Source organism: Aplidium turbinatum, chromosome 9 (genome assembly GCF_918807975.1).
Source record: "Aplidium turbinatum chromosome 9, kaAplTurb1.1, whole genome shotgun sequence".
In the NCBI taxonomy this organism is placed as follows: Eukaryota; Metazoa; Chordata; class Ascidiacea; order Aplousobranchia; family Polyclinidae; genus Aplidium; species Aplidium turbinatum.
This window is the reverse complement of record NC_137480.1, coordinates 2,320,435-2,392,523: the sequence shown is the minus strand read 5'-3', so window position 1 is coordinate 2,392,523 and position 72,089 is coordinate 2,320,435. Positions and strand designations below refer to the sequence as shown.

At 39.0% G+C, this 72,089-nt stretch overlaps 1 protein-coding gene and 1 pseudogene across 3 annotated transcripts; one reads left to right on the top strand and one right to left on the bottom strand.

The window, feature by feature from the left end:
- Window positions 1–19,095: 19,095 nt before the first annotated feature.
- Window positions 19,096–54,219, bottom strand: LOC145777243 (long-chain-fatty-acid--CoA ligase 1-like). Of its 3 annotated transcripts, XM_082588571.1 has the most exons (15): window positions 54,083–54,219; window positions 52,712–52,849; window positions 35,959–36,070; window positions 35,235–35,302; window positions 34,666–34,867; window positions 33,302–33,510; window positions 32,572–32,700; window positions 26,576–26,679; window positions 26,190–26,298; window positions 24,368–24,495; window positions 23,620–23,735; window positions 23,029–23,297; window positions 22,666–22,782; window positions 21,628–21,828; window positions 19,096–21,078 (listed from the first exon to the last, which is right to left on the bottom strand). In XM_082588571.1, the coding sequence occupies exons 1-15, from the start codon at window positions 54,113–54,115 to the stop codon at window positions 20,941–20,943; spliced, it is 2,073 nt and encodes a 690-aa protein (XP_082444697.1). In that variant the 5' UTR covers window positions 54,116–54,219; the 3' UTR covers window positions 19,096–20,940. The 3 variants fall into 3 exon arrangements, with proteins under 3 accessions (XP_082444697.1, XP_082444699.1, XP_082444698.1); XM_082588573.1 differs by lacking the exons at window positions 52,712–52,849; window positions 54,083–54,219 and adding an exon at window positions 47,108–47,190; XM_082588572.1 differs by lacking the exons at window positions 52,712–52,849; window positions 54,083–54,219 and adding an exon at window positions 41,094–41,382.
- Window positions 38,981–39,869, top strand: LOC145777026 (uncharacterized; annotated as a pseudogene).
- Window positions 54,220–72,089: the final 17,870 nt, after the last annotated feature.

Below are 72,089 nucleotides of genomic sequence, written 5' to 3'. Positions count from 1 at the left end.
AGCATGATCAAACCGTACATTCCAAATTCGTATATGCTTAACTCCACAAATCATTTTTTAGAAAAACTAAAAGATTATTCTCCGTCTTCTGGACAGATGATGGTCAGTTTTGATGTTAAATCTCTGTTTACAAACGTACCTTTGAAAGAGACTGTTAACATCATTGCTGACTACATTTATTCGGAAACAAAACCAACTCAATTACCTTTCAAGCGTGACGTATTTGTCAAGTTGATGAATTTCGCTACCAAAGGCATATTTATGTATAAAAACCAATTGTTTAAACAAATTGACGGTGTGGCCATAGGATCTCCATTGGGCCCTACTATTGCTAATCTTTTTCTGGCACATTTGGAAACAAAATTATTTGAAAAGCATCTAGCATTTCACCCAAAGTTGTTCTTACGTTACATTGATGACATTTTTGCTGTATTTAATAAAGAGACCTCATGTGAAACCTTTTTAGATATGCTGAACTCTCAACATAAAAACATTAAATTTACAATCGAAAAAGCACGTGAAAACCTTCCTTTTTTGGACGTAGAAATTAAAATTAATGCCACTGGATTTGATACTTGGGTTTGGCGCAAACCAACTCATACTGGTTTGTTTTTGAATTTTGATGCATTATGCCCATTGAAATGGAAATCTGGTTTGATCATGTGCCTATTAGCTCGGGCTAAAATGATTTGCTGCAATGATGCTCTTTTTAATATTGAAACAGAGAAATTAAAACAAATGTTCTATAATAATGGTTATCCAAAATTGTACTTTGAGAAAATATTGAATCGCTTTATCTCTGAGAATGCCAACCAAAAAGAAAAGGCTGAAAATGAGTTAAACGTGAAGCATTGCTTGTCCATTCCGTTTGTGGGAAAAGAATCCAAAACGTTTGCTCGTAAAATCGGACAGTTTATGAAAAATAAATTTGATGTGGACGTTTTTCCTATTTATAAAACATTTAAAATTAGTTCGTATTTTCAACTAAAGTCCCAGACGCCTTCGTCTCTCTGCTCAAATGTCGTATACAGTTTTACATGTCCGTGTGATTCGGCATTGGCGTACATTGGTATGTCCACCAGACATTTGACCACGAGAGTACGGAAGCATCTGAAATTTGCAGACTTAAAGAAAAGTGCCATCAAAGACCATATCATGGATTGTTCTTTTTGCACAGATCAAAAATTCTCTACTGACTCATTTAAAATTTTACGCAAAGGCAAATCCCAATTTGACACAAAAATTCAGGAAGCACTTTTAATCAAACGCTACAACCCAAACTTAAACAAACAATTATTTGCGGGTGGCGCCTCTATTCTCCTCAACATTTATTAGTTGTATCACGTACCCCGTGGTGCAAATTCCTTTGTAACTTAGTCATGCAGTTGCCTTTTCTTAATGTAATTTTTTCGTCTGTCTGTATGTTTCCACTCTATTGCTTTTAATCGTTGCGTGTTTCTGGATGCTTTTAGTTAGTTGTTTAGTTAGTTAGTTAAAGTAGTCACTGTCAAGAAGTGAAATTTATTGTAGTTTATAAATATTTACAGATTCCTGATGAGGACTTAAGTTAAGTCGAAAACGTTTGAATGTTGAACTATTGTAAATATGTAATATACTGTTGTAATGCTCAACCCTGTGCTATTGTTGTGTCTTGCCTGCCTTTGGTATAAAAAAGCAAACTCTCTCCCGAAACTATAAAATTATAATCGTACAACACAACGTGGCAATACAATGTCAATGTCATGTCACAACAAGGCTGTTTTTACAAACTCTCGCTACTATGCCACTCTGGCTACTATGCCACTTTCTCTCGGTCCCAAAGGGTGGCATAATATCGAAGTTTGACTGTAACAGATAACTTGATAGCATCAAGGCAATATCTTCAACAACTTTGCTTGAGATATTTATGACTGAGCATCAAATTTCCAGAAATGTCATACTTTTAAAACCAAACTCATGGATGTCATTATCTGGTGATGCCACAAAGCATGCACTTCAAAAACACAAACAGAGGTAGCTTTTAGTTTAACACAGTGGTTCTTAACCTATGGGTAATTACCCACATGTGGGTAATTTCAGGATAGCAGGTGGGTAATCAGCTGAACCAGAATATTTAGAATTATAGATGTAACAAACAATGTCACAGAGCTCTGTAAGTGGTAAAGTTGCTTTATTACTTATGCTTTTTTTATGTTTTGAGTCCGTTCAAAACAACCAAACAAGCACAGTGATATTTTATCATTTTTAGAATTCTTTCGTCATAGTGATTTATTTTTCGCATCATTTTTGTTGCCGGTTTTATGTATTTCATTTTTGTGACATATTAGTAAGATTTTTCTTGTATAATCAGTTCAGTTACAGTTGTTTTATGAGCAAGCTTGATGGCTGCGTTGCTGTTAGCAGTTGTTTGAAGTAGTTTATATAGCTAAGTGTACATTTAGAGTTAGTGTTGAGACGAGCGAGCTATATTCTTTTGAAGATGAAAGCTTGAGAAAATTCTGGGGAATGATGGGGAAAGCAATAAGCATATCCAAAAGTTGTGCAAAACCACTAACATTGTTGACTATGTTCCATTCCACTTATCTCTGTGAATCAGCATTTTCAAGTGTTGTTGCTTTGAAGTCAAAACTTCGAAACAAGCTGTTAGATCTGAAGTCAGATTTGCTTTGTGCAGTATCCAAAATCGCACCCAATATTGCATCGATTGTACACAAAAACAGCGCAAATGTCTCACTGAAACTATTGATGCCGTTCTTTACGTTAAATGTTGTTTTTGCTGAATAACGCTGTTTTATATTTTTAATATGGTAAAATAGATAAAATTAGATTTTGGGTAATGGGACTTTGATCTGGACAGAAATGGGTAATAAGGGAAAAAAGGTTAAGAACCCCTGGTTTAACATAAACCAAAGAAGCGAAAAATTCATTATTATTTTGTTTCAAATAGTAGACTGAAGCATTTGGAACAAGCTAAGATGAAAACTGTAGATTTATGCCTTGAATCGATTCATCTATATAGAGGTAACAAACTGATGTACTCACAAACAAATGTGTTAAAGGTTAAGGAAGAAAGAAGTAATGGAGCCGGAAGTGAGTACAGTAATGACAAAACAGAAAAACCAGTAAAACAAAAAGTACCGTATATAACATCTGTAGTTTGTACCCACATTGTCTTAGTGAACCGAGGAGAAAACTGTCAAGTTGGTTGCAAATAAAATTGTGGACGCGCCGGGGTTTAGACTTGAGCCCCTACTCTTGCAATCGGCTGTGTTTATCCAAACCCAGCCTCTAAGCTCCAAGCGGCCATGGCCCCCAAGCATAGGCGCCGACTCCAGGGGGGCGGCGCCCCCCTGTGAATTTAGCTCGGGGTGGCTGCCCCCCCGCAAATTATTTAAAAAAAATCCTAAATCAAATGTTTCTAAGTTCAGATTTGCGTTAGTTTGACCTTCATTGCAGATCGATCTCAATTAAAAGATCTACTTGTTGCAACAAGAGCGCTGCTCCTTAAATAACAAAAGAAACAGAAGTACGGTAGCTGATAAACGCCAGCATGGTGCCGTTGAAGCATAGTAACAATGATTGAAAAACATTTTTCTTGATTTCTTCTCCTTTGTTTTTTCTTGGGAGTGTCAATAACGAGGTGCGGTTTGCTGTTTGCTCAGTTTAGTATCTACGCGTATTAAGAGCTAAAGTTCAAAGTGACCAGCATATAATTCGAAGTAGCCTACATGCCTCGAAATTCATTTCTGTTGACGGCGGACAAACGTGTCCGGTCTGAGCAGCTATCTCGGCGGACAAATTAAGTCTCACGGCTGACACACCAGTTTTAGCCGTCGATCGTCATGCTTAATCACTTTATCTTGATAATAATTCTTCGCCATTTCAGAACTATAACTACGGTTTTAGAAGGCTTTTTAAAAATTCTGTAAAGTCACTCTGAAAGGCTTTCATCAGACCAATGACTTGCGCTTGAAGAGTCAAAGCGCCGTGTAGCTGGTCAATACGTCACATAACAGATTAACTTCCACCGAACGAGGTCGTGTGGCTTATTGCGTCACAATGCTCTAGGCAGGAGTCGGAAAATTTCTACACTAACGCTACTATTTTCTGCTGTGCAAAGTTTCATAGGCTTTTTTCTTTAAGTTTATTTTTGCGTGTCATGTGAGCGAAAGTGGATTTTCCTTGGGTCTTTCCTTTCTTACTGTAGTACCAAAACTTAACAAATTTTGTTGCATCTTGCTGTAATAGCCTACTCGTATAATCTAATTTAGTAACCAACCTTGCCTTATCATTATTACTCGGAGATCAAAGCCAGACATTGTGACGTAAAACTTGAACTAAATTGCACGTGATTAGTGTACTGTAGAAGTACCTGTACTCCTATCGATTCTTAGCGAAGAATTCATATTTGTTACGCTGATTCAATGTCATGAATCGTTGAAGCAATGTAAAAATCGAAAGTTTTACTCCTTGAATGGAAGCTAAGGGATACAGTAATCACATTTTCTAGATGCGCGCTAGAATGCCCGCGAAATTATATTCTCGCAACAATTGTTCGTGCTATGCAATGACGATTTGTATCGCTATTTCTTGTGTTATTTCTCGTCGGACAAATATGACCGATCTAGATGGTACTTCCCGCGGACATCACATGCTGTGACGGCGGACATGTCCGATGTCCGCCGTGAATTTTGAGGCCTGAGCCTACATTATAAAGCTTGGCGATATACAATGGCATATCGACGCAAACAAACATCAATGCTGACAAACAAACATCAGCATTTTGAATGTAAGCAATCAGTTAGCTAGAAAGTTTGCCCCTCCGGCGATTTTCAAAACCCGGCGCCTATGCCCCCAAGAAATCGTTAAATGGCCTCTAAAACTATCACGTTGGTAGGCCAAGCTTGGCCGCCGGCATTAGTTTTCTTATTTGAATTGGCAATTGCCAGAGTAATCAAAGTGTGAATTAAACAAAATTTTGAACACTTGTGAATTACAGACACCCAATCAGCAAATCAGTCTAAAGACGTTGAATCATTATAAAAAAACGATTGATTACACCATGTAACAAAAAATTAGCTGTGTCAAGTTTTTAGTATTTTTTGAAAGATATTGCTGATTAAAACATGCTTCTAGCAATTTTTTTCCACAACTGTCGTTTAAAAAATATCTATTTAAGGTTTTTGAACTTTTAGTATATACCCTGTTTCTCAAGCTCTTATTCCAAATTCTTTATAAGGTCAGTAAAGTGTGACGTCATAGTGGCTATCATTTTAGCACATGTTTCGCGTAGCAGTCAGCAGCTGAGTTGCCGATTCTCAAACCCTTGAGCAAAAAGCTGCATAAGACACGGTAGTGTCTCAAGATATAGAAAAAGTCTCTCATGACGAATTCAACATACCTAATAGAGACATAAATTCAGAATTTTGGTAATAGACTCAACGAAGCAATAATTATCAACTTTAGGAAACAATGTGATGAAAGAATATGAAAAATGGTGTGTTTCATGTTTATAAAAATGCAATTTCCTGCACTCCCATCTTGATTGTGTTGATCCTTGTATGGGTGATTGGTGGAAACGGAAAATATGGTGAAAGGTTTCATCTTATATGGAAAGAAAATATCTAGGGCGGTGGATTAGCAACATGAAAAAGGGGGTGTATGCTTGTATGGTCCGTAATGCTAGAAGATTTCTCAGTGTATAGACGCAAGTCACACAAATGGGATCAGTTTTGAAGTGTTTTTATCTTTGCATGATGCATATAATGGCTTATATTTGCATATTATTTCTTTGTGTTTGCATGCTTACACGTTTAATAGAAAACTATTCTGGTTGATACAGAAAATCTTTGAGTAAAACTAACAATCAGAAAAAGTGACATTTTATCGAAAGTAAGGACACTTCAGATTTTTTGTTGCTATTTTGGTGATTAGTTTAAAGTAACAGAACACAACACATAAAAAATTTTCTGCAACTAAAAATTTTGCGAAATTTTGTTACATGGTGTTAGCTGTCTGGGTCTCCACTCCAGTATTTGAAACTTTTTTTCTCCACTCGCTTTCGTTCATCCACCACCTCAGTGCATTTAAATAAGGGGAAGAAGTCTTTTAGGCGCAGACAGTTAGGCGCCGGTCAAATAGGCACGCTCACTGTGGCATCAGGATATTTCGATGCGAGCACTGTGGCGCCCGTTCATTTAGGTGCTATTCCTAGTAAAGTCTGCAGATTGTATCAGCTTGGCAGGTAGGACAATGCTTTTCATACAATGTATTGTATATTGAACAGAAAAATATGTTGTTTTGTTAATGCACATGCATTTATTTGTTGTTAGTCATGGCTTCAGTGAGTGAAGCCGCTTTATCCATCCGGCAATGCTTTTTACACAAAATTTTGTATTGAACAGAAAAATAACCGTATGTCATGGCTTCCATGAGTGAAGCTGCTTAAACCGGCAATGCTTTTCACACAAAATGTTGTATATATTGAATTTGAATAGAAAAATATGTCATGGCTTCCATGAGTGAAGCTGCTTAAACCGGCAATGCTTTTCACACAAAATGTTTATATTGAACAGAAAAATATATTGTTTTTTAAATGCCCGTATTCGGCATTTCTTTGTTGTTAGTCCAGGTTTGCTTCGGCGAAAGCTTTATCAATAAATTATGCAAGTTTCCAAACATGACTGAGTTCATTTTTAGTTAAATCAAATAATAACTACACTGAACATCAGTCAAAAATATACTGTAGCCTATATTCAAGCGAGTGGCTTGAGTGAAGAGTAACTTAGTTTTCCGTCAAAACTCGACTAGATTTTGCCACAGCTGAGGCGCTGAGCTGATACAATCTGCAGACTTTACTAGGAATAGCACCTAAATGAACGACGCCACAGTGCCCCACACCTAAATGTCTTGACGCCACAGTGTGCACGCCTATTTGACCAGCGCCTAACTGTCTGCGCCTAAAAGACGCGGACCCTAAATAAGGCAGTGGGTATTTCACCGCACCGGTCATTTAATCTAAAACACAATTTGACCGGTCATGATGCGTTTTTTTCTTTCACCTTCTCTTTCAAAGCAAAACGAGAGGAAACAAATGAAAAAAATTGCATACATATCCTTCATGGCCATTCCAGTGTAAACACTGCACTGACGAGACTGGAAGGTCGAAACGGTGTACGCTGTCTGCAGTTATTGACGCTCTTGGTTTACGCCGATTGAGCACTTTACTGGGGGCACCTTGCTATGCATTGCGCAAAGCTCACTGCTTGCAGTTTGAGCACTTTGGCAAGGTTGGCAGTAGTACTATTTTTGGTGCTTATGTAGGCCTACCACAAATAGGAAAATGTCACATGGAGGTATATACACCTTCAAGGCCATTCCAGTGTAAACACTGCACTGACGAGACCGGAAGGTCGAAACGGTGTACGCTGTCTGCAGTTATATATATATATATATATTAGGGTGGCTCTTAAAATTGAGTTTTTGAATTTTGCTTGGGACACCCTTTCAAATGGTGAGGTTGTCAGAAAAAATAACTCTTGCAAATTTTTTTTTAATTTGAAGTTGATTTAGAGGTGGCCCTCCCCCCCTAAAGTTCTGTGCCCTCCCTCGAAATACCAAATCTGCATAACTCGAAAACCACTTGAGCTAGAGATACAGTTATTGTGTTAAAAGATGCAGAAAACATGGTTTTCTATCTGCTTTCTGAACATTGAATGCATCTATCTTGAGTAGAAAAGCAGTTATTTAGAAAAAACGCATTTGACCAAATCTTGATTTTACAACCTTTTTTGTGACCACGCAACCGTCTACAAAATTTCTTTTTTTTTGTCTTAATTTTTGCACCTTAGAGGGAACACTGGTAACGATATTCATTTCAAAATGTAATTCTGGTCAGTATCATACTGGAAGAAGCGATATTATTGACAATATTTTACATATTGCCTTGCGTATCGTGACAGGATGTCTGCGACCTACACCATCGGACAATTTCCCTGTCCTTGCAGGCAACCAACCAGCTGAGTTTCGTCGCGAAGAAGCCATCCTGTCTCTTTCTCGCCGCACTACGAACCCCAACCACTTGCTCCACTCAAATCTCTACGAATCTGTGAGCGAGCAATCGAGCATCCTCGGCAACTGAAATCGAGACACCCATTTGTATGTGACGCACAACTCCTGATGAAAACCGCTGAAGACCAATCCATCAGCGCGGCTACCTGGGAGGACAGCAAATGGAGCTCAGAGTGAAAGAAGAACTCCTCAAGACTCTAAAGTTGTATCTCCGACACCAGCCCCCATCCAACCGGAATGGATAATTTGCCAAGGAAGGCCTGGGTGCGGCTCAACCGCCTGCGTACTGGGCTAGCCTACTGGAGTCAGACTATTCCGCTTCAACATGCACAAATGGGGGATGGCTCCATCCGCAATCTGTGAGTGTGGCAAAGAGGAACAAACCACAGACCACACCATCTGTAACTGCACCAAATGGTGTGCGTGGTCTGCTTGAACTGGATGACGAATCAATGGACGAATCAAAGGATTGCTGCTCAACACCTGCTCAAGCATCTAAACAGCATCGCCACTGCCCAAGAGTGGTAAAAGACAGAGCCCTTGACCCCTGGAGTAACAAAGAAGGTTTAAAGTTTAAACGAAGAAGAATAGACAATATTGTTCTTGTTGGAATTTGGAAACAGTTTCCTGTGTTCAGTAACAACTTGCAAAAGAAACTGAAGTTGGTACTCATCTTCAGTTAAGATTTTGTTAAAATCCTGGATTAGACTTTGAGCAACTCCTCTCTCTGCTCTGTCATTGACTACTGAAAGTCCCTTCGCCATGTGTAAAGCTTGAATAAATGCACCATCTTCAGTCCAATGAGCAGGATCCTTTGAAAGTATAATTATTGCTTCATTTTCACCCAACACCAACAGCTGAAGAAGCCATTTTGAATTAGAGGTGCAATACTGATCTAGACCCTTATTGCTAAGAAACGCATCTACTTTGATGCTTGGTCTCCTTGGTGGACGTTCTCCTGTTTCATCTAACATGGTTGCCACCATTAGCTTTTTACTTTCCACAGACAATCGAGAGTCAAACAAGGCTAGACCAACCATTTCTTCGGACAGATACCATAAATGCAGACCAAGCTTTTTGCATAAATCGCCTTCGCCATCCAACAAGTGCGATGCATAGCACCTGAAGCTTGAAAGCGGATTCCACGCTCAGGAATTTCTCCAAGGAATATGATACAAAACGGGCATTTTAGCTATGCATGAATGCATAAAAGTTTAGGAATACTTATTTCGTTTATTGCTTTACCAGTTTTACAGGTTAGTTTATGAACTTTGTTTATTGAATAGCTTGGGCCACAATACTTGTTTAGCACTGTTTTGTGCTAGAATACCGAAAACAGGTTTTTTCTAAATAACTGCTTTTCTACTCAAGATAGACGCAATCACTGTTCAGAAAGCAGATAGGAAATCATGCTTTCTGCATCTTTTGACACAAAAACCGTATCTCTAGCTCAAGCAGTTTTTGAGATATGCAGATTTGGTATTTTGGAGGAGGGCGCAAAACTTTAGGGGGGGAGGGCCACCTCTAAATCAATTTCAAATTCAAAAATTTTTTGCAGGAGTTATTTTTTCTGACAACCTCACCTTTTAAAAGGGTGTCCCACACAAAATTCATATTTTTTTCATTTTTTGCCAAATAAGAGCCACCCTAATATATATATATAGTTATATATATATATATATATAACTTCTAGAGATGTACCGATACCAATATTTTGGCCGATGCCGATATCACGTTTTTAGGCCGATACCGATACTGATACCGATATTTTGGCCGATACTTTGCTGTTACAAAAAGAAGCAATTTTGGTATTTGCAAGGAATTATATCAAATGCTAAGATTTACCTTACTTGCATAAAACTATTAAAACAAGCTTTCAATTGGCATAATTTATTAAAGATTCAAGAATCCAATCTCAACCGCATTGTTGTGTCAAAATAGTAGGTTTTAGTAATGAAAGGCCACCATTGAGGATTGGGGTATAAGGGAAGAAACATTACATCATATTTGGGGTTTCTGAAAAAAAAGTGTTTGCGCAAACTCTCCAAATAGGCTATCATAATTGATAATAAGATGTAAAATGTAAGCCAAGTGATTTGTGTAGTCGTACAAAAACTATTCGACAAGTAATGTGCAACCTAATGGCGCTTGTTGTTTGGTTGAAAAGCTTTTGCCAGGCCAAGACTACCCAGGTAGCAAAAACGCACAATTCTGCATCGCTCCCACCCCGCCAAACGCTCAAAAAACTAATGCAACTCAGCTGCCCCCAGCAAGCCGGCTCCACCAGTCGGCGATTCAACTTCCACCCTTAGAAATCCACAGAAATTTGAGGGCAGGGAGGCATCCGCTCCCCCTGCCCCCCCCGCTTCCGGCGCCCCTGCGCATATTGTCCTTTCCAAGTGAAAACATGCGTTCCACAGCAGCGCTGGTTGGTATTGGTGTGTTGTATTTCAAAAACAAGTTGAAAACGTTTAGTCGGAAATGTATTACTGTTCCAAGCGTGCTGTGATAGTTTAGCATGTATAAATCTTTTAACGAGGTCCACTGCACCAACATCGCTCTTTTTAGGGGTATAGAGCTCTTGAAATAAAGTATATTCAACGTCCGCGATGCCATTCATGGATTTTTCGCTTTCTGTCCCTGATCCCTCGTTCTCAATACATGGGTGATCACCATTTGGCAAACTTCTTCCGCATGTATTCCAGGGAGCCATTCCAACCAACGCAAAAGCCGGTAATTCGGATGAGTCGCGCTGGCCAGAATACATTGTGAAACTCTTATTGTGAAACGAGATTTTCCATGAAAACAAAAAAATGACGCTTAGCGCTTGACGCTTAAAATCGGCAAAATAGTTGACGGCGCTATCACTTCCGTCAACTGAAAAATAAATTGACGGTGCTAGCCTCAGCGTCAACAAAAAGTTGACGCTGTCAAATGACGCCGTCAAATTGACAGCGTCAACGTACAACACTGGTTGATCGGATGGTCTAAATGTCTAGCGTGGAAGCTACACCGTTATGACCAGCGAATCGCAACAGCCCGCCGCACCAGTGAGCGCCCAGCCCCGTGCCGACAGCAGGGAAGGACACTGAAACAAAACGTTTTGTTTGAGTAAAAGAATCACTGTAAGCAAACAATGCCTGAAGTCATGGGAGTGTGAGGTATCAAAAATTTGAACCTCAGGTTGTTATTTTTCTACTTTAATGTGACGTTAGTTACTACTTTAAAAATCTATATCTTTGCTTCTGCAGAAAATCCGCAGCAAACACCTTTTTTATACATGTTTAGTATCGGCCACAGTATCGGCCAAATTTTGCCGATACCGATACTAAAAAATGGCCAATATCACCGATACCGATATATCGGTACATCTCTAATAACTTCTAAATTCAACAGTTTTTTGCAACTGAATCAGTGGTGCCTACATTGCCTACGATATTTGTCAGGTTGGTATTTCCAAGGATAAGAGTTCAAAACTACCAGGAAGGGCTTTTTTAAACTGAATTCTAACACGAAGTGACTCAATCGTTAGGCTAACTGCACTTTTGTGGTGAATTTTTAGTTTGAGTAGCCTACAGCCCAATGTTTCGTGTCTTTTCAAATATGAGTAATAAACTTTGAGTTTTTTTTACTTTATTGGGAATTGAGAATTTCTCTGGGTAAGTTTCCGTTCGTCAGAAGAGAATGTGACGTGTTTGCTGAACGACGCATTACATTTGTGCTCTCAACAAGTTAGTTTGGTGCTGGGTTTTTTTTTTCGGTCATCAATCGGTCATTGACCGATTTTTTAGCAAAATGTCCAAACAAATATAGTCAATTCGGTCAAAATGTCCGAAAAAATATATATAAGTCAATTCGGTCAAAATGTCTGAAAAGCTAGTCAGAAAGTGCAAATTTTGATTTGTAGCAGCTACTTGAAAGGAAATATTTTCATCAGAAAAAATGACTGAAATAAATAAAAAAATGACTGAATTTTTTCAAGTCATTTCGGACAAATGACCGAAAAGTCTCAGCAAAAAAAATACACACTACACAGGTTTGGTGGCTGTAAAAAGTTACAATACTTCTTTAAAAAAATGGCTTTATCAATGTCCAGTTTACAAAATGCAGTGTTTTTAGCAGGCAATTTAGTTTAAAATGAAACACTTCCGAGTTGTGTAGAACTCATCATATCCTTGGGAATACCAACCTGACAAATATCGTATGCACCGCTGATTCAGTTGAAAAAAACTGTTGAATTTAGAAGTTATCTAGGCACTTTTTTCATTTGTTCTCCTCTCATCTTTTGCTTTGAAAGAAAAACATGTCATGATCGTTCAAATAGTGTTTTAGATTAAACGACCAGTGCAGGTCAAATGGCCACTGCCTTTAAATAAACTGCAATTTTATTTCAGGGACTTGTTTGCATTGTTCTTATCTGAGTAATGCAAAAACACAATATCAATTAGCAGATTTTTAAAATCAACTTTTTAACAGAATTATTATTTTGGCTGCCAGGCAAGAGAGTTTGGCTGCCGAAACAAGCTCTGGTCTTCCTGTTATCTTTTCCATTACACCTGTAGGCCTAAGCGTAGTGTATTGTAGCCAATGTTATTGCAATGGCACAAAAAAAACTATGATTACTATAAATGTACTAGGCTATACTCAAACGCGCAACCACTAACCTTTTATTGAGTGCAGTATGATCTGATTTTAGTTCAGTTGTTTTTATTTCTGACCATTACAGCAAAAACAATACACGTCAACAAAGGTCGAGAAAAAGGTAGAAGCGACAAAACGCAAGTTTACGTTAAAACATGCTTGTAATCGAAGTATTAAGTTATTAAGTTGAAAGAAATCTGGCACGGTTGCAACACCTTCACAAAATTTTAAGATAGAAAGGGAACGTCCGCGTTTTGCCGCTTCTACTCTATTTCCAGACCTCTGCTATGTTTGCCATATATTGTTTTTTTATTGTGATGGTCAGAAATAAGAACAAACTGAACTGAACAGCGTTCGCTCCCATATAGCTTTAGCTGATATTTTCAAGATTTCTCTTGAAATCAAACAAACGCAAAGTCTACTATAACCAAAGACAAGAACAAAACAGCATAAAAAAGACATCATAAAGAATACAATCTTCAGCCTCATTGTACGTACATTCAACAATTTTTATTTCAATCATTCATTCATCACAAGTAGACACTGGAACTGGACAACTGAACTGAAAACAGGGCAGTGCTGCCAGACACTTCAATGAATTTTCCATCAATTTCACTTCTACTGTAGGCTATCCTTTTATTGCTATATTGAGATGTGATCTTAAGAAATAAAAACAACTGAACTGGTTTATTTCTCTCCAATAAGCAACTCATTATGAATTCAAGACTAATGCTTTTTGGTGTAAATTGAGGTCAAGGAAGTATTTGAAGTGTTGTGAACTAAATTCTAGAAGATAACAAGCAGTAGGCTAATAACCAAGAATATATCGTTAACGGAATAAAAAAAGAAAAAAATAGAGCAGTCCTGGCTGATATCCACATTTTTGATTTTTTTTTCTCTGCTTTAATACTATGGTTGTGTTGTTCAAAAGCCTTGCGGAGCTGTCAAAAGTTAATATTGTCTAGTTGTCTACCCAGGTAAACCACTCGCTTGTTCGCCCCGATAACTCAGTTGGTTTCAGTATCTGACTTTACGAACGAAGAAAGGTCAAGCGGTACTGGTTCGACTCTCGGCTTGAAACAACGTAGGCCTACAGTATATCAGAAACAACTTTCCGTACAGAGGAACTGAGTGGATGGAAAGCCTCTACAAGTATGCGACACTGCCAGGATTAAGCTCTCTTAAAGATTCCCTCGATCAATCAATTGGCTAACATTGGTTTTTCACTGGTGGCAGTTATTCTAAAATTTAGCAATTAGCAGGCTAGCCTACAGCTTCCGCCATTTCTCGAAAAGCTTGTTTTAATTTAAAATGAACAAATTTAGTTTTTGTGTCACAAAGTTTTTACTTCCCAAATGAACAAGCTACTTTTTAGATACCGTATAGCCTTCGGATCCCCGTGCTTTTTTTTAATTCGGTAACTGGCAAAAAACAGACGACAGCTGAGGAAACTCAAAAATGAAACAAAAAGACCTTTTCTTGACAAGACAAACTACTTTAAAGCATCAAGATTCAATATCCACATGATTTATTGAAACTCTCAGTGAATCAACCTCACTCACACTCGACTCCCGTGCACCATCATGTGTTGGCCCACCGAAGCTGTTCCGTTGGGGCGACGTTGACAAATATGATATTTGGCCAGTGGGCTGGAGCCGCTGAACGTCCGGCAAAAAAGGTCGTGTCAACAACCAATATTTGCACAACATAAACCTACCTAGAAATAGAAAGTTCGTCATTTTTACATTAATTTAACGTTTGCAAACGTTAAATCTTCTTCTTCTTCTCTCGTATTGTCGCTATATGTCAGGGCATCCGTTGGTTAGCCACTGCCTGGTGTCGTCATCGATGGAAATTAGGCCTTCCATACCATGGGGTGATCTATATAGCCGGCAATCCTTGATAATGTGGGCTGCCGTCTGCATTTCGCCACACTCACAAGCAGCACTCTCTGCCAAGCCCCAACGCAACATGTCTGCACCATAGCGTCCAACACCAGTGAGCAAACGGTTACGCCTTAATGAGGCAAGTCTAGAGAGGCCATGTCCCAGCTGGTTGTCGGACGGGGATCTGAATACTTGGCGAAGTGGGGACGTGCTGCTTGACCATTGTTCACACCACGCCGCGTGGCACCACTGTTTGCTAGGGCTTCCACCAGAGGCTGCCAGAAGGTGCCAGAAGCAGCGCGTACAAATGGCTTTCTTGATTTTAGCCGCTGCTTTGGTGGATATCTCAGCGTGGTTGAAAAAAAAAAAAACGTTGAATCAATGCAAAATGACGGATTTTTCTATATGTGTAACATTTGGTAAAAAGAATGTATTTTATGTCACTAAATTATCACATGTTTTAGCCTACCGGTACTTTATTACGTTATAGCCTATAGACTAATTAGTTCAGCCAACAAAATTATGTTTTTTTTTCAACGAAAAACCAATGGCGACGTGCTCAACTGTATTTTTTGCTCTGAGGGCTCCTTCTGGTCTGATAAAAATCAAGTTCTATTTGACTCTTTTTTGTAGCCTATTTCATTCTGTATCGATTTCGCCGAAGCTTTGTTTACAGACATTTGATCGATCCAAGAGGTGTCTAGGCTATTTAACCGAGAAAGATCTCACCGGAGCTGGGTATCCGCTACTTTAAAAGTAGCGCGCTCCCGCTACTCGGGCTATAGTAGGCTAGCGCGCGGTAACTGCTACTTCTCCCACTACTTTTGTCTTAGGCTATACAGAAAGCAATTTGTAATTTTGAAATGACCTTGATAACGAATGATAGCTAGTTTATAATAGCAATATTAATGTGGAAAAGCTCGGTACACAATGAGTCGATGACACTTTAAATCAGGGATGTCCAACCTGCTGCCCGCGCGCCACAGTGCGGCCGCCTGAGATTTTTGTGCCGCCCCCTAGTCATTTTTACTCGAAGCAGTATTTTGAACTTTCAACCTTAGCCTAATTAAAATGTACCAGTCAGCTTTTAGGGGCGTAGTAATAGTAGCATATAGTATGGGAGCAACATGATTATAATAAATATAACTAAAAGACTCGAAGAATTAAAGCACAACTGACAGCTGGCGAAATTGTACATTTTCGTAGTCTATCTGAAAGCGCTCAAGACTGTTCTGTAAACTATGAAAAGTGTGCTAAGTTATGTGAAGATTTGCTTGAAGAATTTACAGTCAGATTTTCTGACTTCGAAAAGATTGAAATTGAATTAAAAGTATTTAGTGACCCATTTTCATTTCAATGGGATAAGCGCCATCCGAATTCCAACTTGAAGTGATAGAACTGCAAAGTCGAGAAAGCTTGAAAACTTTCCACAGAGAACATACTCTTCCTTTATTTTATAAACCATTGCATTCAGGTTATGAATTAAATAAATTAGTTAATTTGTCCAAAAAATTATTGTGCATGTGGGGCAGCACATATTGTTGCGAGCTGTTATTTTCATCCATGAAAAACATCAAAACTGCCGAAAGAAACAGATTGACCGACAAACACTTAGCAAAGATCCTAAGAATCAAGACAACGTCCTTTAATGCAAATGTTGATAACATGTTAGCTGAAAAACAATGTCAAAAATCTCATTGACTTTGCATTGTAGAAATAAATTTTTGTTTCTTTCTATGTGTGCGTTATTTGTTCCTTTTTTCAAAGATGAAATTAATAGTTTTTAATTGTTTCTTTATGTAAGCTACCCATTTTTCTTGAAATTCAATAGGTTCTGCGGCCCATTGAATTATTTCAAGTGACAATGTGGCCCTCTATAATAAAAAGTTGGACATCCCTGCTTTAAATGGTATTCAAAGTCACCCCGACATTTCAAAAGACCTCCTCATCAGCTTTTAAAAACATTGAATTAGCCTACAAAAAAATCTACTCAACATAACTAAAAAATTTATGCAATTACCGCGTTTCGTCACTTTTTGAGTAACTGTAACGGTAACTTCGTTACTATTTTCCAAAAGTAACGAAACGCGGTAACTAGTTCCTATTTTAGCACTTTTTCAACAGTTACAGTTACAAGTTACTTTTGCATTTAAATTTGTGTTTCTAATTGCCGTCCATTTCTCTGCACATGTTTGTGTCATGCTTTATGCGTGTTAGCTGCGCGTTGCGCAATAATGCATTCTTCTCGCAGCTGTATCGGAGCAGCACTGCCCATGTGCGGCGCTTTTGTTTTGTGATCTTATGGAGCAGGATTGCCATATTGGCGAATTCATCGCCAAAATCCAGAAATCTGGCGATTTTTTAAGACGTTTGGCTTCATATTTATGGTTTGGTGATTTGGCTCTTTTTCAGAACTGATTTGGCTAAATTAGTTGCTTTTGGTGATTGATCAATATGTGACTTTCTAGCCTATGCAATGTTTAGCAAAAGTGTTTGGCAACACTTGATAGCTCAGTTCAGACTTGTCGTATAGGTAGGCACTTTAACGTAGGACAGTTTTCCATGCGAATCAGCTGTTTGCAGTCATGTGACTCACGCCATTATGATTGTAACCTTATAAACTCAATTGATTACAGTCAATAAGATCCTTCTTGCACTCAGTTCAGGTGCAGAAGAAAAAAGAACATTAGTATAGGGTGGGAATTGAACCCACGCAATCGAAATGACTATTCCCTTGCCCTAACCTTAACCCATTAGGCCACACTGCTTGTGGCGATACATTCACTTAATTTTCTTTGTACTGTATTAAAAATCTTTGGGGAAGATCGGTCGAGAAGATCGGAAAAGATAGGAGAAGATCGGAATATCACGTACTGAGTCACATGACTGAAATCAGCTGATTCGTATGGAAAACTGTCCTACGTTAAAGTGCCTACCTGTCGGGTATGGTAGCCACTTTAACAAGTCGACATTCTGCCACTAAACTTGACTAGAATGAAACCGCCAACCAATCATACGCTACGGTTTAAGTGACGCAAAAAATGGCGAAAAGAAGATGATAGAAAGCAAATTAAGTGATGGATTTTTTGTCAGCTGGTTGGCTCAGGGGTTAGGGCTAGACAGTAGTCATTTCATTGACGCGGGTTCGATTTCCACTACTGTTATTGCTCTTTTTCTTCTGTAATTACCAAATAAAGTTCAAAACAAGCAATAACTCTCTGGCTGAGTGCTAGAAGGGTCACGATTGGACGGTAGCCTCTTATAACATGTTCTGATTGGTTGACGGTTGCATTGTAGCCATTCGCAGTGGCAGAATTTCGACTTGTTAAAGTGGCTACCGTCGTATATAGCTGCCAGAGGTGTACAGGAGCCGTAGTTTTGGAGTATTCAGGACCCGGAGTCTCGGTGTTACGTTCACTGTTCGCAACCTTATTACATCATTGTTTTCTCGATTCAAAATCGGAAGTCGATGTTGAGGAGAATGGATGGGCCTCCCGCAAACAATTGTTTGTTTAAATTTGGATTACAGCGTTTATGTTGAGATTTATGAGTAACTGAAAGTACAGTAACTAGTAACTAGTTACATTTTTGAAATCGGTAACTGTAACGGTACGGTAACTCAGTTACTATTTTGGCCAAGTAACTGTTACTCAGTTACTTTTGAAAGTAACTTTGCCCACCTCTGACTACCAGGAACAACTTATTAAGGCTTGGTCAGTCCGAAAATAAAGATTCCAATTTCAAAACCAACCAACCGATTTCAGTGAAAAAATAACCTGATAGTTCCTTGTAATGCATGGGCAGCCGTGACGTACGATGACCATTGTTTTGGGTGTTCACTTTTTTCAGCATGCTGTAAAGTGTAAGCACACACTAGGTTTGTAGTTTGCTCAATAGCTGTTCAGATCATATCAAAATCAACTGAAGTGATATAAAGAGTCACTGTGAAAATTAAGTAGGTTATGTTGTATAGAACTTAAAAAAAAAAAGTTGATACCCAAAACATGGTCACCGTACGCTACCAAACAAAAGCATTTTCTATCCGATTCATGTTCTTGCAATTACTGGGGTTTCCGGAGCTTTTGAACGATCTTGAAGATTGTGTTATGGAACTCATTTAGTTTGTAGAAGCGAAAATATTGCCCGATTAAACCATCGCTCATCATGTCGGTTGTGGAGTCAAAAGTGGGGTGCAGCTGAAATGTTCAGAGCCTCAAAACCAAAACTGGTGTGTGGTGGGGCCGTAAGTTTAATGACAAAGCGAATAAATAAGTACCGGTAAGTCATTTAATATTTATCAATCACTGCCCTAACGTCAATGAGTAATGCGGCAACAGACGAGCGCCTCGGATGAAAGCAGTGACCGCAATATCATGCTATATGCCGAGTTCGATGAATCGCAAACTGAAGATAAAAACACATTCGGTTGCTGATCCGAGTTGTTGAATAGGATGGCCAGCTTGTATGATGGAAACGACCTGGTTCGAAATGGTTTAAATGAATTGTTGCAATCAATCAATGTTTTATTTGTCAGTAACAGGAACATAGGTACATGTTTGAAATATGCAATTAATATACACAATGCAAAAGTTACACAAGTTCCCATACCGACAAGGAGACGGCCATACGGTCTACTAGTCAATTGCCACCCTATTGCAAATGATTTTACCTCGGAAACGAATCTTTTATTTTAAACCTGGAAGATCGCAATAGCATCATGCCCCCTCCATGGTTGGCATGTCGTTGCCAGGATTTGTACCAGTTCAGGTCACATTGAGGTTACAGGTAAAATCAAGGTTTGAGGGACGAAGGGGAATCACGTATCGGCTGGGTCACAGAAAGACTAGGTCAGTGATCCATTTCGTGGAATGCGGTGTCAACCGGATGTAACCAGAGAGCAATGACCGAATCAGCTAGACTGCCCAAACAGCAGGAACAAACTTAATTAGACATGGTTGCTACAAGCCTCCTTGAGTAGCCGGCAAAGTAAATAATTTAGAAAACGTTGTCCTCAGCCCATCAGTGGTCGTCATTGGAATCTTTCAATGAAATTTTGCCTGAAGAAACCGAGCCAAGACAACCGATGGAACGAAATCGTTAGGTTGTTACGGATTAGCGAGTAACGTGAAGCGTCGGAGATAATCTAGCCAACCGATCTAACATTAGGTGACAAAAATATTACAATCAATACAAAAGAACGAAACCTATAGATCAATGAATCAGGTGACCTACTCGTCAGTCATGCGGAACGAGGTTAATGGTGAAGAATTCAAAGAAAAAAACATTTCCAACGAACAAATTCAACCAAAACCAAACAAAATAAATCAATATGAAGAGTGAAAAGTACCTAGTGGAACTTATTTGACATGTCGCAAGAATATCTTCAGTTTAAGGTAAAAAACTCGAGCATGAATAAAATAAATATTAAGAAATACAAAATTTTAATAGGAATGCTTTTTGTAAAAATATGATTATCTCGGAGTTTTCTTGCTGAGCAGGGTAAATATTTTAGTGTTTCCCTCACGTAGTCCGTCGTAGAAGTGTTGGAAGAACTTATGAAATCATGTGAGTGTGTAGCAAGTTTTTGAAAGCCTTCTCAGATATTTCACTGACTGCTTCAGTGGCCGGACCGTGGTGTGCAAGATGGCAATTACAATCGTGTTTCGGCACAGAACAACTAAAGGCTTCACCATAGTGGCCTAGCTGCACAATTTCGCTCACGACTGCAAGACGAGAGTAGCGTTATAAAGTATTGACAATCGCCGAATTATAGAAAAACGTGGAATTGTCCAGTTTCATCTCAACTCCATGAGCCAAATTCGAGCACGTTCGTTTCGTATTCATCATTTGACGCTAGTTGAAAATTTGAGCTGATTTGTAAATCCTGCAAAGTTTTTTTAAAACAAGTTCGAAAGCTTCTCACTGAAAGTTTGTTTTGCGAGTAATGCCGCATGCATACCACAATCTTGCAAAATTAAACGGCAAAGGACGTTTAATTTAATATTTACACTTCATTGTAAACAATGTGAAAAAGGAAGAAGCTTTTTTAGTTACCAGCCAAAATTCGAAATATCAAATTGCTGCCACACGGTCAATACCAAAGCGTAGGTGCCCACATTTGGTTTGTAAATTTTGTAGATGAAAAAGGAGCAGATCCATCCTTAAATTCGAAAAAGGGAGTGATGCTCAGCTAGAACTTCCTGGGCGACATGAAAGCATTTGCGACATCGCGTCATCGTAACCTAAGAGCTGAAGGTTAGACAAGTTAGAATATTTTAGTCAAAAATGTTTTGTTTTCATGACAATTGAACTTTGCATAACGTAATCAAGTCTTAACCGCCGCTCAGTCGAGGCCAGCATACATGTGCTCTATTTCTTCGAGGTATCGCTTGAGGATTTGAGGTCGTCGTGACTTGAAGGTGGGAGTCAACATGTCGTTCTCGATGGAAAAGAGCTCGCCAGTCAGGAATATCTTCTTCGGCTAAGAACACATTGCTTTGGTTAGTTGGGCTCATGCCGAGGTCAAGAAGACACCTTCAATGTTGCTCTTTAAACGAGAACGGAACAAAAACTCAGCGCTCACTTTGTGAACAAAGAAACGGTAACATCAATACATCATAGTTCAGCACTCGGAATGTGCACTTGAGCAACGTACTTCAAGGATACTCCTCATCCACCAAATGGATGAAATACGTCACAGACAATAACACTTCAACAATCAGGAACTTCACTCTGTCAATCTCGGTGACCGAACCTGCGTCAGTGGTCCAACGCTTCTACGCCTTAGTATGAGAAACTGCCAGAAATAAGCTGCCAAACTATCAGAAGCTTCCCCAATCCGAGGTGAAGATTTCCACAGTCAATCAAGCTGGCAAGCACATAAAGTCAAGTAGTGACGTCATTTGCTGCTGGTATATGAGTCCGACCATGACCTGAAAGAGTGGATCAGTGATTGTGAAGTCACAAATCATCATTAGAACTTAAAAGCGTTAAAACGAACAAGGCGTAACCTATAACACTGATGACTTACCAATTCAAAGCTCTTGAGACCTCTCTTCCTTCCGATGGCGCACATGTCCTCCAGCACTAAACCATTGACCGCATCGTTCTCACACAACCTCACGAAGTCCCCATGTACCCCTTTGTGGCTGCACCAATCGACGAAACTTTCAGCGTCCGGTACGACAACGGCCACCAGAGAAGCCTTCAAGCTGTCCCCGTGGAGGAAAACCTGCGCAAGGAAGGCGATGAGTCGAACAACTCTCTCAATCAACTCTGCTAGAGAAATTACTTTGCTGAACGGTAAACAAACGTTGCTAAGCAACCACCCGGCGTTCTTTACATTACAACAGGAAAAAAATGCTGCAAACGTTTTCGGCTGCACATATCTCTAGCCCGCTCGAAGAATTGAAACTCTTCATTGGCATTAAGTACACACAAAACTGTACAACACAACACGATAACAATATAATAACAAAACAAACCAAACAATTTGTAGATTTGCGGCTTTCATACATTTTTAAAAGTTTCAATCTATTTCTTTGTACTTTCGTTTTATATCTGCACAAACCTTTGAGACATTAAGTGGCTTATTATGTTTGCTGTTTAACAAAAACAACTTTCTAAGATCTATATTTAAAGCGAACAGCTCCAAAATGTGTAGCACATCAATTACATCACCGACTTCAATCTGGGCCCCTGTCCACCGCCACTGCTTCAAGTGGCCGAATACAAAACATCCCCCTTTGTATGTAGACTTGCAGGGCGAGAATTGTCAGTTGGTGTATTCGATTACGCTTTGTTACAACAAACGAGGCTTAGGTTCTTCGTAAGGGGCTGTCCATAAAAGACGTCCGCTGTCAGGCGGGGGGTTGCAAATTGCGGATTTTACATTAACGCAGTGTGGACATTTTGCGGACATGGGGGGTGGTCATTTTTTTGCAATTTTATGAGGGCGTCTTTTACGGAAAACCTCTTGGATGTTTGCATGTCGCCACGTGTCAGCTGTCATAGTTGATGATAAATGTCACATCAAGCCTGACAGGTTGAAAAGCGAACTAAAATTTACTTGCGCCACGGCAGGGGATTGAACCAGTACACCTTCGATCTTCTCCGGTGCAATGTACTCGCCTTGCGCCAGCTTGAAAATGTGTTTCTTTCGGTCAATTATCTTCAGAGCGCCGTTCTAAAATGCAAGAAATACCCAATAGGCTGGATCAATACTTACGGTACCAAACAAGTTGTACAGTTTCTTACCATACCAGAAAAACTGGGGTGAATCGAAAGTTTTCAGTGGATTTAGTGCAACCTCTTTCGAGGGTCATATTTAGTTTCAACAGTCACCCTTATCGGGATTACAACCTCACAAAACAGATTTTAACGACTCAGTGTAAAGTAGACTGGCACATTTTCATTCCCGGACCGCACTCACCGGGAGCCAGGTCCCAACATCTCCCGTATGGAGCCAGCCGTCTTCATCCAAAGCTTCTTTTGTCTTTTCCTTATCTTTGTAGTATCCCTGGAAGATGTTGGTGCCTTTCGCGCACACTTCTCCTTTCCCGTCTTTGGCGAAGTAGTTCTTCTCCGGGACGTCCACCAGTTTGACAACGTTGGATGCAACCGGTGTACCGACGCTTCCAGAGGTGAAGTCACCAGGCAGAGAGAAGGATATTGCCGCAGTGGCCTCAGTTTGTCCGTACCCTTCGATGTGCAATTTTTTTAAGTGCCTTAAAAGTTCCGAAAGCGATGCTTTCATGTTATGTCGGGAACTACTGTATACGTAAATAAAAACCGCATTTTACTCGGAGTTTACAAAGCATCTTTCCGTGGTAATATAGTTTGAACGAAACGTCTGCGAGACAAGTTGTGCGACAGAATCGATGATAAGGAATGGCAACCACCACTGCGATGTGGTGTTCATACTCTTGTTATCACAGTACAACTTCGTCGGATTCTTGTGATTGGTCTGTTGCATCAAGTAATAAACCAATCACAAAGCAGGGTAGAGACCAATTGTCCTCACCTTCTGAGAAGTAGACTCCAAGAGCGACCCTCATAAAGTTGAGAACATCCGTGGAGATAGGAGCGGCTCCGGTGATGCAGATTCTCACCCTACCTCCCATCATGTTTTGAACTTTCCTGGAAGATAACAGGAATCTGTTTTATGATGTCCAGGCTTCTGTCTACCGGAGCAGATTTTAGATTGAGTGTTCGATGCTTATCTTCGTACCCTTCTAAATATGTCATCTTGCCTTATGCTGAGACTTGGTGGGCATCAAACCTACAAGCCCAACAACACCTAGCGCAGTATGCCGCAGTTTGAAGCAGACTCGTGTTATAACTTCCCCATCATCCACCATGGCGGTGGGTTCTACAAAAAGATCAGATAATTTCATGGTCATTGGAATGCCAGTATTGGGATAGCATGCAGTTTCATGGATTGTAAATCTTGTAGAAAACTCACTTACTTACTTTCCAACCTAGTTGCAAAATTCTAAACAGTACCACTGGAGTGAATCTCCAGGCTCACATATAATTGGATGTTAGGCTGCATTGCCGCCTGGTGAGAGACCTGGTCCGGCATTCGATAGGCCGCCGAACGGTTCGGCACGGCTTAAGAACATGTCGCTGTGCCACGACACTTAAAGGTATGCCGTCGATTGCAGATTGAACTCCCTTCGACTATAGCCCATGATTTCTCTCATAGTACAGCCCTAAGTGCTAAGGCCTGCTGAACTGAACAGCTGCCATTGAGTCACCGAATCACATACTTAAAGACCAGCTTATCCCAGAAAGTGTCTCTGGTCACAATTGATCGGTTGAGCAACTTCATCTTTGCGCTGGTGGCTCGGATTAAGAGAAACTTTTTCACCATGGATTGAGATGCACCGGACCAGATCTGGAGATTCAAAATGGTTTGTTTACTAGGTGGTACAACAAGTGGTGAGTGGCAAAGAGAAATGCAAAGTCATAGTCAAGGGTGAGATCCCCTTCCACCACAAACCAGCCAGTGAAACATCGGACATTCACAAGTAAGGTACCTGTAGCTAATAAGCCCAGCTAATTTTCAAACCTAAATATTTTTCTAAATACTGCATAGTTTTGAACGAAACTTGGAATACGGATACTTTAGATCTATCTAAACAACATATCTGTGAAACAAGTTTCTAAGTAAAAGGTGTTGTGAAATATAAAAAAAATAAAAAAAATCTCAAGCGGGCCTTATTAGATGCATGTGTTGCGAATAAGGCCCGATTTGAATTTGCACCAAAAGTGATAGAAAAGGTGTGATTTTCAAAAGTGATTTTCACAATAACAACACCACAAAACAACTTCTAATCGGCAACACAGGCACAGAACTAATAAGTAAATACACAGAGACTACTATTCCCTCCTACCCCATGCTCTATTTTTTTTTCAAAGCGACATGGTGTTTTTAGATGTGGTAGGGATACTAAAGTATTTTGATACTGAAATTATGATATTTCCATTGCAATAACAAATTGGATTAATGGTGTAACAAGAATTTTTTGGGTCACTCAAGTCTATAATCCTCACTTTCTTAACCAGGGGTGCACAACGGTACAATTTTCCTACCCCATGTGCCCATGAGCCTTATTACCAACATTAGCCTAGTCGTGATCATCAGTATCAGTCTTGCTTTAATTAGAAAAAAAGTTTAAATTTATTGGTTTTACTGCATCAGCATGCACATATCTTTCATATAAAGTGCAAAAAAACGGAAGTCAAAGCGGTTTGTTAACTGTAGAACAGTCTAAAATATGTGAAAATTAATAAAACCACTCAATTTCAGTCCCCCCAAACTTCAAATTTCCATAACTCAAAAAGTTGTAAACTTTAGGCTGTGAAGCTGTGAAACTTTACCAGTCAGTCTCAATTCACCATAGCAGCAACCAGAGATTTCACTTTTGTTTAAAAGATTTGTAACAACGGAGATCCCGGAGGTGGGCCTTATTACCGGCCGGGACGCGAAATTTTTTTTCCCACGAGATTTTTGTATCATTGATTCTAGTCACTCTAAAAGTAAGATTTTCCGAAAGTGTTAAGAGATTGGTTGATTCAGATTGCGAAATAACTATTTACCAATCAAATTCTGCAATGATAATAAAATATAAGCTTTCCCTAACCCTACTTTTTTTGAAAAGCTCTTGTGCACCGCAAAAATTAATTTAAAGTAAAAAAAAAATTTGACTTTGTCGGGCGTCGAACCCTCGTTCTCACGAACACTAGGCAGAGGATGAAACCACTGAACCAACCGTGCCAACGAGAAAATGTTGCATTCATACGGTTTTAATACAAACTTTTACCAACATATGTAAATGAGACAGAAATCTCGTGGGAAAAAAATTTTCGCGGCCGGGCCTTATTAGCTGCATATGCCTTAGAAAACAATTTGCAGCAAACTATATAACAATGTCGTTCGTTAACGGTGAACGCTTCAAAGTTAAAATCGAGGTTTCGCTCGCTTTGATGGTATGACATGACGTCAAACGCGATTAGTTTTCTGATTGCAAGAAGCACATAGTTATTATTGAGCCAAATACAATTATCGGCCATGTTGGTGGCTCCTACCTTATCATACATTCTGTTGATGAGCCTCGGCACCATGGCGAACACCGTTGGCTTCAGGGCGGCCACGTCATCCAAGAGCAGTTTGACGTCACCTTGGAAGTAACCAACTCTAGAAAAGTAATGCAGTGTTTCCAATCAGGTGTAGCAAAATGTGCACTGTGCGGTCAGTTGTGAAACCGAAGCCTAGGGCTTGGATATTTTCATGTCAAGCAGCGGTGAAGTCGAATGGGATATAAGACAAAGCACTTCATGTCAGACTAGTACAACAACTCCAGCTTACTGACGCATAAAGATTGAAGCTAATATACGTCATATCTTTCAATTCAGTGCGGGAAATCTTCTCATGTCATGCTTCGAAAGAAAATAATCGACTCCATAATACTCACTTTGCCCCGGCGTAAAATACTTGCGCCTGAAGAACTCTTTCGAACACATGGGCCAGAGGTAGGTAGGAGAGGTGCACATCTTCCGGATTCATTTTCAGAAAGGTCTGGAATCATAAGGTATTGTGAATTAATACGCTTCAAAGGGAGTGGACATTGAACGGACGGACCCATCAGTTTTTATACGTGATAAGTCGACTGGATAAGTTCCTTTATCATACAAAGCTGTTCGGTCAATCCTTCAATGTTTAAACTATGTGACGACGACTTGCAAGTCATACACCAACTTGCAACGTCACCAACTTGCAAGTCATACACCAACCAAAAATAAGTTGCAAAATAGGTTTTCATTCAAAAATAGTTGAAGGGTTTCAACAACAGGTAAGCTGAGGAAGTCAGCAGCCGTGAACCAAAGAGTCTAAAGATTCAGTTCAGTCTTCGTTGCCAATACACATCATGGGGGGGGGGGCATTATATTTTAGTTTGATTGATAGATTTGAGCGTACGCATTCAGAGCACTGCGTAATTTCTTGTTAGTCTTTTGTGTTATTGAATGTAGTGAAACGGTTAGGGTGGTCTACTTTAATCCAAGTGTTGGGGATAAGAAGATACGGTCCTCGTTGTACTAAGCCGTCGGCGCTAAGGAAAGTAGGATGGCCAGTTATTTTCTCTCGGCCGCCTGTCCTTCTGTAATCATACCCACCCAATTCATTACGCCCTGAGCAGAGATGGGCAGTGTTCCAAACAAGCAGTTTAAGCCGAGTGTCCAACCAGGTTAGCATAGTTGAAAGCAAACACCATATCCGCTGCGCCATCCCATCGCGAATGTAGTGTATCAATAGCAATTTTCATGATTCATCATTGATATATTTCAATATCATATCAATGATGAAAGGAGGAAATCTCACATTTCCAATGACAGTGCGCTTGCACCTCAAAGATTAGAATCAGAGGTCAAGCTCTTTGGACCAACCCATTGCCCAGGGTGGTGTGATGTACCATTGCAGTTGCAGCACATTTAACCATCGTGCTCACAAAAAGGTCAAGTGTACTGTCCCAGCAAGTGTAGTCAGGAATACCAATTTATTTAACACCTACATGATCAGTATTAATACCATGCACGCACGGAACTTCAATAAACAAGTTTTTGCATTCCTCTAAAATCTAAATCATTTATATTGCACGGTTGTGTTTTGATAAGAATTGTCAGACATGACCAATGACCATGAAATCGCCTGTCAAGAGGCACAGGTAGACCTCATTGTGTCGGCATGCGGATGAGTTGGTGCAAGTTGCACACCTTAGTCTTTCTTCGTATGTGACGATATGTTTCGTCCAATGATCCCACATCATGCATTCCATGTGAAGCTTTGCAGATGGCAACACTTGAAAATGGGCTGCATTTTGTTTCTCCGCGCCGCATTTGCAGGTCGCAGAGGAAGCAAAACCTCACTTGTGCAATTGTGTATGTTGGAATTGAAACGGCCAACTCCTGTTTGTATTCGATAGACTTTAAACTACGTGGGCCGATTTAAGTCCAGTCCTGGGTGGGGTATAATAATAATAATCGTGTTTTTATTTGCGCCCATTGCGATAACATATAACAGTACACTACGATCACAGATGCGATACAACAGACGACAGCAAGCAGCGAAGTGACATATAGTTTTCGAGTCAGCGCTGCTCCCTATTTTGGTTTATTATAAAACCATGGAGTTAGGTTTCGGTGGCACATCAAGCTTTGTTCCAAGTGTCTTCCACACAATATGCTACGCTGGTGTTCTGTCCGCTAAATGATTCTATCAGTTTAAGTGCAGCTGGCACAAGGGGATGCTTTAACTTTAGCATGTCTCATTGATTTGTCACATTTTTCTTTGAAACATTAACAGTCTGAGTTGCTGGCAAAATGTGGCAGGATATTCGAAAAGATAGCGATTGCTAAAGAAAAGTTAAAAGCAGTTGATTGATAAAAAGTTCATGTGTTATTGTTATTTTAACTAGAGTTAACTAAACATGATTTATTTGCCACTCCCACATACTCAACTGGCTATTTGGTGAGACTTTTGATCAATGCAGCCCAGCCAAGTCCAGCAGTTCAAACCACTGGTGATGGGTCTGTTTTCTTTTTGAAGCTGCTTAGTTGATACTTAAAACTGAAAAGTACCTGGGCAGTTCAACAGGCATAGGTATACCAGAATAGGTTAGGCATTCACCAATTTAATCTTTGGGTATGTTTAACAGATACCGTAATACCTTGCAGCTGTTAGAGTGCCTTGTCTAGTGTCACTGCTTTAGCTAACATAGCCCAATGATGTGTCAAACAAGTATGAATGTTTTATTTTGATTATGCAAAAACTATACCTTTTAAGTTTTTCCAAGCTTTAAAGTATGCCTAATTGCCTAACTGACAGGTGCTGATTTCATCATGAAAAAACTCATCATTCATCATTGCAGTCATTTTTGTGGTTGCTATTATGGCATGGTTTATTCAAAATGACAGTGTCTCAGTAGGTTTTATTAGCCATGCTTTTGTGAAAGTGATCAGAATTGAAAGAATTAAATCAAGCCCCCAGATCTTTTTATGCCCACATTTTTTAAGTGGCTGCATGACAAGTGTTTAACACTGCACTGTAATAATAAAAAATCAAGACTTTAGTTTTGCTCCAAGTACGGTATATTTAGACACTGGATCTTTTCAAGTTATCGCAAGTCAAATACTTTGTAATATGCATGAAAAATTGTAGTAACTTGACTGTATTTTGATTAAGTTTTTGCAGTGTGCTACACTTTATAAAAAAAAATGGAGTGGGCAATTTAACGTAGGCTACAGTATTTTCTCAAAATTGGGCAGAATTCCATGTCTGGCAACCCTTGTATGGGAATGATAGCCACAGTCATTTTTATTTAGCCTTTTTGTAAACTGAATTGCTGTAAATTTTAATGTGCTGGTTATGGAGTTGTATTGAAAGTGGTTCAATACCCGAAATCGCGATATACCGGTGCAACATGGTAATTTAGACTTGGACTATGGTAATTTAGACTTAGACTAGATCTACTGGAAATAAATAGGATTGAAGGAGTTAGAAATGCTTTTAAATCTACAATGGGTCAAAGACTGCTCAATCAAGTTAATCTTAACATAATGTTAACATTGAAACAAATCTAACAAAATCATTAATGTTTTTACAAGCTAAAACACTTTTGCGGCAACAATAGCCCACAAAGTACCACTGTGTTATATTTACCATAAACAGCTTTTTGACATTTAGGAGCTGTGTTTTTAAAAACAAAATTACATGATGGATATGTTAAAAAGTGAGTCTACTAGAAAAAACTTTTTTAAATGTCATCGCTTTTTCAATTAAACTCGTTTGTGAACATCCTGAAGCAACAAGTTTATTTTTTGCTGGTAAGTGTTAGGCTGAAACATCGTCTCAAAAGTGGGGTACTTTTAAAAATCCTCCTTATAACAAGGTGCTTAGCGAAGACTTTTATCTAGTTTTATTCGTAGTTCATAGCAATCACCATTTAGATGCAGAATTTTTGCTGTTACAGTTAATCAGGGCCATTACAAACATTTTTGAAAGTTATAATTTTGTATTTAAATGATTGTGTCCTTTCGCGGAAAGTTCATTCATCAAAAAAAGAACAGGAAAATAGAAAGGAAAGTTCAGTTGTGTGATGTTGAACAAAGGAACGAAGTTGCTTTTAAGCATATTCATGGTGATGGACCACTTTCTGGTGGTAGAAAGGCATTCCAATTTCTTAATAAAATATCAGTGGTTTGAAAATGACTCAGCATTTGACCAGGTTTTACTTCATTAATAAAGAAGCTTTGCCACATATAAAAACAAGCAGCAAAAACACAAGGAGTTCAAGAACAACTTCAAAACAAGACAAAGTTGAAAGAATTAATACTTACTACAAAAGTATTTAAGTGACAAGTATGAACATAAAAGTAATTAGAAAGTTTTTGTCTACCACCTGTTCACCTCTCTCGTTATCCGTTGATGGAGTTAGAGTGACTGGTGGAGCTGGTATTGTTGGCATGTACAGATTTCAGTAGACCTTGGTGTTAAACCTCAGTGCCATGGTGAGTATGTAGCTTACTGCATTAGGAGTGTTCTACTTTTGTTATAAAAATGCTGTAAGACTAAGAAGTGCTCATCGTGATGAACAATGATGCATTGTATCCAAACCCTCCTACAAGATAGGAACGTGATGATTATATACCTTTGTTGGTTTTCGTACCTTTGCGTTGTAGATATGTTCAAAACAAAGTGTTAAAAAATTGGTATCAATTAATCAGCTGGGTACCACAACTAAGAGTATTAATCCGTCTTATGATTTTTGTATGTTACCTTTTTCTAGTCATTTCTTCAATGTATCTTGGACATGCACCTAATTATTGCATGTATTTTGAAATTGTACGTGCTGTGAAAAGCAACAAAGACAACAGTAGTTATTGTGATAGCCCAAACACATTTGCCAACATGACATTCAACAATTTTTAAGGATTTTGTTTTTCATAAATAGAGTCTTTGTAGGCTATGTATGACTGACAATCAGTTTGGCTTCAACTTCTGTAAGTGTATTTTTTTAAATCAATAGGTTAACTATCTTGCATTTTGCTAAACCCATTGCCTACACTTATTTACTGTACTACAGTACCGTATATGTTTAGACTGTTCAAATGAATTTGACCAAGTAAAGTTTTCAAAGCTTGTTCAATGATCCGATGATATTTGTACAATTCTTGTATTTTTATGCAAAACAATGTATGATTGTAAAGTAGGGATACCATAATTCTCATCCCTTTGGTGTATGTGATGGTGTGAGGCAAGATCGAGTATTAATCTTGAAATTTTACGTAGGCTATGAAATATAATATCAGGGGTGCAGCCAGCACAAAATTTCAGGGGTGGCAAATAAGTATTTTTTCATATGTGAGTGAGCCTGGAGTGGCAACGAGTTTCATCGAAGGTGGAGCACTCACTGGGGTCCTCCCCCAGAAAATTTTTTAAAACATATCTTAAAATTGCCATTCTTTCAGCCAAAATTGATAGTAAAACTTTGTCAAATGATCCTGTAATAGAGTGTGAAATGTTACTTTAAAATATTTCGAGGGGAGGCAATTGCTCCCTTTGCTTGCCCCCCTGACTACACCCCTGATAAACATTTATCATTACAATTTCATGGTCTTTCTTTTGGCTGCTGCATTGGCAATTATTTTTGTAGTCGTGTTGTGTGTATGCTAAAGAAAGACGTATGTTATTTTGCACCAAGTATTCAGGATCTTTTCTAAAGTTTGTCATTTCTGCAGGAAAACGTATTTAAAACGGTTATTATTTTATGTATGTTATGTTATTTTTTCCACACACCGTACTTGTTGTGAAGACCTATGTGATAAATAATAGTTTGCACTAATTATGCAGAAAAAGTAAACTTGTGAAAGAGAAACTCAGGTCGTACATATATTTATTTGTGCATTGCCAATTCAAACTTTGAGGGGACCCGGAGTTTGGCTTGGTACCGGGCCCAATTATGCACTCAATGGCCCTGCCAAGACGTATTTTTTTATAATGTGCATTGAGTAAAGATCAGAAACAATTTACTGAATTGTAGAAAATGTTTATTTTCTCCGTTTACGTTAATGTTGATGGTTTGGAGAAAACTACTTCTGATAGAGGTTTCATTTCGTATTACAATTGGCATTTATAAAGATTAATAACTATCAATCAACTCAAAGAAAGTTCACGATATCGTACAAAGCTTTAAATACTTATTACTAATAAAGGAAATGTTTGTTACCCTCTTACAATATTTTCTGAAAGAACTTCAGTTATAGAAACTGCAATGTTTAAGACAATTTGAGTCAGCCTGTTGATAAAATCCTTCAAAATGTGACAAATCTGGCCTTATCTGCAGTGGGCCATGCATGTCTCATGATAAAAACTAATGCAAGAGTTACCAATTTGGTGAATGAGATTGCAACTTACGTCATGTCCTAGACAAAATACGCCAGCTGCGTTAGCAATGTAGTTTTTGTGAGTGAGCATCGCCCCTTTAGGTAATCCAGTGGTCCCACTTGTGTAGCAAATCGTGTGTAGGTCATCGGGTTTAGGGGGCTGCCAAGTAGAAAATAAAGAGTAATTTAAAGACAGAAAAAGAGCATATATACTTTTATTTGTTCTGGTAGATGCGCATTGAATGCAGTCAGTGACGAACTATCAAAACAGTTGGTTACTTTCTGTCGCTTTCGTCTTTTTAAGAGAACTACTTTTATAACACGATATACTGCGTAACTGGATTCATATAATGCAACTGAAATATAATCATTGAACTCTTGCGGCCAACAAAAAATCTTTAAAAACAACTATGATGGAAAGTCTTGCCGAGTGTTCACGCCTCTTTTGTCAACAAGACTAAAAAAGGTTTGCGCTTGAATGCACGCCCCGAGCAAAAACTTTTATATCCTACCCAAAGGCAAAGTTTATAAACATTTTTGTTTGACTATTTGGAAGAAAACAATCTAAAGCGAGCAAAAACGGATCAGCTTTTATAAAGATAGGTTGAAACCAAATTACGAGATCCTCACAATTGTTTGGTCCCAGGTTCAGACGGGACTGTCAACTATAGAGAATAAATTTTTTATCTGATGATTCTAATCCTTGCGCGACGTGAAATAGGAACAAAGTGGCCTATTATAGAAAGTCAATTTTATCTTACAACAAATTCCTTCAGGTTAGCATCGCCGTTGCTTTCTACATCAGCAAATGTCATCAGTTTCACTCCAGCAGTGGTGGCCAATTCAACAATTTCCTGACCAGGCTCTTCCATTATTATGATAAGATCCAAGGCAAAACTCTTATTCGCTATACCGTTCAATAATCCTTTCGCCTTCACTTTCTTATCGACGACGACGATCTTCAGTTCACCTGCATAAGAGTGACATCAAACATCGTCATTGGTCACTACGTCGTTTAAAGACGTTACATTGTCGTAAATGATCCAATGGCAGCCAACCTGGGCTCCGCAGAAAGTTTCGAGAAAGTCCGTGAATGGATTGATGGCTTAGTGATTAGTGCGTCCGCCTCTGAATCGGTAGACATGGGTTCGATACCTTGTCGGGTCATACCAAAGACTTTTTAAAAGTGCTACTGAATCTTGTTTCTTCTTGGCACTCAGCAAAGGAATAATTTCAGAATAATAATGCACTCGGCTGCCCCTCTATACGGCTGCACTGATATTGTCTGCTTTGTAGAGAGCTGAGGAGCGACGCATATTTGCGATGGATACAGCGCTATGTAAAAACACACATTAGAAACAGTAGTAAAACTTTCGCACTAAACTTCATACTCTTAAAATTAATTCTACAAAACTTGTGCCCAGGACCACTCTTAGAGTCCCGAGAGCTACATGCTTGATGGTTCTTTGAAAGGTGGTTATACAAAAGTTGAAAACCATTAAATTAACCGGTTACTTAGCAGGCTGATGTGAATGCAAGAAGGCAAGTTTTGAAGCGGTGTTGACCGATTACAAATACTAAGCTTCTGAAAGTGCACAGACAACCATGATAACACCAGCTGCTTAGATTGGTAGTGGGCTGCTGTCAGTGCTGCAGTCTTGAAATTACGTGTCTCGGAAGTACGTCATTGTTTTGTCTCTCGGAAAATAGTTAACTGGGAACAAACAACAATGTGCCTTGGAGTGGCTGTAGGCACATATTAGAATTAGATGATGTGCTTGAAGCTTGTGAAGTCAAAAATTGGAATAAGTTGACAAACAAAATAATACGAACGAGTTACTTCGATGGATAATGATGAAAATAAACAGCAGTTGATTTTTTTGCATATTGTTTCCTTACAATTTGTTTGGACGAACAACATAAACTGAATTTCTTAACGTGCCTCCATGTTAAAATAGTAACAAAGCTTGGCTTAACGAGGCATTTCGGTAAGAAATGGCTGCTTCAAAGCAGTACCAAAACATCTTACAACTATCGAATAAAGCGTACATCAAATAACACAATAAAGAAAGGAAGAACAGAAGTTACGAATATAATCAAAATTTGAAACAAATAACCGACTTACATTGATTAACTATGTGTTGTATAGACTGTGGCCCAAGTGTGTCATACAGGGGAACCACCACCATCGAAAATGAATTGCAGGCTTGTTCAACGACTTTCCATTCGACGCAGTTTTGTGAAAATATCCCAATAAATTGCTGCGGGTTAGGGTTGGCCCCTTCCATTATCAAACCCGAACCAAATTTTTGAGCTCTGTCCAAGACCTGAAAAATAAAAGTGGGATTCAACCATGCACAGATGCAGGTGACTCGTGGTTCACCGTGCCGCAATGAAAACTGAGTAGTTCTGTTTAACTTCTCATTTTTGTTTTTTATGAATCATCATTCTATTGTTGGCAAAACAGCACACATGGACTTTATACATAGCTAGAAGTAACAAGGACTTCTAACAGCTCACCATGGCTCAAAACGAATCGAACAAGATTCTGTAATATCATCAGTGACACCAATAACTATAACGATTTACAAATGTCAAATCGCATCAGAAAAAAAAACAAACGTTTTTTACGAACAGAGATGAAACTATCCTACAATTGATTTTGGGCCAAACTAAGCCTCATTCCGAACTCACTTGCTGGTAGGTTATCCACTCATAAGGTTTCCCTGGACCTGGCCTCCATCCAAGACACGGCCCATTACCTGCATTAAACATAAAACCATTGTCAACGAGTCATCTCATGCATCATGTTCTAGAATCTAGAGAAACACCAAGTACATCACTTAGCAATGATAACCGGCAGAGCTGCAGGACTAACCATTTATGACAGTGATTGAGCTTAAGAAGGCAAACCTTGCACAACTTGTGGGGTAGCCTAGTTTCTAAAATCATCAATTCTGGCAGCAGAATGATCAGTTCCCAGACAGCAAAATCCGTCATTTTACATTGATTCAACGTCTGCAGATGTTGAATCAATGTAAAAATAACGGATTTTGCTTTCTGGGTTATTAAGCCAACCAATTTTCGACTAATTCGTTCCAACAATTCTCAAACTTTGCAACTCCATTTTTTCTGTTTTAAATTGTCAGAGCTTCCATGAAAATGTGCACCGAGATCTACATGAAAAAGTTTCAATTATGGATGTGAACGTAGACTGTCAAATTGTTACAAAATTTGAAAAAATTGTTCCTCACACGGAAATACATCGCACTACCAGAATGCTCTGGTTTGAAATGCCCAAGACAAAATTTAACCTTCATTTTATCGTAAAAAACGCCAAATAATTGCACTACTCTTGCTACGGTTAACCAATTAACCATCCCAAAAAAAAATTCATCTCAGCCATCAACACAATTACTTGATGCTTTCAGTCCTCTTAAAAAATTTTCGTGAAGAGTCTGAGCCGTCTCATCCATATAGTTGATTGGTTCCTTAAGCATAAGCGGGCACGCCCGCACAGTTGGATCATCCTGTAAATACATCAGCAAGGTTTATGTAGTTATATAGACATTTAAACAAGAATACTAACAAAAGTGAAATAGGTACCGTAAAACAGCACAACTTTGTCCAATATTTGTGAGTTAAAGTCTGATCACAATACGGTCTTCATGTTTTAGTGGATTTGCTGAATGGATAACAATTAACAATATCATCCATTACATAAAGCCAATAAAACATGAAGACCACAAAATTGGACAAAGTTGTCCGTCCGATTAAAGTTGTCTTGTTTTACGGTGTTTACGTCGGTCACAGTAGGTGTGGGAATTCGTAGACGTCATTAAGGTCACGGTCTATCGATACCCACAATTAACATCCAGTTGATAGTTCGATTCCCGCTCAAGACAACATGGACGACATGCACCATTGATGATCCCAAACAAGGGTGATACTAGAGTATGGTGTCTGTCTTCCATTTTCATCCGAACGTGGCCTTAATGAATAAAGTATTCCTATATATTCTATGTTCATCAAAATCCTCGTCTAAAAACGTTCAATGCGAAAACGCTGTAAGGCAGTGTTTGCCTACGAATGCTACTAACTTCCTTAGCTTTTGGAAAGAGCATAGAGAAAAAGATGATACATATACTCCCGGAACAACATCGCAACTTCGCCAGTTAGTGAGATAAGATGATATACACGCAAATGTTCGATTTCAATATATTTTACGAATGAAGTTCTGTTCGTCAGTGATGAAATAGATCAGATTAGTCCAATAAGAAACAGTAACAATGTATTGTTTCGGCATCTTGAGCTCACGCGTACTCAGCACATCATGCACGACCAAGTGACCACGTCATGGACGATTCAGGCCCAGCAGCCAGTGAGATGCTGGGCCTGTTGCTGTTGCTGTTGCTGAATCTATTGAAAATTTCCACAACAATTGCAGATAAAGAGAAAGCAATGCTTGCCAAAATTTAATTGTGACATGACAATGCAAGTGGGGTTTTGCAACAGTCGATTATTATTTACTGTACTTTGAGTTTAGCTTCATTGCAGTGCAATTGGTTTGAGCGGAGGTTAGAAGATAGAGGTGTGCCTTTTAATTGCTTGCCGTTGTAGGTTAGCCTAGCCGTCGATCACGCTGCTGGGAAATTTCAAGTAGCCCAGTTGCAAATATTGAGATCTTGTGAATGTAGTCTAGTAGTGGATAGGAGTTGTAATGTTTATGGATGTCGTGGTAATGACAAGGGTGAGCCTTATAGCCTACCAAAGTTGTAAAGTTTCAAACTGAAGAAGCAGAACGAAACCGATGGATTGATGCTATGCCAAATGAACGTTCCAGTTTGCTAAAGCTGAAGCAGATCTATGCTTGTACTAATCATTTTGATTGTAATTGGATAAAAGCAAAAGGGGGAAAAAGACCGAATGGACCACCTTTGATCTTTCCTGGAGTGGTTCAATCATGCTTGAAGCAGGTCTCCTCAGTGCCGAGAAGTAGGCTACACAAGTTTCGGCTAAGGCTCGAGCAACAAAGGAACGATTTCGAGCAGAAACACTGGATAAAATAGCGAGCTTTTCATCATTTTGTAATGTCATCATGAAGCGATTCTCAAAAGATCATCGTGTTATTCGCAATGATGATGATATTTACATACCCAAAACTGATGCTAAAGGACGCTCTGTCATCCGGTTCTTTCATTTCCAACAAGTGAATTCAGCATTTGGATTTTTACATCTCAAAAGTGTGGAGAAAAATGGCATAGAAATACCTAAAATTTACTTTTCGAAAACCGATTGTCTGCAAACGAACAGCCTGGTTAGTAAATGGTCACAACTTGACAAAATCCTTTCATACGTATCAGAGTACGAGTTAAGAGATATTGATTATCTGAACTCCTCTTTAGAGATGCTAAATAACATGAGATGTTCCGATTCCCCTCATTATCAGTTTCTTTACTTCCAGTTACAATTATTACTTTGTTCTCCGAAAGGACGTCGTTTTGATAGAAATATGTAGGCTACGTTTTTGCCGCAGAACTTCATAATATTTCACCGGCTGCATACGGTATATATAGAATGCTACGGAATTCTGGCTCAATTGTTTTGCCCAGAGTAGAACTGATTAAAAAACTACTCTCTGGTAGTCTTCAAGATGAAAATTTGAAGCAACTCTTCCAACAACTTCAACCACAACAGCGTCTTGTCAACGTATGGGAACATGTGTAACTTTTGCATTGTGTATATTAATTGCATATTTCACACATGTACCTATGTTCCTGTTACTGACAAATAAAGCATTGATTGATTGATTGACTCAGGTGGCCGCGTAGTTGGTTGTGCTCGAAACGTGTCTGGTGAAGAAGAAGTTCTTGCTACTCATGCACTGGTGATTGAAGTTGTATGCCATTTCGGAGGCCCTAAATATATTCTGCGTATTCATCCTGTCGCAAAACTGAATTCTGATAAACTTAAGGAAATGATCCTGGAAGCTTTGGTGGCAGTTGGTAACGCTTGAGGTACTACAATATCCTGTGTATGTGACAACTGTAAAACAAATGTTTCTGTTTAAACAAAATTAGGTGGACCTGGCAAAAGTTTTATCAAAGCAACCAACTCTGATGTTTTTGACTATGTCCATTTATTTAAAAACAACTGGATAACAGAGCACAATAAAGAACTCTCATGAAAGAGGAAAAAACGTATGTTGCACGCTGGCCTGATATTGAAGCACTCTACAATGAAGATCGTAAAAACAGCATCCGTTTAACAAAGGTCACATACACAGCTGTGTACCCCAAGCTTTGCAGAGACAAAGTGTTCCTTTTGTTTGCCAGATTTTTCACGAAAAGACTGTGGCTGCTCTTTCCACGTTGAAGAATAGACTCGATATTAGTGATGACACTATCATTTTCGTGGAGCTCATCACTGACTGGTTCCACATGATGAATGTTAAGGATCGCTATTCAGCTGTTAACATGCGGGATGATTGTCGTCAGCCGTGGACAAAGGACTGCACTAGTTTCAAGAAGCTTTGCGAAATTTGTGACGTGGTGTCCTCTTGCGCCTGGACAAGTGGTCATGGTCGAATAAAAAAAACTCACAAAAACAACTGCAGATGCATTTGTTGTGTCAACAAGAACCAACATTCAGGCTGCACAGCTATTGCTGACGGAGTATAATTTCAGTTATGTTCTACCTGGTGTGTTTGCTGATGAAGTCCTAGAAAACTTCTTTGGACAAGCCAGACAACGTAGTGGCGGTAATTTCTACATTGATACTGTAGACATCAAGGCAGCTGCTGAAACCAAGAACCTTCATGCTCTTTTGAAATATGATTGTACCCCACAAGAGTCTGGTGATGTTGCATGTGATGCTAACATTCATCTTGATGGTGATTTTCTGGATATTGCTGACACTCAAGAACTCATTGCTTCCAATAGCTCTATCAAACACAAGATTGTTTTTCTGGCTGGATATTTAGAACACAAATTTCGATCTTATTTGTCTGGAGTGGAAAATGAAAATGTCAACGATGATGCAATTGATTCAGCATTCCTCCAGAATTTAAATCGGGGTGGACTGACGATACCCAAACTTTCAACAGTTCATTTTGTTTATTCAGCACATCACATGTTTGAGAAGTGGAACTTTCACTGCTGTCGAACACACGCAAGCCAAATTTTAGCACATACCAATAGCCCAATGGCTAGAATTAAAGCAGCTTGCATGACGATGTCCAATATTCTTTTGAAAAAATTTGTTCTGGACAAAAGCGACAAAGAAAAGCGACTTGGTTGTTTGAGAAGAAGAGAAAAACTTACTACTTAAGTAGGCCAATAATATGCTGCCATACTGTTTTTTTAAAGAAAATATGGCATTAAATTTCTAACAGAGTCTGACGAATAACTTTATCGAGTAGCCTATAGGCTAATCATCTGCTTTGATATAGCCTAGGCTGTCATTGATATACCACGCACCAATTTGCTGTTTTAAATCTTGCTGTTTAATAATTTTTGCCGTTTTAACTAATCACTTTTACTGAATGTTGATTTAAATTCTTGTTCCATTGACTTAAGTAAAAAAAACACCTATTTTTGCCAAAATTGTAATATTTTTGCAACAAATAAGCTTCAGAAGACCTTTCATTAACATTTTAGAGAAAAACAAGTGTGAAAAATGGAATCCTTGCCCCTCAAAACCCTATAACAGACATCGAAAACAAAGTTTTATGAATGATTTATACCACATTTTGGATACACCCACCCAAGTTTGGATTTAACACCCAAGTTCCAAATACCGAGCATAGCAGATACTAGTCCTTCTATTTAAGGTGTCTATGAACACAACTATGCTGTGGACTGGTCAGAATATTCGACAAATCACACCATGACAATTGACAAATAATCCACGTCACGTAATTGCTATTTACGAACCAGCTTTTTGCTTAGCTTCGTCATAAATGCCAGGCTTAGCACAAAACCAACTAAAACGCGAATGTAACTGAGATAATTATTTCTAAGAAACAGCATTTTGCTTCCTCCACAAAGTGTAAGGGAATGCAATGCAAGACATTGCAGTCTTTGCAGTAAAGTGACATTTGAAAGTAATAATGTCTAATAGCAACGAGTATTGTCAGTTAAAAACGTTTGTTAAATAATTTTTAAAATAATCGTTCTTGGCTAAATATAGAACGGCATTAAATTCTTGGCGAACGCTTCAATTGAGCTGTATTTTGTAAGCTGTCGAGAGCCGACTTGTTGTTCAATTTTCCCAAGCATTAAAAAAAAAATCAAATCTATTGCAGGAATAGATTGAGCTGCTGAGTGTCATGAAACCAGGCACACAGACTTCATGATATCACTTCAAGTCATCACATGTGGAATTGCAGCAGCTTAGTGCTACAATAAAACCGTGACTGCATTCACCAAGACCAAACACAGATGATGTTGAGTGAGGCCATACTACAAAAACCTTCTCTGCTAGGGATTCAGTAGTAATTAACGTTGAAACAGTTCATGTTACAGCCTCGTCACGCTGACTACACCGACTTACTTTATCCGTGGTGGATTGATTGTTCAGAAAGTCGTGTGTCTTCAAGGCCTGGTTGAAATGTGGATTCGATGGTTCAGCCATGATGAAGGTCACAAAAAAGCTTAATGCAACATTTCCTTAGCAATTAGCCCAAAAAAGTGGTAACTACAGAATCAAAGACATGTTAAGGACAAGAATCCCACTGAGGTCAATCTTAATTTCTCTTGCAAATATTTTCCAATCTAACAAGGACAGTTCAACTATGACTCGAAGATCTGTGCCAAGTACCATTTATCGACACAAAATTCTCTAATGCTTTGTGCAATCAACTTCATTACTAGTACATTCGACTAACATTGAGATTTAAATAGTGGCTAAGGACTGCAAATCTCAAAGTCTAGCTTCAGAATTTAACAAACTCATAAGCGGAGGGACCTAGTTCTAGTCCATAAAACTAAATTTGTCATTTTACAAATGTCGCGTTCTGTTAGTAGAAAAACATATCGGTTAGTAGGACTGGTGGGGCTACAAGCCCACCAGAAAACTAAACCAATCAATAGTCTCTTCCTAAAATTAAGAAAGTTGTAATTTCGAAATATCATCGGCCGTTATCACAGCACGTGAGCACGGTTTCGCAGCCTGGTTCTGTTGCGTTACAATAAACCCAACACATGCAATGTGATCAATGCAAATCATGCGGAGGTGGGGAAAAATTATCAATTTGTTCGTGACATCACGAGCATTTAGACCTTTTTAGAGGCTGTGGAACATTTCACAATTCAGAAAAGAAAAAGGCGTACTCTCAGAGAAAAGCAAGTCTTCATCTCTATAATCAAACTACTTTACTAATGCGGAATGGCCCGTTTCGGTGAGTCCGATTCCCTATTCGGTGATTTTTTGAATTTTTTTTTAAATTATCCGGTACCGTAGCCTGATTATCATTGCCGTTTCAGGGTTAGGGGTTAGGAGTTAGGAACTCACCGAATAGTAGCAGACCCTTACTAATGCAACCGAGGTGAGATTTACAAAAGGAAACAGTATTAAAACTAAAATAAACAGGCTAGCTACCCACGATATGTTAGAAGTTGTTGCTAAGAGCAGTAGGTTACATGCAGCGTAGGATCACAAAATTTTAAAGATCGAAAAGAAAAGTAGGATTGTAGGCTATAGCAAAGGTAGATTGAAAGACACATCACTTGATCTATGAAACAGATTCAAAACAGACTTATGTTTGTTAAATTCTTATCATGTACGTCTGCGCATGCAATTGCCGTGCAGCATGTGATTGTTTTTAAAGAAGCCTTCAATGGGCTAATTGCTTCCTAATAAGGTAAAACTAATGGCGTTCGGTTAATTCCAAGTCACCACAAGCACTGAAGCCATAGGCGCCAACTTTTCAAAAAACCTTGGGGGGGCGAGAAAGGTGATGACGCCATCACCATAACGCTATTTTACTCAATTAAAATTGTCTTTGATTAAACTTACTTAGTTGTCTTGAGATCGATCTATACTTGAGCAGGCCTCGAAATTCCGGCGGTCATGGCGGACATGACCTCCGGAATGACCTCGAATGTCTGCCGAAGCCGACTCATTGGTCGGTCATAAATGACCGCCGCAAAATTCTTGACAAAAATAGAGCTAATGCAGCTAAAAGATATTTCAAATTTGAATTGCTACGATTGTTTGTTTAACGTGAACAAATACGGAGCTGAAACAATAATAGTACAGGCAATTGCTTTAAATATCACATTAGGGTGGCGTGGTTAACGAGCTGATGGCAAAAGTAGCCATTTTTACATCATTTCAACACCTTGCAATGTGGCCTTGAAATAAAGTTGTCTGAACTTTTCGGTAGGATATCATGTATTCTAATTTTAACAATGAGGATTATTGCGTTACATTGATCGTTTGTTAAAAAGAAACGTCACAGAGAAGCAAGTCTCAGCTGGGTTCCGCACGTGCTTAGGCGAATGTGGCGACCTTATTCACGCTGATACTGATAGAAAAAGAATTTCTGCACGGAAGGGAGCGTGTTAGACTAACACTATTGTGTTAGTTAGTTAACACTAACACTATTGAGGGCTAACACTATTGATATTGAGTCACTGATGCGCATTTGTCTGGACGGTCCTGAGCTAGAGATTTGCGACCCGCGCCGGCAGTAGCCTAATCGCTTGGCACAACGATTACGCGAAAACCACGGAATAAGTGATTGTAGTTGTTTTTGTAATAAAGAAATTTGGATTGTTGTTTTCGATTGTGTTTATTGCGTCGTTACACGACTGTCATTAACGCACTGATTTATTTGCAAGCAATCTGCTCCAGTATACTTCAGGGTCGGTTAATTAAGCCATCAACCATTGTTTGTTTGTTTGTCATATCTTTATCCTGCATTGCGGGAAATCGGACTTGAGCGCTATGCATCGGTGTACGCCTTCCGACGTACACCTGACCCACGCTGCAGCCGACGGCAATGTCTGTTTCCGGTTGTCTACTCTACTTATGACTTAAATTTGGTACTACCCATTACTCGAAATCGATCACTGGGTAGAGGCAATTATCGTAAAGTTTCTTGCCCAGAGAAACAACAGCAAGTGCGGGTGGCAGGAGTCGAACATGCAGGCTCTCGACTGCGAGCCCAACGCGCTAACCACTCGGCCACTGCTGCGGACATTGCAGAGTTATTCTGTTGTAGAAAATCTTCTTCTACAAACACGACTACACTATACTGTATTGTGATTTTGCGCAAAATCTACATGCAAAAAATATGTCCGGTTGAGATATTAAATGTCCGCTGAAAGGGCCAGTCTGGTAGGACATGCTTGACCGCCGGAAAAAAGTACAAATTTCGAGGCCTGCTTGAGTATACACGGTAGCCATTTTTTGCCCCTCGACCATAAATTTACGGGGACGCCGCCCCCCGGAAGTCGGCGCGTATGAATGAAGCCGACTGAAGACTTTCCTGCACCTTAATACAAACATCCTCTAACTAAATCAACCTTCCCAGCCAGGCTACTAGGCTATGTAGGCTATAAGTGAAAGCGATGCTTCGATTCCCAATCTGAAAGTTTTTAAAACCTTTTGGTTGTTGCTCTGCAACGCAAAAACTCAAGTCGAAAATCAAACCTGAGAGCACAAAAATTAAATCACTAAGAAATTTAGCAAAAAATTGACAATGATGGAAGCGCTTTACCAATCGAAAAACAAGAGCAAATGTTTCCTCAACGCAAGCATACCACGAAATCATGCATACAACTATTTTACTGCATGGTGGCTGCTATGTTTGAACATTCCTTTCCGGTTCACGCTTTTTGAAGGCTGCCCTGTTATGGACGCTAACCTTATTAACTAACTATTGCATAGTATGTAAATAAAAAAACATTTGTAGAGTTCAAAAATTAACAACTTGTTTTGTCAGTAACAAGCACTGCGAAAGAAACTAATGTATATCACATCTGCATTGGAAGGCTGACACGCTTACAATTTACTTCTTCCAGCTTCAACGCTATGTTTACACTGGCATTACATCGCACAAAAACGTCATCTTTAAATCTATTGTGACATCGACGACAGCAGTTGAAGCGTGATGACACAATTGTGAGAGTTCTAAAAGTGAAGAATACGTCACTTTAAATAAATAGGTAAACACGAAGTTTTTTTAACAGGAAATGATCTAGCCATCATGCAATGCTGGAGTAGCCTAACAGCTTGCTATTCCGCCAATCATTGGCACTTAAAACATTATTCACTAACTTAAAAATTTACATAGCTTTGAAACAATAGCGCTAAATAGTATCCACGTCATAAGGCCAACATTGATTTGCGTACATCCGTTCTATAACAGCAGCAGATGAAAAGTAGCTTTTATTTTAAGGTGGTAGTATAATTGTAAGTCTATAAAGTTCTGGAGGGTTCTACAGCATAACGTGACACGTAACTGGCATCTAATCGATGAAGTAACCATCTAATTGATTATATTGCAAAATCAAATTCTACCAAATACCAACACTTGAGCCCGCCTTCTTTCTCAGAAGCCAAGGTACTTCCGCGTGCTGTCTTGCAGCAGACTGCCACTTCTACCAAACCTTCTGCACAGGTTCAACTCGTCTAGTGTGGACAACTTCATGCTCCATTTTGTCGAGCTAAGCGAAGTTGCGAGCAGCCGCAAACTATTCTATCTGCTTCAGTTCGCTTTTAGCGTGTGGCGTCGACTTCGTAATATTTTCGAGAGTACAACTTCAAACTGGGAACTTAGCGCCAATTTCTGTTGATGATTCTTGAGTTGTTTACGAGCGCCGTTTAGCGGACGGACGTTTTAAAATGCGCGTTATAAATCAATCTGCTTGGTTTCCATTTGGACGTCTTAATTGAGGCTTTTGTGGTTTTAAAGTGTTAATTTAAAGTGTTAATATAAAGTGTTATTTTAAAGTGTTTTGGTGCAAAAACTTGCGACACATAAGCGATGGTCATATAACAATAAAGTTGCGTTAAAAGCTAAGGTTTTCTTTCAAGTGGTTGTAATAAAAGAGTATGATGCAGATAGGCCCGCTGGGAGGCTGATTTGGGCCAGGTAGCCTACCTGTTCCTGAGGCTCATTCGCCTTACGCGCTGAGTCAAACTTGTTGCGCTCACGTCTAGGCATAACTTGTTGTGTGCACGCGCCTCGCTTAATTTTTGTTGGTGTCTTCACCTGCGGAAAGGCGCCTTCCCAAAGGAACGGCAACACACTTTCGTTTCTTCAGTTCAGTGTTACGTTAAATCCCATCCGGATGGCTGTAACTTAAATTCTGCATTCTACTTTGGTGTTCTATGTAAAAATCTAATTTTAATTTTAGTCTGCTAGAAAAAAAAAACAGGAATAAAAACTAAACAATTTAGTGATGGTTTGAAGTCTGTCAGACAGGATAGGAACAAGACTGGACATTGTGGACAAGCTCCCTGAACACAGCAAGTGTCTTTTGACATCTTGAGGGACGCTCCATTACCAATGATATTCCCAGGCCCTAAAAGCAAGACACCACTTCAAATACACTGTGACAATAGTTGATATAACGTTTTCTTTAATATTCTTGGCCTTCTGGAAAGGTTTGGGCCCCTAAAATTCAAAAGTACTCCCTGTCAACGCAACTGCATGGTACCATGAAAGCAACTAAAGAAAAGCGAACATGTAAAATTTCAATTCATCCGTACAAGACTGGGTGATCACCATAGCAACGAACACCGCCACGCCGGTGCAGCATTACGGCCGTAACGATCGTATCAAAATATAAACGCATACTGGTAGTCAACTCCGATAAGACTGGCCGGCGGCCGCAGCTATTCAACTGAGTGGTTGACAGCTGTAGGAACAAGGTCAAAAATAGTCACTGCTGACAGGCCAATATACCAAGAATGACTGAATTCACTGGCTAAAACTTCACTGCAGACGATACTGTAAAGTTTTAATAGCCTTTTTTTAAATCAACCGTAAATTTAAATAATCGCCCTTCGAATAAAAAGTTCTTTTTGCGCTTGGTAGTTCAACAGTGCGGTAGCTGCGCTAGCAACCCATTGACTTGGTTTTGTAGTACGTAGCCTATAGATGCCAAATGTTCATGCCTCAGGCTGAATCTCAACAATTGTGGATTAGTAAAATATTGTCATCTAACTTTCAAGGTGCCGTAGGCCGTAGCATTTATCAGAAGTCAACAAATTCAGTTTACTTGGACAACATCTATCGCGTTTTCAGAATATTTGCAAGGCAACAGATCAATAAGTGACAAAAATTGACCAGTGAGACCACATGACACTAAATTTAGAAAGCACTTGAAAGTCTCGATAATACTTTGTACGGTAACGATAAATTTCTTGGACTCAGTAATCTAAAAAACGAATTGCACTATTAGGCTAAAAACATACGCCCTCACATATCCGCATTTAACATGGTAGCTGCTTTTTATCTAAAATACTGTATCTTCTTCGAAATGCAGCTTACTTGAACGAAATTATTTATAAGGTAGGTACAAAAGTAAGCTGAAATAAGGTCAATATTTTACCACTACAGTGGACAACTTTAAATCCTCATCAGCTAAACTCAGGTCCACAACCTCAGCATAACTATGTCCCTTGTCCAGTCGCTGTGAACTCTCAGTTTCCAGATTTGAAAAAAATTTCCTGATAAAAAACTACAACTATGACATCACAAAATAACCATGCTTCTAATCAGAAATCTTTAAATAACCCTCTCAACGCAATAAACAGTTTAGCAAAAGGAACAACCATCGCTCCATCTGGAATTCAGGTAACTGTGGCAACTTCTCAGACAAAAACGGCACTACTACAAAAATATCAAAAAAAGCATACTCATACTTCAACAAAGAATGTTCATTTACCGGACTGTTTTGAAGTCACGTTGTGGAGGTACCCAGTGGCGTACGCAGGATTTTCTCAAGAGGGGGGGGGGGGCATTGAGAGTAGCGTAGCCAGGAATTTTGAAAGGGGTTTTTTGACGATCGGCTGGCGAAGCCCGACGGCGTTTTCGGTTAAGACGACAGCCAGCGGTGGGGGGCCTCCCCCAGAAAATTTTAAAAAATTACTTTGAATTTGGTGCATTCTGAGAGCATTTTCAACAAAAATGTGGGTATAAATATTCCTGTAAAATGGTGCTGTCAGGTGGCATAGCAAAAGAATAAGATCATGTTTTCTTCGGCATTTTTCGGAAATAAAGCTAAGTCTCTATGTTTTCTTGTTGTTAATTCCTGGCTGAGATGTTTGAATGTTTGGTATTGGCAAAACTCGTTCTTTTAATGCAGTTTTGTTTAAAATTAGGCTAGTTTTTTTAGACTGAAAGCATCATTCCCAAGCATAAAGAGACTGAAAGCATCATTCTCAATATCGTGACGTCACACGCGTGCCAAGTGGGGTTGTAACCACCCCCCTTGGCTACGCCACTAGCCATTGATATCCCAGATGTCTTCATGATATCCCAGTATGGTTTTAGTTTAGACTATATCCATTTCTCTCTCACTAATCACTGTAATAGGCTTACAGAACACTATGCTACATTGGCATACCTGGGGTGGGGTATGTGGATTGGGCCATGCATTTCGTATTGGCTTAGTCTATAAAACAACATTGTTACAGTAATTGCTTTGACAGAGCAATGCAAAACAAATTGAATGCCTTAATCTACGTCGTTAACTACTAAAACATTTTTAGGGGGGGGCATGGCCCAATGGCCCCCCCTGCGTACGCCACTGGAGGTACCAGATCCAACCAAACTTGACCACAGAGAGGAATTTTGGTATCAACATAGATGCCAAAATAAACATTCAAAAAATGACATTTGTTTGCTGTATACTTCACAAAATTGCTCTTGTAATTGTTTTAAAATATAAAGCATCCATTAATTTTGTCATTGCAAACCGTACTCAATTTCTTTAGTGACGATTCTACAGTTGAGGAACTCATTACTGTTTCATTACTGTAGGGCCCGCAAAAGTCAATAAAGTTAAAAATTTTTAAGGACCTCGTGTTGGTTTTATGCGGCAGGTGAACAATTTTTGTATGTATGTCCAAGCTCCAAGCAAAATCAGCAATCATTTAAATCGAGGCTGGGCAACCTACTGCCCGCGACCCGGATCCAGCCCGCGTGTAGCTTTTGTGCGGCCCGCGACAACATTCAAAATTGGTGTATGCAACTATGCATCCGGCCGGCGACCGCATTAAAAATTGGTGATTTATTCTGGTCGGCTGGATGATGCAATTTACGCTGCAATAGCCTAGTATTTACAATTTTCTGCACTTTTGTGCTAATTTATGTTTTGGCTGTGCCGCTAGATTACTTAGCCCTAGTTCGTTTAGCAAATTCAAGTTGGTTGTCCTTAGATTAAAGACGACAGAAACGTACCTGTGCATTCTTTGACAATGACTATGGTTAAATACGCGCATACGTGTGACATGAGAATATGCTTCATATAAAACAGATACGCGTTCAAATACTTAAAGTTAAGTTCGTTTACGGTAGCCTACTCTTATGTTGCTGCTTACTAATACTGCAGTACTTTTTAACCTTTAAAACAACGGTACGCAGTACGCACCTTTTTCATTTCGCAAAATTTTCATCCGCACAAACTAAAAATAATTATTCAAAGAAAATGAAGGGGTGTACCAGCAAACATCTATAGGATTGGCCCATGATACTAGAGAAGGATCCACAGAGGATACAAACTGATATGAATGAATCAACAAGTGAATAAAAAAATAACAGTTAACCTCTCAAGCGTTGGTTGAGATGATGATTTGAAACTTGAGTGATTGTTGTGAGACAATGTGACTCACAACACACAACACAACAACAACACAACAATGTGACTCACAACAATCACTCAAGTTTCAAATCATCATCTCAACCAACGCTTCAAGACAACTTTCCACTTTCACTTTTACTACGCTGAAGAGATCGGAAGATCGAAACACTGGCCTTTGTCCGTAGTTACTTTTCATAATGTCTTTTTAGACATTCTTTTTCGGTCAATAATGTCTTTTTAGACATTACTTTTAAAGAAATAAAAAAGAGTCAAAAGGCATGTAAATTTCACTCTGTGTGGTGCTACATGTAGGCTACTTGAGAGGTTAACTGTTATTTTTTTATTCACTTTTTAAAAATAATTAGTTTGCAACTATTTATTTTTCCTATTTGTGAAATACCGTAACAATGGATGACGTTTCATCCAATAAAAATTTTAATTAATTGCTTAATCGATAGTTTTGTTGCAATGGATTGATCTGAATTCAAGTTTTTTGTGCAAGCATTCCTTTGGCTAGGACAGTGGTTCCCAACCGGGGGGAATTCCCTACTGGGGGAGGATTTTGCAATTTTTATAAGAGAATTTGGTTTTAGGGTTGTAAAGCTGTTTAAGTCTAGTAAGTTGGCCTAGACCAGAGCTTTAGAGCGTTAACCGGGAGCCCTTAACTCCTGAACTATTTAAGTAACTGTGCACTGACATGGATGCAATTGCAAACCATTACGTACGCTTACTTCTTTTTTATTTAAATACTCGATGGCTTTCAAGAGGAAACGTAACCAAGCAAGTGTTTGAGCTCAGAGGCGAGCTTAAATTAATTTTTGACCTTTAAATAAAATTGGAATTTGTTTCATTGCTGAATGATGACAGATGGATTAGATTCCTTGCTTATTTGGTTGATATGTTTGGTTCATTGAATAAACTTGATCTGAAAATGCAAGGGAAAAACACCAATATACGGTATATATTCAATCGCCATCTCCATTGAAGCAGATTGCGCATCAACATGGGTTATCGGTATCCATGAGCCATTGACATTGATACCATGTGAATCTAGAAACTGTACTGCTTCTATGCTGACTCAAGGCAGGTTGGAAGAGAGTGATTGATTTATGTCATTGTCATTAGGAGATTGTCTTAAGGCACTAAAAGGTTCTGCTGTCCTGGTCGCGGGGACTACGCTTTGTCTGGCCTCTACCTTTTGACCAGCCTGGCTTGGGTGGTCCTTCCAGGAGCAGATGCCAGTACCGCTCAGCATTTAAAGATGCTTTAGAAGCTTTCACTAGCAAGCTTGATGATTGAAAGAGAAAAGTTAGAATGAACAATTGAACATGTTACCATATTTAAAGAATTATCATCGGTGCTGGTTGTTGATTGCAAAGAACAAGTTTTTCCAGAGTTAGAAAAAGAATTGATTTTGCAACATCTCACAGCATTAGAACTGGAATTCATTCGATATTTTCCTGAAATTTATGACAATGAGCTTAATTTAGTGCGAAATTCATTCACATTGTTGATGGAAAAACTTCTCGATAAATTGCAGAATGAATTTTTAGAACTAAAAACGGATTCTTGCGCAAGAGACTTATTCAGAGAAAAAATCAATCGCTGGATTTTGGCCATTAATGTGTAATTCCTATCCCAAAAGTGGCAGAGAAAGCTATTCGAAGTATCCTTCTGTTTCCTTCTACTTATCTATGCGGATCAGGTTTTTAACTCTTGCAAATGAGAACAATACAGAGAAACAGATTAGACGTGGAGAATGATATTCGTTGTGCCTTTTCCAATACTCTTCCACCACTTTCATCAGGGGCACCGGAACGGCTTTTGACTGGGGGGGCAGGATTATGAAAAAAGGGCAGTTTTGTTGCTGAAAGGAGAATTTTTTTTTAAAGTTTTAAGAGAAGTTCTGCAATAATGCTCATTGAGTAATGATACAAGGGTCCGGTAAACAAAAAACAATGGCAATGGAGGGCATCATGTCATGATATGATGATGTGGGCTAATTACCTACTGTGATACAGAATTTTGTGTCGTGAATATTATTTTGAGGCAGAAATGAAAGATTATAATTAGGTTAAAAGCTAATAGCTGCAATTGCTATATCGTATTGAAAATGTGCAGTAGCTTACATGACCTTAAAAGGGCACCATTGCCCCCCCCTGCCCCCCTATCCACAGAAAAATTGAGGGCAGGAGGGGCATCCGCCCCCTTCCCCCCCGCTTCCAGCGTCCCTGACTTTCATGACTTGTCGAAACAAAAAAATCACAAGCTTCACACAGACTGTTAAATGCATTGACTCTTATATTTTGAATGTCGTTGGCTCCAGCTCGTGTCCGAGCATTGGTTTTGTTTTCAAATCGAATTTGGCTTTGGATGGTGATTGGTGATGTCATATGTGGCTTTGGAGGCCCGATCTATGATGGAAAAGACGTGGGCAAAAATTACATTGCATGGAGGGTAGGGGGATGTAGTAGTTTTACCTCTTCTTTTCTAGTGTTTCGATTTTCATGGGCTTTTTGTATCCTGATTTTGCTTTCGTGCTTTCCCTTGTTCTTTTTCTTCAGAGTGATCTGTTGTTACTGGCAAGTTCTTCCCATGAATCCAGATCAATGTTTGCATGGTTGAGGGAGACTTTCAGCTGGTCTTTGTATCTCATGTATCTCAGGTCTTGTATCTCAGATCTCAGGTCATGTATCTCAGGTCTTTTTCTTTGAATAAAATACTTTTCAGCAACGTTCTTCATTAATTAAATTATTTTAATATGAAAAGGAATATTACAGACTAAAAAGCCTATTACCAGTGAGAGTTTAGTTTATCTTACAAGACTTAAATTAAAATATTAATGTAAACGAGTTTTTAACAAAATAAATTTGTAGGGGAGGGGGGGGATTTAGATTTGAATATTGACTAAAAGGGTCCACCAGATAAAAAAAAAAAGGTTGGGAACCACTGGGCTAGGACTTGTCTGCATAGCTCGATAGCTATATTAGTTATACTAGTACCACTGTGCAAGAACAAGAGACAGCAAAACAATCGTAACAATGCACAGTTGCACACAACCTGGAAACTTGTGGCTCAGACCAAAAGACAAATCCTTCCACACCCAAACTAGATAGATATGTAAGCCCGCTTTTGCTTTTGTATGAAAACTACAACATTCCCATCGAACTACAGCATTCCCATTAAAACGCAGCATTCCCATCGAAATGCAGCATTCCCATCGAAATGCAGCATTCCTGTCGAAATGCAGTCAACGGGTTCAGTTTACCCGCCAATTGGTTCAAAACCCGCCAATGAGAGCACCGGAGTAAACGTGTCTTCAATGGGAACACACTCACAGCATTCACTCACGTTTGGGCAGACTTTCACCGATTGCTCCATCACATCCACCAACAACTTGATGGGCTTTCTTTCCTTTCTCAGGCCAAACAGCCAGATAAGCGACGTGACCGCTATCAACCCCATTCCAGCCAGAGTTGCAGGTCCAATCTGTGAAAAAAGTATTTTCGAATGACATCTTTTATTTTAAATTTATTTTTATAAAAGCGTAGACAGGGCCGGATTTAGCTGATGGGGGGCCCGGAGCACTTTTAGATCGGGGGGCCCCCATGCAAAAAAATTGTTCGCGCCTACGGCGCGAAAAACCATCTCTACGTCTACAGTAGCATTAGTCCACTACTGCACAGCATTTTGCAGAAACTTTAAAAGCCAAAAGAATAACACAAAATAACATTTTTTCCACGTAGGGGGGCCCTTCAAAAGTCGGGGGGGCCGGGGCAACTGCCCCCTCTGCCCCCCCCTAAATCCGGGCCTGAGCGTAGATCTCATCTGAGACCATTCAATATTCATAAAGGAAATAGATGTGAACTAGGGTTGCAAAATTCCCGGGAATTTTCAGAGCCGAAACTTTCCATGGAAATTTTGGGAATTAACGGGAATTTTCGGGAATTTTGGGGAATTTACGGAAACATTCAAAACAATCTCAATTTGATGTTGAAACAGGAAAATAATGGCTTTATACTGTTTAAAATAAAAGTACCATGTATAACTAAAATACTTAAGAACATACAAACACATGGTTTAGTTTAATAACTCCAAAAATGAATCATCACCAATCTGTTTTTTACAAAAAAAACAATATTGAGTCAGTTACAAAGTCGTTGTTCTAGTTGCTGCCGGTTAGCATCTCCTCCTGCTCGGCTTCTTCAGGTGATGTACCGTACTAATGACTGTTCTGGCAGCGTCACCGACTTCAGAGTCAACTTCAATTTGAGTTGACTTGTCTTCACAGGGCTCAAACAATGCCAAGTTTGACCTGACTGATACTAATTTTTCCACCCTTTCATTTGCGAGCGTATTGCGGACCTTGGTGTGAGTGTTCCCAAATATGATCAGTATTTTTTTAAATATTGAAAAAGTATGCATAATAAGCCTCATTCTTAATTAACACCAAATTAGTGTTTAGAATAATTAAAGAAAATAAGAAATGCTTAAGATAGGTTTTTGATATTTTTTTCTAATTGATGAAATATTTAACAAATGTTTTAAACATAATAAATGCCAAATGAAAATTCCCAATATTTCCGGGTCCTTCAAAATTCCCGGAAAGTTTCCAGGAAAGTTTCCAAAATTCCCGGAAACTTTCCACCCATTTACAACCCTAATGTGAACGTTCACTCTAATGAACACAAGGAATGGAAACTGCTGCTCACGTGACCTTACCTCTGCGATGCATCCGGATACAAATCCTTCCATCGCTCACTGTGTTTCAATTCTTGATGAAGCAAATCACTATTTGAACAAAAGGTAATTTATAAAAAAAAAACACCTAGGAAATACTCGAGTCGCAAGGACCTGCTAAAAGGAAAGTGAAACAAATCAATCAAAAAGTTACATTTTTATTTGATATTTTCTAAAACATATCAAAATATCTTCTAACTCTATAAAGATGGACGCTTTTCATGTTTGATGTTGAAGTCGAAGAGCTCAAAATCTATTTCCTCTGCCTGACATTTTATTCAAGGCATTACCTGTTTCAGAAATACCTGGATCAAATAGGTAGGCTATTCCGCATTCCCCACATAAAGATGTTTCTTTCCTATTTGTGTGGGTTATTATTTATTTATAATACATTCATTATTTAATACATACTACGCTAATTATTTATCCATTCATCTTGTGTACCAATTTATATTTCCGACACTAGTTCTTGCTTGCATTTGAACAGCTGATGAACTCATTGGCGTACCATGTCTGCAGGCGTATTTGTAATCTGCAGGTAACTGCAGCAGATAGGTTGCATTAACAAGTAAAGACGCTTTAAACAAAGGGCAATTTTCTCTGTAAACCATCTGACTGCAGTCATTGTTGTGACCCTTCTGCCACAGAACTCACTCTTTCTTTGAACTTTGTTTAACAATTACAGAAGAAGAAAAAGAACAATGACAGGGCTGGAAATGAACCAACGCCATCGCAATGATTATTCAGTATCCTTAAACCTGTATGTCAAGATGGCCACGGTGAAACGTTTATTTGATTTATTTTCTATAAGTGTGTGAGCCGCATGACTGCAATCAGCTGATTTAAATGTTGCTTTTGTTGGTTAAGCCTCATCTGCTGCAGCGATCTGAAGATTACAAATACGCCAGCCCGTAGCCTCTCTAGTTACTGGTAGGTATGGTTGCACTGCGCTCTCTTCGTTTTCGAAAATAACAGCCACGTACTTACTACACTACTACAGCGAGTGCATTCAATGTGCATTAGATTTGCATGAAATCGATCGTGCAATAGCGCCACTGCAGACAATGGACTTTGGTCGTGCAGCAAGCTGCGTAAATAGTCGCAGCTCACTGCAGCTTTCTAGTCAAATCCTCGAGACGTGACGCGCGGTTCCCGTTCCTCGGCTAAATATTGTCTTGCACGTTTCATCGTCTCTTTACATGTTGCCATTTGTAGGTTGAAAATTCTATTGTCAATTAGTTGACGACTGGCATAACGGAACATCGAGTTATTGGTTACATTTTCCAAACCTCTCAACGTTTCTTTAAGTGAGTGATATTGCAGTTCATTGTCATCTTGTCAACCCTGTTGACAAGTTCAAGGGTCTACGTCAGGGCCAGGGCCGGATTTACCAATAGGCTTGGCAGGCTGAAGCCTAGGGCCTCAACGTCCAAGGGCCTCGAAATTCGGTTTCGAAGTTTGTACTTTGTAGTTTGTAATCGGCACAACTCTTATCTTATCCAAGCTCATGAAAACTCAGAAAAACACACAAATGCCATGTTAACCTACCTAACAAAGAAGCGAGAATATACGCTTAGCTTACTTCAAAGCTGGAGGAGCAAATAAAAGCAGAACAGCAGTATTGGTGGCATGTCATGGAAAAAAACACCGCTGTAGTTTGTACTTTTACAGAACGAGGCTTGCCTTTTAGAGGGGACAATGAAGGATTTGGATCTCCCAATAACGGCAACGATCTTGGTCTTTTAGAAGTAGTGGCCAAATTTGATCCATTTTTACTTGCTCACATAAATGGCTATGGAAATTCAGGATCAGGAAATCCCTCTTATCTGTCAAAAACTATTTGCGAAGCGATGATTCAGCTCATGGCCAAAAAAGTTAAAGAGTCAATTGTGGCTGACGTGACAAAATCGGGATATTTCAGCTTTTCTGTGGATTCTACTCCCGATATTTCACATACCGATCAGTTAACTTTGATTATCAGATACGTGTCTCCTGTGAACGATTTACCAAGTGAGGGATTTATAACTTTCCTTGAGCTGAAAGACCACTCTGGGGTGGGCATGGCAGATTTAGTGCATAAATATCTCACTATAGGCTACTGAGCTTCAACTTGATATTAATAAATGCCGAGGGCAGTCTTACGACAATTGACAATGCTGCAAACATGGCTGGTAGATACAACGGTAAGCAGCAAAAAATCTTAGAAAGAAATAAATTTGCAAAATTTATTCCATGAGCAGGTCACTCCTTAAATTTGGTAGGCTGCTCAGCTGTTGATTGCTGTCTTGATGCAGTGAATTGTTTTGGCATTATCAATGAAATTTACATCTTATTTTCAGCTTCCACAAAGAGGTGGGCAGTTCTAAAATCATTTTTGCAACCTCAATCAAAAGTGCCAAAACATTTGTCAGATACTAGGTGGGATGCACATGCAAAAGCTACGGAAGCTATTTTGGAAAGTTACAGTGCCATCACCAATGCTCTCAGTCATTTGCACTCCAATGTAAGTGAGAAGGGTGGTACCAGACTTCATGCTAACAACCTTTTGCAAAAATTGGAATTTGTGATTATGTTGCATTTTTGGTCCAGAGTGCTAGGTCGTTTTCACAGGGTTAGCAAAGCCCTTCAGAAATCTGAATTGTTATTAAGTACAGTGTTGTACGTTGACGCCGTCAATTTGACGGCGTCATTTGACGGCGTCAACTTTTTGTTGACGCTGAGGCTAGCGCCGTCAATTTATTTTTCAGTTGACGGAAGTGATAGCGCCGTCAACTATTTTGCCGATTTTAAGCGTCAAGCGCTATGCGTCATTTTTTATTTTTATGGAAAATCTCGTTTCACAATAAGAGTTTCACAATGTATTCTGGCCAGCGCGACTCATCCGAATTACCGGCTTTTGCGTTGGTTGGAATGGTTCCCTGGAATACAAGCGGAAGAAGTTCGCCAAACGGTGATCACCCATGTATTGAGAACGAGGGATCAGAGACAAAAAGCGAAAAATCCATCAATGGCATCGCGGACGTTGAAGATACTTTATTTCAAGAGCTCTATGCCCCTGAAAAGAGCGATGTTGGTGCAGTGGACCTCGTTAAAAGATCTATACATGCTAAACTATCACAGCACGCTTGGAACAGTGATACCTTTCCGAGTAAAGATTTTCAACTTGTTTTTGAAATACAACACACCAATACCAACCAGCGCTGCTGTGGAACGCATATTTTCACTTGGAAAAGACAATATGCGTCCCAAACGCAGCAGATTGTCAGACAAACGTTTTGAAATGCTTGTTTTTCTGCAAGGAAATAACTAATAGGCTAAGCAGCTAATTACAATACAGTCTCAAAACATAATCATCATCCGTTCAGTCGTTTACGACTCTCGGTCACTCTATACGTCATCTTTCTCCACATCTCTCGATCCCACGCAGCCTCCTTCAATTCATGCACTCCCATACCACTGTCATTTACAATCGTGTCAAGCCATCTTGTTTTTGGGCGCCCCCTTCCTCTTCCTCCGCTCACCAAACCAAGCATGATGTCTTTTTCCATTGATTTGCTTCTCATTATGTGGCCAAAATATGAAAGTTTCTGCCTGACGATTCTAGCTTCTAGGGATATGTCCGGTTTAATTTGTTCAAGAATTTTCTCATTTGTTATTTTGGCTGTTCAAGGAACACGCAGTAACCTTCTCCAACACCACAATTCAAATGCGTCAATCTTTCTTCTGTCTGTTTTGTTCATTGTCCATGTTTCGCATCCGTAAGTTGCAATTGGGAATATTATAGTTTTGATCAGCTTCTTTTTTGTTTCTAATTTTATATCCTTGCTCTTCCAAATGCTATTCATTCCAACAAATGCATTTCTTCCCAGCGCTATTCTTCTCCTTATCTCTGGTGAGTTATTAGAATCCCAGCTTATTTTTGAGCCTAAAAATATGAATTCATTCACTGTTTCAATTTCTTGATTTTCGATCTTGATGTTTATGTTATCTGCTTTACCAGTTGTTATAATTTTTGTTTTTTTGATGTTGAGTTTCAATCCAGCCCTTTCACTTTCCTTTTTCACTTTGATGATTAAGCCTTCAAGATCTTGTGCGTTCTCGGCCAAAAGGGTAGTGTCATCTGCATATCTCAAGTTGTTTATAATTCTGCCACCGATTTTCACTCCTATATTGGAATTATTCAACCCTGCTCTCTTCATGACCATTTCTGTGTACATATTACCTGCTCTCAAAACATAATACCTGCTCTCTATTTATAGCTATTGTTAGCCTAAACTTGGTTGAAATATTTTCTTTTTATGAGACGCTGGCAAAAAATAGCGCTAGAAATTAGCGCTGACGCTGACGCCGTCAATTTCTTTAAGAGCTTACGCAGTACTTTACGCCGTAAAGTTTTTAAGCAATTCGCGCTGACGCTGACGCCGTCAATTTATTTCAATGACGCGTACAACACTGATTAAGTACTTGTGCCGAATTGTACAGTTCACTTGTAGACTCACTAAGAGATATTAGAGATGAGTTTGACGAGTTTAATCAGCAAGCAAAAGCAACCTTGCCGAATATTAACTACAGAGCTGTCACTAGGAGTTAAAGAAATGCACCTGACGCTTTAAGTGAACTCTCTTCAAAGGAAAGGTTTAAAATAAATTCCTTTATCCTTATGCTCGATGCACTTGAAGCCAATTTAAGAAGAAGAGCTAATGTGCACAGTGACATTGCAGAAATGTTCCTCTTTCTTGCTAATCTGAAAGCAACTAAGGTAGAAATTGTACGAGGCGTAGAACTTTTAAAGGAAGCGTATCCGGAAGATGTTGACTCGAAACTTACATAGGAACTTCTACATTTTCATATGAGACAAACACAAAACAAAGGGCTTACCGGTACAGGAGAGCAATATATTTCCTTGTCTCATGGAGACCTTTATGAAATTATGTGCAAGGAAAAAATTAACAATGCCTTTCCTAATGTGGAAGAAATATTAAGACTGTTTCTAAGCTTAATGGTCACTAACTTCTCAGGAGAGAGATCTTTCTCAAGGCTCAAAAGCATCAAAAATAAACTGAGATTGACAATGGCTCAAGAAAGGTTGTCCGCACTGAGCATTCTGTACATTGAGAGTGACAAACTTAAACAGATAAACTTTGATGAACTTTTGCATGATTTTGCTTTGACGAAAGCTAGAAAAAAAATTGGTAGCCTAGTCTTACTCTATTTGATGGCTGTAACTATTTCTTATGTCCTCGTAAATAAACTTTACAATTATTGTAGCGGCTGTTTGATCAAAGAAATTAATATTAAAAGCAAATCTGCCTTAACTAAATTTTTATTCTTTTAATTAAAAATTTGCACCCATAACTGTGGAAAATGAAAAGAACAAAGAGTTTAATGCAGTCATATTTTTAACATTAAGCAATGACATGTGATGTTGTTTAGAGAGAAATATTCTGAGCTCAAAAAATAGGGAGGGGCCTCACAAATGGAATAGCCTAGAGCCTCTCATGGTCTAAATCCGGCCCTGGTCAGGGCTACTCAACTGGCGGACCGCGGTCCGAATCCGGACCTTCTGGGTGTTGAAGGTGGACCTCGGGCTTTGGAAGAATTACTTCATTGCCACAACTTAGGGCCTCTTTAAACAGATTTCCATTAGGGAAAAGCAATTTTTTATGATTATCCAAGTAGCTGGGGGCTTCGCCCCCCAGGCCCCCCAACGCTTTGCCGTCTTCTCTGATGTGCGATCCACACAGCTACACTACAAAGAAACAGAATACATTTTTTCCTTTTATATTTCTTTGTTTGTGTCAGACAAAAATCCAAGATGTGTTGCATACTATAATACTACCTGAAAAGTGTTTCGGTGCTCGTACTAGTTGTTTAATTTTCGTGGTTGCATGTGAAATATTCACCGGACCGCAAAGATATTCAACTTGTCAAAATGGACCTTTGCTAAAATTAGTTGAGTAGCCCTGGTCTACGTCTTTTACCACACTTACGACAGTAATCTAGAGTTCTAGACTAAGTTTGAGCAGATATCGAGCAACCATTGTGGTGATAATTGTTACATTGACAATGATACACTCCACGTTATGAATCAAAATCAAGCAAGTGTTTCATAATCGACAACTTAAAACAACTCACATACGTACATTTCAAGTTGAATTAGGATACAAAAGCAACACAACAAGTCAATGCAGTCAGCCAAATCTATTGACAATAGGCCAGGAAGGTTTAGTTGACGTCGGTACGTGACAAGACAAAACCCAAACCACCAAACGAACCAGGTGCGGACTAGTAAAGTGAACCATCATGGGTATTTTTTATCAATTTGAAAAAAACATTGTGAGGACTGAGGAGAAAGTTTTTTATGGCTCAAAGCTGCATCCGATTTTCGTCTGACTGTCTTCTGGAGCTTGTCGCCATACTAAAGTAAACCCAAATATGGTAAGGTAAGTCTGGCATTAGATAGACGGAAAGAAGAAAACAGAAAGTCAAATTTAGCTAATTAACGTAGAATAATAATTTAGACAACACCTGCTGGACAATGAAGAATGTGCATAGTTTAAATTAGAAATGTTTTCCATTCTTTCCAAAGGCAGTTCTTCGTTTCATCTTGCAGCACTGGAAGCAATATTTATTTTTAACTCTTGAAGGATGCCGATAAAAAGAATTCGTCTATGCCTCAATGGTCCTTCGTTAATCTGAAATTACCCTACTTTGATTACCTAAAATTTACTTTCTGTTTTTTTTCCTTCTATCTATGAATATTTGACCATAAGATTTAGGTTCACAGATAGGATGTTCTTCCAACCCCTTAGCCCAAAGTGAGTTATGCTCGTTAGTGCATACTGGGCTCTCAGCTTTGTGGTGTAAAAGAACGTCACCATGCGTATGTGAGGACATAGCTGTCACCGGCGCCGAGTCCCGGGCGGGCGGGCGGGCCGCGCCCGCCGGACATTTCAGGAATTAAAAAAAACAATTAATGCAATTTTAAGTCCCTAAATTTCTGTAACCATCTGCCACCTTCTGATACTAGCCTACTTACCTTATTCGCAGGGTTTTGTCGCCATATGATAGGCCCTACTAGACCTACTAATTAAGCGATTAGTTTTCGTCAATTATTGCGATTGTTACATTCATGCAACGTTAAACAACGTTGATTCGCCGTTAAGCGAGCAAAAGTGTTCAGCCTCGACGCTTGTCTCCACTCTGCCACTCGTAGCCCAGTGCAATAAATCAAGTAAATTGCGCAAACCTGCGAGGAACTTCATTCGTGGCAAAAGTCTGAACGCAATTTCCACTGCTTTTACATCGTTTTAACATCGCCAGATGTTAAATCGGTGTAAAAACTGTAGCATTGTTCTTCAAATGAGTAATTTTCTCTCAAACGACTAACTCTGCTTCCAAAATGCTCTATTTTGTGGTCTCCAATCATCACAGTTTCGTCTGTTACGTCACTGATATTAAACTGTGCACACCTGTTGGTTTGGCCGGATGAAACCGTTGGTTGTCATTATTAGTTGCAAATTCAGCTCCTTCGTTCTATAACTGTTCTAATTGTACAATGTACATTCAATATAAGCTCGGTTCGACAGCGCAGTTTATCGCTAGATGGCTTCTCGGGAGCTGAACTGCCGTAAAATCGCTTCTGCGTTGCATTACTAGTTAGGGCAATATATGACAAAATATGACCTTACCCCAAAAAAATTGCAACAAAAGGTTTTTCAACTGATTTGATTAGTATTGGGTGTCAGTATTGACATATTCAAAATCTTAAGCGATCCAACTTCCGGAAAGTGGTTATTTTCAAGATGGCCGCCAAACCGTTAAAATAACATTAAATTGACCATAACTCGGTCATCATATGACCAAAACATGGAGTTTTGGTGTCTATATCTAGGTTTTTATACCCTGTGAAGTCAATGAGACCATTCTCAGAATTTTTGAATTATCTGATAGCCTTTAAATTGAATATGGCAATCCAAGATGGCCGCCAAACCAATAAAATAACAGTAAATTGACCATACCTCGGTCATCATATGACCAAAATATGTAGTTTTGGTGTCTATATCTAGGTTTTTATACCCTGTGAAGTCAATGAGACAATTCTCAGAATTGTTGAATTATCTGATAGCCTGTAAATTCAATATGGCAATCCAAGATGGCTGCCAAACCAATAAAATAACAGTAAATTGACCATTACTCGGTCATCATATGACTAAAACATGTAGTTTTGGTGTCTATATCTAGGTTTTTATACCCTGTGAAGTCAATGAGACAATTCTCAGAATTGTTGAATTATCTGATAGCCTGTAAATTCAATATGGCAATCCAAGATGGCTGCCAAACCAATAAAATAACAGTAAATTGACCATAACTCGGTGATCATATGACCAAAACATGTAGTTTTGGTGTCTATATCTAGGTTTTTATACCCTGTGAAGTCAATGAGACCATTCTCAGAATTTTTGAATTATCTGAGAGCCTATAAATTCAATATGGCAATCCAAGATGGCTGCCAAACCAATAAAATAACAGTAAATTTACCATAACTCGGTCATCCTATGACCAAAACATGCAGTTTTGGTGTCTATATCTAGGTTTTTATACCCTGTGAAGTCAATGAGACAATTCTCAGAATTGTTGAATTATCTGATAGCCTGTAAATTCAATATGGCAATCCAAGATGGCTGCCAAACCAATAAAATAACAGTAAATTGACCATAACTCGGTGATCATATGACCAAAACATGTAGTTTTGGTGTCTATATCTAGGTTTTTATACCCTGTGAAGTCAATGAGACCATTCTCAGAATTTTTGAATTATCTGAGAGCCTATAAATTCAATATGGCAATCCAAGATGGCTGCCAAGCCAATAAAATAACAGTAAATTTACCATAACTCGGTCATCCTATGACCAAAACATGCAGTTTTGGTGTCTATATCTAGGTTTTTATACCCTGTGAAGTCAATGAGACCATTCTCAGAATTTTTAAATTATCTGATAGCCTATAAATTCAATATGGCAATCCAAGATGGCTGCCAAAACAATTAATAATGAACAATAACAATGTATTGGTAATGGTTATTAAAAAACCAGGTGAATTTCTATATATACTTGAGTAAACTAAGTAAGCATAAAGAGTTCATACGATGTGGTTATGTACAGTAGACTCTTGACATAATCAACATAAAGAAAGCATATGGATCAAGTATTACTAAAGCTCATCGCTGTCACTCTTGATGTCATCGTTTGTAATTATGTGATTGCTGTATGGGTTGACACATGAACCAGTTTGGCATGGTCCACATCCAGCATGGCATGGTAGCCCATATCTCCGGCAACTACAGTGAGGTGGACACGATATCAAAGATTCTTGACGTTTAATCACAACCGGTGAATGCATGAATGAAGAGGAGCTGTGAGCAATGAGCATAGGCTATATCTGGCCCGGTGATTGCCTTCAGTTTGTTGATGTCGTGTATCTTGGTTGAGTAAGCTTTGTCGGAGCGAAAGTAAAGGTCTTTAATGTGTGGGTCAGTGTTAGCATAGCATAGTAACAATATTAAAAGAGCCGTGTCTTCACCAATTAAAGTCGTGCCATGTCGATGAGGGCTGTCCATCTGCCGTCTTGGCGATGTCAACATCTGCATCACCTGGTGCGCTGATCACATTGCAGCTTTTATTCCTCAGTTGAACAGAAATTAGAGAAATTAATCCTTCCTTGTTAAAAGCTCGAGACAAAAACTGCTCCTTCTTTCCAATGAACTTGGTGTCTGCAGTAAAGTGAACAACCCGGTGGACGTTCATGCCGCGTCTTTGATGGGTATTGTCTTTGATAGACGGACCACCATATGCATCAAAGACCACCGTTGCTAAGCGATAATGACGAATGGTATAATCTGCATACGACTGTACAATAGACCCACAACTGTCTCCAGCTTCCCATAGCACTCGATGCAACAAGAACCCCCCATCAAGAACGTAGTGATCGGTTTTCGGGGCAGATTTTTTCACTACTTCATAATCGCCTGACGTCACACTGCTGGCATGTTCTGTGATGGCGGGAGCTATTTGAGACTTATCGGCTTCTCGGAAAAAATGTCTAGCTTCAAACAAGGCGGGTTGGCATGTACTGAGCTCGTGCTTTATCACTTCCTGCATGGAGAGATCACCTGTTTGATGAAGGATCTTGGAAACAAAGCTATGATCGTTATGTTTGGCAACGATGGCAGTAGTAACCTGGAAACACAGCGCTGCAATACATTGGTCAAGAAAATTACAACATTCAAGTCCTTTGTTCACCCTGAACATTTTCCACCTACACCATCCTCTACCAAATTCCACTGCCTCAGAGTTTACTACCAGATTATGGTCTGGATGGGTAAGCTACTGACGATCGTGTGGATGCTCTAGACTGGGGATGGAAAGTAGACAATAATCAGATGGTTCCAGTCATGACGGACATGAAAGCTGCCCCGGACAACCTACTGAAAATGATACACTGCAATTGCGAATCGTGTCCACCTCACTGCAGTTGCCGGAGGTATGGGCTACCATGTCATGCTGAATGTGGACCATGCCAAACTGGTTCATGTGTCAACCCATACAGCAATCACATAATTACAGACGATGACAAGGAGAGTGACAGCAATGAGATTTAGTAATACTTGACTCATGTGCTTTATTTACGCTGATTATGTCAAGAGTCTACTGATGTACATGACCACATCGTATGAACTCTTTACGCTTGCTTAGTTTACCCAAATATGTATAGAAATTCACCTGGTTTTTAATAACCAATACATTGTTATTGTTCATTTTTAATTGTTTTGCCAGCCATCTTGGATTGCCATATTGAATTTACAGGCTATCAGATAATTCAACAATTCTGAGAATGGTCTCATTGACTTCACAGGGTATAAAAACTTAGATATAGACACCAAAACTACATGTTTTGGTCATATGATGACCGAGTTATGGTCAATTTACTGTTATTTTATTGGTTTGGCAGCCATCTTGGATTGCTATATATTGAATTTATAGGCTCTCAGATAATTCAACAATTCTGAGAATGGTCTGATTGACTTCACAGGTTACAAACACCTAGGTATAGACACCAAAACTACATGTTTTGGTCATATTATGACCGAGTTATGGTCAATTTACTGTTATTTTGTTGATTTGGCGGCCATCTTGGATTGCCATATTCAATTTATAGGCTATCAGATAATTCAACAACTCTGAAAATGGTCTCATTGACTTCACAGGGTACAAACACCTAGATATAGACACCAAAACTCCATGTTTTGGTCATATGATGACCGAGTTTTGGTCAATTTCCTGTTATTTTAATGGTTTGGCGGCCATCTTGAAAATAACCACTTTCCGGAAGTTGGATCGCTTAAGATTTTGAATATGTCAATACTGATACCCAAAACTAATCAAATCAGTTGAAAAACCTTTTGTTGCAATTTTTTTGGGGTCAAACCATATATTGCCCTAACTATACTGCATCTTGTATCTTATCTGTGCGCCCGTTAGGAGCAACTTATTGTATGAACCCACTGATGTATTGTGTGTGTGTTATCGTGTTGTATCAACAATAGTAATGTAATTATGGAACTAGTACAGTATTGCAGTTTTCGTCCCGCAACCCGCACATACCAATCACAAAAAATATGCGGAACTGAATTACCAGGACCAGACGTTGTTGCGTACCAATTATATTTATTACTTGTTTCCAAATCGTGTTAGAGGAGACATAGACTCAAATGTAAAACTAGGTTAGCCCAACAACCTAGCAAAATCGCCCTTTTGAAAAACGCACAAAATAACCTTTATGACGTGACAGTATGTGTTCGCCCGCCCAGCTATTTTGAAAACTCGGCGCCTATGATAGCTGTTATTGTGGTGAATCTTGGGAAGGATGCAAGAGAGAAATTGAACGAGTGCCTTGTGTTTCAGTTGGCGAAACATCAACAATTGAGCTATTCTATTACAAAATAAGTAAAATGTATCATCTTTCAAACTGAAAGCTTCGAAGGAATAGATGGGAAGGTAGGCCTAACGTTCGGAACGAGCAAGAGGCTTGAATTGCCATGCTACGTAATTTCAGTTCCTGGCTACTAAACGAAAAGCAGTAACCTAAGAAGCTGCGGTCAAGCAAAAGATAACCATCTATAATGAGGTTAATCATAAATCACATATATTGTGAAAAGCAACATAAGCCTTAACCAAACTTACGTTTGATATTTTCCAATAAACAATCAATCACCTAATTTCTAATGCTAACTTTTCTTCAACTCATTTGTTCATGAAACAAGCCACTGCTGCAGTTTCAGTCACGTTTTGACTAATTCACCTTTCTTCGAGCGCGGTATGCACGGTCGCACCTTCCATCGCTGCACGCGGAATCACTCAGAAAGCCAGTAACGTAGAAACGATGTTAAAATATGCTTTCCTCGAACAGGCTCGGCGCTTGTTAAATCTATAAGGTTGTTCTAGCTCGGTGACGCTTGCGTGCGTCCTGCCGCGGGCGGTCCACATTCAAAAGACGGACAGTTATGTAAATATTTCTTCTCTCAAGTGTTGCACATTGTACAACTCTTGTGCACAATGTTGTGCACAATGCTGTGGACAAATGATGTGAAAAAGGTTATTTGATGGCGAGATAGAGTTATTTAAAATACAAAATTTTGTAGAAAACAAAATAAATTTCTTCACACTATAAATCTTTGTCACAAAATAAATCATTAAAATTCTTTTGCGGTCACAAAAAATTATGTGAAATTAAACTTTAATTTTAAACAAAACCTCCTTATCTTCCTAGCCACTTGAATAAAAAGCTAATTTTGAATTCTATGAGTTTGGTCAAATGAAAAGTGTGCGTCTGACATCAAGACAGTGGAGCCTATTGAACCACAAAATATGCAAAAGCAACTAAAAGAAGAAATCAATTTTGTTAAAAATTGGTTTGGTTGTTTTTTTAATCTTTATTCTCGGACTGACAAAGCTTTGCTTATTTCTGGTAGTTTCGCATACTTGTAGAGGCTTGTGACACAGGGCCGGTTACCGAAACTGAAAGAGTGAAGTTTTCCGATTGTTGAAGTCTTGTTGCCAAGGAATTATTTGATTCATTAGTTGCCTTTGAGCATTCCTTAGAATGCGTTGCTCAAGCGCACACCCCGAGAGACGAACCAGCGTCGCTTGATCTTGAAGCTTCGTTCATGAAGTCATGCGTTAACCAACTGAGCTATCTAGAGAGAGCTTGCCTCCCAGTCAAAGTATTTGCCTCAAAGCCGTGAAGAGAATAAGTTGGGCCTTCTTCCGATTCAGACTAGCTTAAATTCTACGTAACCTTATTCCTACTTCTGTCGATTAGCTACCATCACAGTTTGCTGCCACATGATGTCCAGCAAAGTCTTAGATTCTTGACTGATTTAATTTCTCAACTTAGACTGCTTGGCTTAGGTGGGTTATTGATTGTAAGCAAATTAAAAAACTTACTGACCGCACACGGCCGAACGAACATGCTTGACCATTCTTATACCGTAATTGGTTTTATTTAGAAATTTGCCTGTCATACGCTTTGTCTGTCACCTCTTGATGACATATGGATATGCCCGCCAGTAGCTTTCATGCACAATTGTTGCTTCAGGTGACACATAATCGCAGTTGCAAGCATCATAAATTTTGTAAGAACCTTGCACAAACACTCTGGTAGACTGCCTTCGCGTTGCGTGTTGATTCATGCTTGCTGTGTCAACACTCGTTGGTCCTGACGTCACATCGTACAGGGCTGCCCTGAAGACGCAAATATTAGTGTTTGTACTTTTCCTCAAGGGAAGCGTTTGTGAAAATACCTCGCCTTCAAAATTATTTGTTGGGTCTCAAAGCATCGCAAGAAGAGAATGGGAATGGAACTGTCAATTATGTAAATTAAAACCAATTTTTTTTTGAAAAACAATAGTTAATTAAATTTATTGCTCTAATTTTTGAAGCTCCGCCACCAACTGTGAACGCTGAGTAATGGGCGGCTCATCATAACGAGGGCAATTACATTTTAACAGAAAAACGAAAAATTTTAACCTAAAAAGAAAAACTTTGACAAATTTTAACAGGAATACATTTTTGTTGGCAAATTTTGACTTCACAGGCATGCATGTGTTTAAAGAACGCATTATTAAAGAGTAGGTAACATAATTTCAAATTTATTGCACTGCACCGAGAAATACTTCCCTATATTTTCAGGTGTCGGCAGTTTGCCTTTACGAAGCACAACAGCTATGAAAAAATTTAGTAGCGTTAAAAAAATCAAGACGCTATCTTCGAAAGTTGCTGAATAAAAACTCAATCGAAAAGCGGGGTAAAAAGAAGAGCAAAAAGCTGAACGCAGACCTAGCCTATTTGAAAAGGGAAATGGGCTAATTTCAAATCACTACTAAACACTGCAGCTAAAACATAACAAACACAGTCCAATGCATTTTTCTGGCTCTAAATTAAAGATACACAACTATCTGAAGTAAAAGCGGTGTTAGAACTGAACCAAACCTACAAACAACTCAGAGAGAAACAGTGCAACAGAAGCAACATATTATAAGTAATAAAAATGAGCATATGCCTAACGGAAAAGTTAACCGTTAAATCATATAGGCCTGACTGGCAAAGCAATTTCTACGACACCACGATTTTGACTTTGGAAATGATTTTGAGAAACATTAACAAAACATGGACATTTTGACGGAATGTTGACTTTTTTGAAAAGTCAAAGAATAAGCATAGGCCTAAGTAACCAAACTACAACACAATGGATGAACTCATGGGGATTGTGCAAAATCTGCACATAACGAATTGGGCCCGGTTCGTGGTTAAACTGCAATTCCAAGAAAACTGATCTGTTCACAAAGTGACCACAAAAATACGAAAATAAAACCATAATAGACCTACATTGAAAACACGCTTTTATCACCAGCAGCATGATTTAAAAAGAACAAAATAAATGTAGGTGAATGCTTTCCCACTTAGCCTCAGGCTGGTAGGCTAGTGGCTCTGAATTGGTTCACCGGCCGGTTTTATTGTGACGTGTTCAGAATATGCATAAGGTGTGTAAGAAATGCTGTTTCGGAAAAAAACAATTTAGTAATAATGATGACCAAAACCGCTTCCGCAGTGGTGACAAATAATTATGCGATTTGTGGCTTATCTGTAGGTGACTAAAACGGATGTGATGTTTCGTGATGTAATAATACTGCACTGTAGCCTACGTCATATCCGATTTCTGTTTAGTAGGGTTTTCATCAAGCAACAAACAAAATTATTCAGAAAACTACAAACAATTTGATTATTCAGAAAGCTTTACGACGAGGCTTTTGATAATCCCAGACCATCACGTAGTATTTATGTTGCCAACGTAAAAGGATAAAACGCTCAAACTACGCTAAACAACGTAGCGGTGTGTGATTCCATTCATGCTCATAATCTGATGATTGCGTCATACTTCACTTACTTTCCTGGTACCGGAAGGCTGCAATAACAATTATCTGTTCGCAGCTGTAGCCTCTCTTTTTGTATTGTATAAGCGTTGTGGCCGTTTTCATGAAATTGGCTTCTTGTAGGTTGGACGCATGTCGTAGACAGACATGCAAGAAAATAAGTTTCTAAACTCCCCTACACAGCTACTGTATCTACAAAATGAGCCAGCGACACACCGAGACATGATATCCATGATGACTCGCAAGGTTCATAATTCGTGTGGGTTTGTGCGGCAAATCTTGTCTGCAAAACATCTGCCGCAAGATTTATGTATTAGTGATTTGGTTTGGGATGACTAAGCCTCTGAAATCAAAGCGGTGGGGGCCAGAGGCTCATTTGAACTCTGTCGGCCACCAATGAAATTCGCTGCTAGCTTCTAAAAACAGACATCGCTAAAAAAGGAGACACTTCTGACGAAATATTTACAAAAAAATACTGTTTTTCTGTTTTTCTCTGTTGCCAGTAGGCCTGCTGTAGCCTAATGTTACGAATTTCTTTCCGTTTAAATAAGGGTTACGCCGAAGGTCGGCGAGTCTATTAGGCAAACTAAGCAGTCGCCAGTACAGTGAAATTATCAAGGGGGCTTGGAACATTCTTTTTCTTGTTGTTTTGTAACTTTTTAAAATTATTTTTCTTTGAATAAACTCATTTTCGTGTTTCGAATCTTGCCGTAAAAACTGCAGGCTTATAGGCTACTTTAAAGCAGTGGTTCCTCACCTTTTTGTTTTGGCGGACCCCTTTTGGTACCTTCGAAGCGGTCACGGACCATTAAAAGATTTTTTATCTGAAATTTTTGGTATATCGCTTCTCTTACAACGGAATCAATTGTTCCATAAGTTTCGAAACGACACACTTAGAAAAAGTTGCTGAACTCGCGACGGACTAATGGCGATTGATGACATTGACGAAATTATGATATGAGCTTCATGTTGGCACACAGCATCAAAAATCAGTAATCTATATGTATGATTTGTTGATTTTTGATGTTGATGTAATTTTTCAATGTTGATTTAATGTTTTTCTATAAATTTTATCAAAAGCTAATAGAATTTTTGCAACCGTTACAAATAATTTCTCCCTTTTTTCATTTCTAATCAATATTTAATTTGTTATAATCTTTGTCATTGCAAAACTGTGAGTGGTGATAGACTGCTGACTAACGCTTGCATTTCTAAGTTAAGTATTGATCAGTAGACTGCTGTCTCAAAAGAAATAAGTTGAACATAGCCTTTTTAAAAAATTGATTCATTTATAGATATTTTTTCAGTTAAGAAACTAAACTTTCGAACTTTCAAAGGACATCGCACCAGTTCGTTGTGAAGTACTGTTTGAGAATCACGGTAATACACAAATAAAGCACAACAAACCAATTTTTTAATTTCGTAATTTATCAATCATGCTGCAAACACGGAAACTTTCAGAGACCCCCTGAAATCGCTTCGTGGACCCCTGCCCTTGCCCTTATGCCAAGAATCTCGTTCGTGGACATATCCGCCACGGTAGCCAACCAAGCGTAACGTAATTCTGAACCTTGGGTGTTTTCAATTCTTCTATTTGAAGTGTTCGAATTGAGTTGATTGACCCTGATCAGAGCAGACCACTGTTGAGCGTAAAGATTATACTTCAGTGACGAAAGGTAGGTTATGAGTCTCCATTCTTTTATTTTCATAAGTTCGAATATTGACAGACAATGAATGAGCAGAACTTACAGAAGATTGAATGACACTTGAAGGACATCAGATTTAAAAAACCAATGAGACTGCGAATGGGCTCTCGACTGATAAGCATACGGATTCTCATGCAGATCGACTAATGATGTAAATCAGAACATAGCCTAACGCCACTGAACATCAGAACATAATAATTGGAATAACCATCCGAACCATAGAAAGTCTGAATGCTGAAATTTTGTTTACCAGTGAGTATTTATAGCATTCCCAGACCAAAAAAAAGGCGAATGCCCAGGTAGGTGTTTAGGAAGCTACATAAACTGTGGTGGGCATCGCAGTGTTGGGCGCGATAACTCATTTTTCAGTTAAGCGATAACGATAATCGATAAACGAAAAATGCCTAAAGCGATAACGATAACCGATAAATCAAAAAAAGTTAAGCGATAACGATAAACGATAAAATTATCGCCGATAATGTCCGATAACGATAAAAAAAATTTTTTTCTTGATTAGCGCTGCCCCATCCCATGCAGCACGAACTGTTTTCATCAACATGACAAAAAATCGAACATAATATACTGTAAAGGAACAAAACTTTTTGTAAGTTATGCATGAATAGAATTGCAACAGCGGCAGTGGGTATCGAATCTTCAACCTCTTGATCCAGAATCAAACTACTGAGGTAACCGCTGCGCTTATAATTATACCTTCAGATACCAGTTGGATGCTTTTGTCAATTGAGTTACACTGCCGCTTACGTGCAGTAGGCAAAATAATTAAATCAAATAA

What these genes read in the sequence shown, in the direction of transcription:
- LOC145777243 (XM_082588571.1), bottom strand. Translation starts at nt 54,115, where the DNA reads ATGGAAGGATTTGTATCCGGATGCATCGCAGAG. An exon ending in AGTGGATAACCTACCAGCAA is followed by an intron (nt 34,868 to 35,234) that starts GTGAGTTCGGAA and finishes TTTATTTTTCAG; the next exon opens with GTCTTGGACAGAGCTCAAAA. An exon ending in AATCCCCTGCCGTGGCGCAA is followed by an intron (nt 21,829 to 22,665) that starts GTAAATTTTAGT and finishes TTCCTTGCGCAG; the next exon opens with GTTTTCCTCCACGGGGACAG.